General features: G+C 41.6%; 1 long non-coding RNA gene across 1 annotated transcript; it reads left to right on the forward strand.

Annotated features, from left to right (window-relative positions):
* Nucleotides 1-26895: 26895 nt before the first annotated feature.
* LOC308180112 lies at nt 26896-44121 on the forward strand. Its single transcript, XR_013940754.1, has 3 exons — nt 26896-27870; nt 41770-41842; nt 43778-44121. It is a non-coding gene; the product is annotated as an uncharacterized lncRNA (long non-coding RNA).
* Nucleotides 44122-72089: the final 27968 nt, after the last annotated feature.

Raw genomic sequence — 72089 nt, forward strand, 5'->3', positions numbered from 1 at the left:
GTGCAAGAAAAGATTGCTTTTAGAGGACAACTCAGAGCTGAGAAACCTTCTCTGCCTGTCTGTCTCTCTCTGTAGACTACTGTAGGAAGAAAATAAAAGTGAACATGCAGATGATTCAGGGTTGCATCTCGCTCATAGTCCTGAAAACTACATGATATAAACGCAGACCTGAGAACAGTTTTCTGAATCAGGCCTTATTTACCCACATACAACAGCAAGATCCCCTTCCACCTACACATTATCAGTTCTTCCATCAGCCAAGATCTGATGTGGCTCCCGCTCCCAGCAGCTCATAGAGGTGCCTTCCTCCTCCTCTGCTCATCCTCTCCACACTCCACGCTCCCTGCACACGTGCTGAGCGTGCACAGCAGCCGCGTGGTTCGGGATGGCAGAGTGGTGCAACCTGGGCTCCAAACGTGACCCCTGGTTTCATAGCCGTGCAGATGGGTTTGCCAGGAGTCAGATCCAGTTCCCAGTCAAACAAAAAGGAACATTGCTATGGGCTTGGAAAAGAACCAGCTGGGATCAATCTTACTGCTCAACAGGCTCCATTTTTCAGCTGGATTATCTAGCATGCCCTTTCAACCAGAGCTGAGCAAAAAGGTGTCAACCTGAAGAAAGGAAAGCAAAGCTGGCAATAAATCGACACGTTGCATGGCTCTTTTGGAAGTCCATGCTCTGTACAGGCTCAGCAACAAAATAGCATGCTAGGCTGGAGGTGACTTGGCAGACTGCTTGGGGGAAAATTACACAGCCAGCCCCTGCTCCATCTGGCTGACCTGTGTGCTAGGTGTGTTGTAAGATAAATGGTTGGACCATGTTCTCTAGGTGATTTTTGTTTGCCCATTACATTTTTTTTCTTCTTCTGGTCATGTACAGCTCATTGCAACATTATCCTCCATCTCTACCTCCTGATTAGAGCAGTGTACAGGGCTGGGCTCCTGGTAAACCAAGATCAGACATTCCCCTTTCTTATATGCAACCATATGAGGTGGAACACCATTTCATTTACTTCAATTTAGGATGACTATTTAAGAAAAAAAAATACTCTCCTACTTGCTATTTTTGCTAATTTCTTAGTAGTCTAGAAGACTGTTGAATTGTAACTGTTTATTACATACGTTTGTAATGCATACCTGACTCTCTGGGTATATATAACTTTAATATATTAGATTATATGATTAAATGTTTATTGAAGACATCTTAGTAATATGCAATTTTCCACTGCAGCATGTTTGAAAGACAAGGTTAGTCTTACTCTAGTGGTTCAAAGATCCCCCCATTTTCTTCATTATCCTGTTTAGGATAGAAATAGCATATGAAGAAACAGGTAGGTAGGAATCTCCTCATTCCCTCCATAGTCAACACCTCTCTCGCCAAAGAAAGTGATCATGTTTTTGTGGGTGTGAAAAACACGTCATCAAAGCACGTTACTGTTTCCTACCGAAAAGAGGACACTTTAACTCATCCACTTATGTTATAAACTCTTCAGAATGGGAACAAGGTTTACTTTCTGTTTTCACAGCACCTGGCATAATGAAGTTCTGTCTTTAGCTCTCCCTTAAGCACTTTCAGTAAATATAATAAATAAAAAGGTAAAAAGAAGAGCTCTGGAAAAACACAGGTTATGTTTAGATAGAGGTTTACATGTTAAAAATGCAGATAAATGCAGATTTGCATTCAGCCACAGTGAATCATGTTCCTAACCCCTCTGAGCTGAACTTCATGGAAAGTTTTGCAAATCCTATGAAGAATAAATCTTCACCTCTAGGTGCCCGAGGATCTGCAGCAAATTTGTCCCTTAATTCCTAATGCCACAATCTAAATGTTATGAAATGTGCGAGAAAGCTTTGAGGAAACCGCATCACCGGGTAATTGCTGTGTACACACTTGAGAGTTTTTAACAACATTGATCCCGATTCAGCTCCCGGAGTTATTATGAAAACCATTCTTCCCTGACGTGACTCAACACTCCTGCCACCTCTGGCTGGTTTTCATGCCCTCGGCTGCAGCATTGTGAGTTGATGTAAAGTGCAGAATGTGCTGCGGGTACGTTCCTGTTCAACAAAAATGGGCTTGGAACTGCCAGTGCTTTATGAGTGTAAAGTCACGTACATTGGGATTTTAATGCCAAAAAGAATTAGAGCTTTAATTTAAAACTGCAGATCCCTTAATGCAGAAATTACCCATTAAACAAGATAACACAACACAAAGCCCTGTTGGAATGAGCGTTGGATGTTTGTGTAAACAGACTGAACCTGAGCAAGGGAACATCTGTAGGTTACGGCTGGTGTCTGTGTTTGTGATGGAGACGCCCTTTTTTTTCTTTCAGCTGGTACTTTGAATGGCTCTGCTAATTGCTTATCTCATTTTCTAATCTGATTACCTCCAGCTTCAAACCCATGCACAATTTGCCTCCTGTGTATGTTTATTAAGTGTGTTTTGAACTGTGAAAGGCCTGCACAGTGCATACCCCTCACAGAAGACTGGTTTAAAAAAAAAAAAAAAAAGAATAAATACCTCCAGGGTTTGTCTTTTACCTGTTTCCTCAACTGATTATCTCAGAACAATCAGACTTCACAGTGCTTTCTTTGGAGCTGGCTTTGCACTTACAGAGTTACAGGAGAATGCAAAGGGAAGATGGTGGCGTGTCGGAGCAGGTAGCGGCGGCCCCGGCCGGCCGGGGAGCTGTGTGCGTGACTCCCCACCCTCCTGGGCAAGGTCTCAATAAATACAGGGCCAACACTGACCAAATGGATCACCCTGCAGAAAGCACAGGTAGGTTCTCATCACAGAGAGGGAAAGTGATAGCTGAAATCATCTCCCTATTTAACACTGATGGGGGGGGAGTATGGTATGGGGCAGCTGGGCTAAACGTGCTGGGTCCAAACACACACTCTGGGTCCTGAGTTCCATATCAGAAGTAAAAAAATACAACAAGCCTTTCCTATTTTATCAGCATAGTAATGAAGTGTCACTTTGAACAATAATTGAATTTTACTGTGAATAATTTCAGAGGCATATACCAGTCAGTGTGCATGGGACTGTAAAAAGCATCTGAGAAGCTTGAAATCTAAACAGAAATTAAATGGGACTCTGCTTTGTCCAAATAATTAATGTTTAACTAAGACAGATATAAGCTGGTATCACGGTTCAGTGACTGCAGAACTCTTCTGCAATGGTAGACTCAAAAGCAAGCATTGTGCAATGGAGGGGTTGCTCTCCTGACCGTTCATTACCAAGCTATCAGATACTGCAGTCTTCCTTCAGTTATTTTGTGATAACCCATTCACAAACCTCAGGTTTTTTCCTGATGTAAAATGAGACAATTCTTGGATCTCAAAACAGTTCATTTGGGAAACAAATGAGCAAAACAGTTCAGGTTGGGAAAAATCCTGCCAAAAATATGACTGTTCAGTTATTCCAAGCTGAACACAAATGCAAGGACAATTCCAGAATGGAATTTTGGGTTGCCCTCTACCCCTGCCTTTTCATATTTTATCTCCGGCTCATCCAGCTGACCAGAGGAGAGCAGTCAGTCTCCCATGCTAGAGATTTATAAGTTGGAATACAATATTGGCTTCCCTTTGGAGCAGACATACAAAGCTGAAGCATGGAGGGAGAACTGAACTTAAATGCTCTTCGTGTTTATTTGACTTAAACAGGTCCACTTTGCCTGCATCAACTTAATGGTGCTTCAGAGGGGAAGAGAACTGGGAAGTCTATAGGCAAGTCTGCCGTACTGAGCGATTTGTGTGACAGGCAGTTGTTGAATCAGACAAAATAAATTAACAAAAATTTAATTAGCTTGTATCATTTCTGTCAAAACTGACAACTCAAATGGAGAAAAAGTCCTGGTTTTCCCTGTGGAGCATTATTTTTTCACTCTCTGTCTGAGAGGGAACGTGAAGTCGGATAGCTATTTATAGGTTTTACATGGCCTACTGCTTCCTCTGCTGTGGGAGGGTTCAAGAGCGAACACATAAATGAACTCAATTTCCTTTTCTCCCTCTAGGACCGTGGATATGGACCCTCTGCTTATTTACATTCTGCCTGACAAGTTTTTCAACTGACTAAGCCATTTTTCGGTAATCCCCACTGGATCATCAACATAGATTTCCATCACAGAATGTCCTTTCAAAGTATTATGTCCTGGTTCTGGCCTAACTATGTAGGTATACATTAGTCGTTCACTCAGGAGAAGCATGAAATAACTGATGAATTTCCTATGGCCACGAAGAATTCATATCAGGAAAAGAGAAAAGCCAAATTATCACTCGTAGCTAGAATTTATTACCAAACACCAAATAGACGTCTATATATCCAAGCCTTTCACTTCAAAATCTATTTCCAGCCTCCTGCCAAACTCAAATCAGACTGTGATTGTAGTGACAGTAGTTACGTGGATGCCACAAGCAGTGCAGTATCAGCTCCGTGTCCCAGCAATCCCGTCCTACACTGCTATGGGATGTTCTGCAGTGAAGGAATTACCTTGAGGTGTAGTTACTGCAAACGGGGCTGGCACTGTCAGAGCGCAAAGGAAGGCGTTGTGGTTGGAGTAACCGCTTGCTGGATGCTAGGCTGGTAATGATTTCAGGCTCTGAAAGCAGCTACTAATTGCTTTAATTAAACAATTATCCATAAGATCAAATAAATAGCAAATAATAAATCTTGCAGTTTTGGAGTACTATGCATTTCACGTAGATAAGCATCTACTTTGAAATACAACAGAGCTTCATTGTTATTATTAGTTTCAACTGATAACTTGGTGCTTACAAATCATGGAGATCTGAACTGGGCAAGACTGTAGAGGTGCAGGCTTCTTCCCCTGGTAAAGCAAGAAATAAAGCTAAAGCCTCTTTTTATTCCCTGTTTTTACAAAATATCCCATCTTTGCTTTTCGTCCATCAGGTGGGAAAACCCATTGTGTGCTGCGGGAAGGACATCTGTCCCCAGTCCCTGGGAGGGGATATGAGCGACCTTTCCAGCTCTGTTTTATCTGCAAAGTGGTCAGCAGGAACAGCTATATAGAGAGTTTCCTTCACTATTTTTCCCTCTAAGGATTCCTGTGCCCCAGCAGAACCACTTTTCCAAGCTCCTCATGCTGGTAAATTGTCATAACAATGCCTGTTACAGCGCAATGCTGAAAGGCAGCGAAGTGCTCATCCTGGCACTTGCTGCCTGTGCACATCTTCCCCTCCAAAAACGGGGACTTTCCTTAGACTGCCCTCAGCAGGTAACAAAGAGGCAGAGGAAAACTCTTGCTTTGTTCGCCTCAGCGACAGGAGGAACCTCTGCACTCCAAACACGAGGCAGGAGCTGCCTCTATCTCAGCAGCAAATGTCTGCGGTTGCCTTGAGCCATTGCCAGTGTCATTTTCCTGGGGACTCTGCCTCCCTTCCCCTCCCGAGGTATGGAGCCCACAGGGTCACAGAACAGGACTATCATATTAAAGCTTAACTTAATTAATTCCATGCATCTTATTGAATAAATACAAACCCAGGAGCCCCGATTGTATCTTATACCCCAGTGGTGGATTCATTTCTGGATCTGAGCCACCACCGTCCCCATCTTCTCAAGAGAGGCACAAAGGAGACCGTTTCCAAGTCAGTAACCGAGCAGTGATTTGTGACATGTCAGGAATATTTAGGGAAAAACGATGATGCCAGCGACCCTAGAGAAGGGAAATCCATCTTTCGGTTGGGAAGCGGTAAATAATTCTTGGAAACCTAACACATTTTACCCTCCCCCTCGGTCTCAAAGAGGTGCAATCCACTCCAAGGTGGAAGATTAGTAACTTGCAACCGAAAGAATGTCACAGAAAAAATAAAAGGAACAGATTACCGGGAGCAAAAGTGATACTAAAACTAAGCAGCGAACCACTTTCTCCCTGTCCTCCACTGAGAAATATAGAGGGAACATTTACTTAGCAATTAGGTTTTAATGGCAAAACTTTCTAGGCAGTGCTGGGCAGAAAGTCAAAATCTACATTTTAAGGAGATATTTTAAGTACCCTACAATGCACAGGAGCCCGTATAGTTTTTCTTTCACTGTAACACAGCACTTTGTCTTCCTACAAATACATGTGGATGAAAAGAGATGAATGCAGAAGTCATTAGGTGTCCTGTACCGCTCATTTACTCAAGCTTCTCTGAGTGGACTTCTGGTATTACCCACCTGAACTCCCCGCAGGATTCAGAGGAGGATGGCGCAGTGTAACCATAAAGCCTTCAGCTCTGGAATAAAGAAGGCCTTAAAAAGACTTTGGAATTAACTATTTTTCTTATGTTAAAGACTTGAGAGTATACAAACAAGTAAACATTTTAAATAATAAAGAGGCAATAATCAATAGCAGAGTTAAACATTTGCACATTTAAAGCAATGTTTGAGAGCTCCTCCACTTGAGAAATTCCTGATTTTCCATAGAGATGATAATGTGCAATTTAGTAGGAGGTTAACGCTGCTCTTTCTATGAATTATTTTCTGGTAGAGCATCCAGACACCTGCATCTGCTTCTTCTCTGCCACTGATGTATTGGGCTCAGTTTACCTTCCTTCTGGGACTGTCCTGCATGCCAAGAGCATTGGCACCTGCTCGCAGAATGCTTTGCTTCGTGCAAGCGTAATTCAGAATGGCTGCTCTGATTCCACTCCCTGCACCAGGATCAAGACAAAAGCTTTTCCAGGGAAAGACGAGCTATTCCTGGAGAAATGAGTCGTGAATGAATGGCGAGGAGAGACTGAGAACTAAGCGTGAGATAGAGAAGTCATTTTGTCACCCCATGCCTCAGTTTCCATTTAAAATAGGGATATTAACAGAGGGCTCGCTCTGAACAGTGTGGAAGTCTGGCAGCTAAAAGCACTTGAAAGGAATCACCTTTCACTACAAATATATTGTTAATAAAAAGAAAATAAGCTTCGAGGAGAGTGTGAAAAAAGAAAAAAGGCTATAGGGAGTACATCAAAACGCCACCACAGAACTCACGGGCAGAGTGAGCCGGCTGGAGGTGCCCATCCTCCTCGCTCACACAACTTGTTTATCAGTTTTGCAGCAAACGCAATATTGGAGAGGAAAGGCGGAGAGGGGAGGGTTATATTTCCATGAAAGCTTCCCCCATCCTTTTTTTCTCCTTTCTCTAATGCTGCCCCTGATACATTAAGCTACATTCCAGCCAGCTTCAAGGACATGTTTCTGAATCCTATTCAAAATGCTGACAGCCACTGTACGTGTGAGAGGAAACATGCCCTCAGATGGACTGCATTTATTCGTCTGGTTAAACCTTTAATCTGACATGTTTAGCAAAACCTCTGCAGTGACTGCTGAGAAGGTTCCAAGAGAAGAAAGAAGGAGAAGTGAGCTTCAGGTGTTGCCTCTGAAGGTTGCTGCAGACTTGGACGGGCAGACTCCAAAATCTTCAGCAGAAAACAACTCAAAGCAAGGGACGGGGCTCGTGCGGCTGCCCCGGTTTGGCTGCTGCTGACCTCCAGCATCGCTGCTGCTTTTGCTGGTCTTTTACTAAAATGTTTTGCTACCTGAAGCCACAAGGAATCCCATGGTCTCTTTGATATTCTTTATTACCACACGTCTAATCTCAAACTGAGCCCACTGCTGTGGGTCCGCTTGCCATTCCGCATGGACCCGAACAGGGATTCAGTAGGACCGCTCTGCACGAGTCACAGCTAGAATTGAGGGCAGTTAAGATTTCAGGCAGGGGTAACGGCTTCTGCCCTTGATCTAGACAGAAATCGCTGAAACTCTGCCCACTTTTTAAAAAGAGATCTGCTGATTTATGCCAGCAGAAGGGCAACTTTCCAGTAACAGTTTTAATGCATCACAGATCTCCTGCAAACAGCTGCATTTCCTTTCCTTTCCTGTTTCCTTTTTCTCTTTCCTTTCCTTTCCTTTTCCTTTTCCTTTCCTATTCCTTTCCTTTCCTTTCCTTTCTCCTTTCCTTTCCTTTCCTTATTCCTTTCCTTTCCTTTCCTTTCCTTTCCTTTCTTTTCCTTTCCTTTCCTTTCCTTTCCTTTCCTTTCCTTTCCTTTCCTTTCCTTTCCTTTTCCTTTCCTTTCTTTCCTTTCCCTTTCCTTTCCTTTCCTTTCCTTTCTTTCCTTTCCTTTCCTTTCCTTTCTCTTCCTTTCCTTTCCTTTCCTTTCCTTTCCTTTCCTTTCCTTTCCTTTCCTTCTTTCCTTCTTTCCTTTTTTTTTTTTCTTTTTTTCTTCTTCTTTCATCTTTTTCCTAGTTGGTACTAACATAGCATTTTCCCATTTTTTTTTTGTGGCAAAAATATATATTTGGTCTATCCTGGTGAAGTACCAGTCACTCCTATTTTATTTACATCAACATCAGTCAAAAATTTTTTACCAGCCTTAAATAAAGTTACCTTAGCTTGGGATTAAAGAAGTTAAAAGATGATGATTTCTCGTGCTCTGAGGGATTTTGAGACTATCATAATGCGAAAGCAGAGGGAATGGGACAGACTAAACAGTTCCTAACTTCTTTCAGTCCTTCTTTCCTCTACCTTTAAAATTGGAGGAGATACTTCACCGTGGTGCCAAAATTCAGGGTGATGGGAAAAAAAGATCACTTTGCAAAATACAAAGCAACTTTAATCGCTGTGATAAGATTCTCCCCAACAATGTTCAGTACTGATAGTGCTGTTGCGGACACATTCATCGCCATGGACGAAGAGACCTTGAGGCCTGTTAAATTGTATTTCCTACCTTGTGTACTTGTGGTTACAAAGTTCACATCGGACAGCCAGCGCGAACAGCCCAAGGATGAGCTGGTGCTGAAGGCGCAGCAGTGCCTCCGGACTGTCGGGATGGCTCTGGGGAAAGTCAGCCCTTCCTCTGTGCCTTTCTGATCCCTTGGGTCTCCTATTACCCCCTTTGCCTCTTACCCAGTTTGAACACATTTTTACATAGAGAACAAAATACCCAACTCTTACTTAATTCCCCCCAAATCAGGACCTTAATATTTTTGAAGACTGGCCCCTAATTGCAAAAAACCCTGCTGAGTCTCAGCCTGGGGATGGCTTTGTGCAGCACCTCTTGTGTCGTGGTGCTCCTGCCTCTGGTGGCACTGCGACCTGGATGCAGCTTCTCAGGGGACAGAAAAGGGCTCCAAGAGCCCGGACTCTTGCCCATCGTCTAGCAGAGACCTTGCACAGTCTGACCATAGAGCAGGAGAGGAACTGAAATCACCTTGGCTCCCCCGCAGACTTGGAGTCCGTCGCAATGAGAGCATTCGTCTCAGCCTCCAGCCCTTTGAAGACGGAGCTATACGCTGAGCCCAGTGGCAAAACTTTCACAGGGGCTAGAATTTGGCAGCAAGAGCCAAAACTACATTATCCAAGTGCAGTCACTCCAGTTCACAATGACGCACAAGCCTTAGATCTCCACTTTTCTCCTTCATACCAAGTAGAAAGAGCAAATCATAGGACACCCCATAATCCTTTGAGGAGCATCCAGCACTGGTTTTACAGCCCTATGACTTAACTGCTAGCATTGCTTGCCACTCTACGTCTGGAAGAAAAAGACAGAGAGAAAAAAGCACCTCTCGAGCCTTTAAGACTAATTAAGAAGTGTATCAAAAGAAAAAAAAAATGAGAGAGAGAGAGAAAGAGAGATACATTTGGCTGACTGTGAATGAATCTTATAAAATGGAAATGGGAAACATATGCAAACACTTTAAATATTTTTGCCCCTGCAAGATATTTGAAGACTTCCCTTGTAAAACAAATAGGGAACAAAATAAAACCAGGTTTCCTTCAGTCAGCACATAATCATTTTCATGTTAATTTTTATCTTGTTAACCCAAAAATCTATTAGAAGAAAATTATCTGCCTGAAATCTAGCTTGTGACTCATGCTAAGTGGTTCTGATATTTTGAGAAAATAAATCTTTACACTGTTTACACAAGTCTTTCTGAAATTACAGTGTGTAAAAGAAATAATGGTTTTGAGTGACCATAGGTGACAAATGATCAGGCTTCTGATGTTGTTGTTCTCATTTTGGCCTTGTCTACACTGGACTTTTTTTCTTTTCTTTTAATCCCAACTAGCTGTAACAATGGCAAGCCACTACCAGAGCTAAATGCAAAACTAATTGAACTCAGTCAACAGAAAAACAATCTTTGAGCTCACGGTGCTGTGGATTATGCCCAGGTGTTGAACAAGGTTATATGGTCAAATCCAGTCATAATTGCAAGGGGCAGAAGAGCAATTTAATAACTCACATGCCAAACACTTAAATGTGACAAGCCTCACTTTATATTATGCCATTTTATACTATGAAGGGAGTTAGTTTTGAGAAAAGATAATTTGTAAATACAGAGCAAGATGATTTTCAATTGAGTAGAGATTCTCAAAGCATGGATTTGATTTGTAAATGTCCAACTGATGCTTTAAGAAGACTGGTTTAATACAGAAAATATAGCGTGTTGTTAGCCATGAAATTCATATGGCAGGCACACGTGGTATGGGCACATTCCAGGAAAATCCTTACAAACAGGAAAGCCCAGTTTTTGTTTGCTCCACCGAGAAGAAACAAAAATGAGCTGTAGGTGCAAGCATGAATCTTGTTCCCTCTAAATAAATATATATCTTGTTTACACCTACATGCAGGCATTCTAGGATGGAGCAGTGCATTTGTGTGTGCAATTCATTCCGGGGGCTTAAGGGAGCCTTTCAGCCTTTGGAAAATCTGCAGTGACCGCTGCCTGAAGTAGCTTTTAAATTGTTACTTCACATTTGTTGCATGCCAAGGATTTTCCCCAAAGGTATGTTCAGTGTGAGATATAGCAAAAGGAAACAGCGTTTTCAGTTTGCTCAGGCAATGGTAATTTACAGACCTGGGCATGACAGAGATGCTGAGGAGTGTTAGTGCGGGGACAGGAGGGTGTAAGGCAACAGGTGGGGAGAGATGAGAGACGAGGACACATCTCAGTACATCTCAAAGGACTCAGAGCCATCTCAGGTACACGGCTGGTAGAGGAAAGTGTGTTAGTCTGTGAGCCACTCAAGAAAAAGCCCATGTTGCTGGTCAACTGAGCAACCATGTTTTTTTGTAATGAGCACAACTCATGGGAGGCTGTCACCTTAGTTCTTCTTTTTCTAAGCATGCCTATTTATTTTCATTGTCATTGTTATTACTGACGAGGAAACAAAAGGAGAATTAAAGTTCATTTATGATTTAAACACCTGTTTCTTTCCACAGATCCCATCAGTCTTCACACATTCCTTCTGTCATTCCCAAATAGAGTACAATAACAGTAATCCAACATCTGTGGATAATCCTTTTAGCCAAAATCTATAATTAATCCTAACCCCTTTCTTCAGCTTATATTTCAGCAGCATAAATTAACAGGTAGAATGAGAGGTTAGGTATTGAGAAATATGGATAAATACACAGCAGATCTAACTAATTAACAAGACCAAGTGATGAGTTTTGGCTAGAGGATATCTTTTGGGCACAATGAGGGAATAAACCAGATGAAAACTGGGAGATTTTATTCCTTTTTTTTTTTTCTTTTTTTCCTGCTGCAGTATTGATTAATTAAAAGAGAAGCCAACACCAGAGATTTTCTTATAACAATTTAGCCAATTAGCAGCTGCTTCACTGGGGAGGAGCCAGCCCCGCATGTCTGTGACCAGGTGAAACCACAATCTCCTTTTGGAGGACTGCATTGACCATCCCACTATGCTCTTATGGTGAAATAATTGAGCTGAAGTTTCTTGTTACCTGATGAAAATGCTCAGAAAGCCCTCTCCTCATTTCCTTGCAATAAAAGCATTGTGTAGGAGTTAAGTTTGGGGAACGTCTCCTGCTGGGTGGGGGACAGGAGGTGGCCGAGTGGGAGCCCCGCACGCTGCTGCACCAAGGATCCTTCCTCGGTGGTGCCCAGGCTTGGAGCCTGCAGACCTCTCTGAATTTTCTCCCCTGTTTAAAATTTGCTTCTGTGGCTTGGCTGGGCGTGCTGGAGTTGTTTAGCAAGCAATAACACAGATGCTTCCCCCTGCTCCCTAGGCAAGATACGGCAGAAACCAGAAAGAAAGATTTGTTTTAGCCAGGAAGAAAAACCACAATCTGACTCTGCTGGTGTGGTATTTTCCACTGCACAGCCCCGGATTAAAGCAGCACCATAAAGGCAATGTTTCCCTTTCATGTGCGCTTCTCATGCCCTGTTTCAAACCTTGGCAAGCTTGTGGGGTGGCACGGTGCTGGTGCAACCAGAGCTGCGCCCTGCCACCGTCCTCCCCCAGCGCTGGGAGCTGCAGGCAGCTCGGCCTCACTCGAGGAGGATCCAAACCGGGGAAGGAGGGGAAAGCCATTGAGAAGCCTGCAAATTTATGAGATGACATTATCTCCAAGTATTTGCTTCATGTCAGGAGGTACCAAGCTGTCCTCGGTGCAAACAAGGGCTCTGCCTTCAATGGGGACAGGTCAGGCAGAGGAGTGTGATGCCCGTCACCCTGTTACCATTCTGGGATGAAATCCACTGGTTTTTTTTTGGTTTTTTTTTTTTTTTTTTGTATGCAATTTGAGAACTTAGCAAAAATGCTGGGGGTGAGCTTCCCACCACGACCACAGAATTAAATCTGTTTAGTTTAAAATGGAGGTCACCCACCACAACAACTAGCACTAATGGCATCTGGTTAGCTGGCTCAGCAAAGACATCGGGAGCGAAGGGCTGCAGAAAACCTAATTCCATCCAGCAGGGTGAAGGAAGCCTGTCGGGAAACCATGGAGAAAGCTTTCCTGCTACTGTCCAGGCAGCTGAAGAGCTCCTCGTGCTGTATCTACTCACACTCCTAGCAGGTTTGCTTCCTTCAGGTGCTTGAGAATTGAAGTTTAAAATACACTGTAATTTCACAGAGCTTAGCCAGAAAGGAAAAATCAGTCTGAACACTACCACAATGTCAGCCACAGAATTATACCCTGTGTTTCCTGAAGCAAGGAAAATTTTCTTCTCTGTTACCTAAAAATGACACAACTGAGCTCGGTGGTTTGAAGTTAACAACATTAAGAAACATAAGCAGGAATGATTTAAAGATCTTAGCAGTGACGTGCAGTGCTGCTGTTAACAAACTATTGATGGCTATTTGCCTACTCTTAAAAAGTTGTTCTGTTGAATTTCTCTAATTTTAAGTGCATCTAGCTACCTTTGTGTTCACTTAGATCTAGTAATCCAGCTTCTTCTCCATTTATGTGAAGCTCGAGGTTATTTAAACACTGTGAACCAAGTATTAACAAACATGAAATGGCCATAAACTGGGGAAAACTAGAAAAGTGATGAAAAATGATCATCATGTACATTATCTGCCCAGCACAATCAAATAGAGAACAGAACATGGCTGATAACAGGAGACCCTAGAAGAAAGTTAGCTCAGTGACAGAAGAAGGGGGTTGTATAATATTTTTGGGTTCTCTGTGTTACAGTGCACAGTTGTCTTGATGCAGAAGTTCTTCCTGCTGTATAAACTATCCTTTTTATATTGATGACCATGAAATTTTCCCCACGGTAAACAAAGCTCTGTTAGAAAGACATTTTTTTGCAGAAGCACACTTGAAATTCTGCTCTGAAAGTCCTTCCCTGGAAAAGCCCTGGTACCCTCAGTGTGACAGCATCATTCCCACAGCTCCAGTAAATAATGCCACCGTGGGCACTGCTGCCGACTGACCCTGGGGACCCTAGCAGGTGAGTCTATTCAGACACTTCACCTGCTGTTGAAAGACATTTTTAAATTGCTTATTGCCCTAATGAGAATGGCAGGGCTGGGCATTATCTCAAAACCAGTGCCATCAGCCAAATAAAGCAGAGCGCTGTCTGCCAGCCACTCAACGGGGATTAATAAAGTGGCAAGATTTACAGGGAAGTCAACTCAAAATGCTTTCCAGAAAACATGAATCAAAAACATTATATTGTCTTGAATATACGTCATTAGTAAATGGATTTGATGGGTTTCTGGCAGAAGGATACTTGTTAACCCTGATAGGCTAAAATATGTTTTACTGGAGCTTTGAGGGTAAGGAAAAGGTGGATGTGAAGCATGTGAAATGAATATTAAAGCCCCTATTAAAATGGCTCCAGTGAAGTTAATAGCAGTTTGCTGCTTTTCATCAGTCACAGAGGTGTGCAAATGGAAATCAAAGGTAGTAAGACATCAGGGAGCCTATCTAAAGATGGTGGAATAGCATTCTTTCTATTAATGTTTTTTTTTTTTTTAAATATATATATATACTTTTTTTTTTTAACCTGGAGATACTTAAGGTTGAACAGCATCCAGGAAAGCGTTTTGGTTGCTCCGGTGTTGCCTTCCCAAACAGCCATTTTCTGTGCCCTGGAATATCCTCTAAAAAAAAACCTTAGGAAGCTACTGTAGGATTAAAGTTTTCCAAATTCTTATGACATATAAGGAAACAGTTTGATTTGTTGAAATAAAATACAGAACAGAAAGTAATTTTTACATTATTTTGACAAGACTGATTGAAAAGTACTTTTCATATCCACAGTTGCAAAATCCAAACAATTGCCTAGACTTCGGCTGAGCAGTGGTGACATCATTCCATTCATTTTATAAGAGCTACACAGCGAATGTCTACAGGAGACGTGGCTAGGACGGAATTTCCATCATACAAACCTCAATTCCATAAAAAAACTAAGGTCTTTCTAAGGTGTTTGCCTGTTTGTTTGTTTTTCATTTGGCATAGTCTTGTCTAATTTTTATACATATAAGTATGCGTTTACCACCTCTTCTGTTTAAATATAGCAGAAAGCTGTTTGCAGATAGCTGGCCTGGTTAGCGTGGAGAAACCATGCAGGAGGTCCAGACACATTCAGCATGTCTTTATGTCGTGGAAACAACCCAGCAAGCCACCAATCATCTATATGTTTTTCAGATTCCCAGGTATGGATGACTGCTCATATAGCTGTACCATTGTACTATTCTAAGTATAGTCTGTATTTCTGTACTATTCTAAGGATATATTCAAAAGAATATGTCCATATTTTGAGAGATTATTTAACTTTCGTAAGGACAGACTAGGTGATCTGGAGAGGAGATGAGGTTTGGGTAATTTCTGTACATATATTTTGTCTTTAAATTACAGTGAGTAAGTAATGGAAGGAAGGGGGAGACCAAGAAAGGACAGAAGGGCTATGACCATCTTGAAGACGAAAACCAAAAACCTAACTGTTAGAGGGAGTGGTTTTTGTTTAGGGAGGGTAAGCCAAGCCTTCTGCTCTGGGCTTAGGGGGCTCTCTGTATGTTGCAGGACCCATCTGAATATGCAGTTGAGGTCCGTGAGCCAAGACTTTTCCCATGCACAATATTTTTTGAATCTCCAGAGAGGCGTACTGCCTGGATCCTGCTTTGTCAGAGAGGTCAGGTGCTGAGCAGTGTAACATCCATTGGCACGTAGGACTCAGGCTTCAGGGTGGTAATGGCCAAGAGCCACAGTCACCGAGGCACCTTTATATGGGACTGAGGCGCTTCAAGTGTTTCTGGATTTATTTCAGTGTATATCGGAGCCTGAATCATATAAATCCTATTGAAAATCTAATTGCATTTTAATACAGAAAAATTATTAAATACTGAAATTGTGAATAAAGGGGAAGCAAAGTAGCGCTTTCCTTAGAATTCAAAAATTGCATAAGAAAACATGAAATTTGTGAGCACACTGAAATGAATGCATACACTGAGTCGTCTGTAGGAGGACATCTCTGGGTGCTTGTATTTGGTAGAAGTTAATCTGGATGAAAATAAGACCTATACAGCAGTGAAAACATCCCTGACAGGATAATGTTCAATTTAAATAAACAGTTCTAATGAGATCTGTTATTACCTGCTATTTTGTCATGCTCTGGCATGCAGTCTTAAGTCTAATGTTTCTAAATGCTGTCATAAATTTTTTCGACCTAATCTGCTCCTGAAAATTTCAGCTAATGTCTCTCATGGTTCACAGTAAATTATAGACAGTGTTGCAGGCTGCAAGTGAATCTAAATCTCTCTTAGAAAACCTCAGTGCCCCTAAAGCAGCCTTTCCTCTTCCAAGAAAAGATTACTTGGCTGCAAAGCTCGGTAAAGAACTCGCAAGGTGGAGATGTTAGGCATACAATTTTGCATGAAGTACATACAGCAAGTTGTACAGTTCATCTGATGTTACCTATTTAGTGCCCAAAGCGGGGGAAAAAGGGATGGAATAATTTGTGGCCACCTGACGGCATTTAGATGCTGGCTTCCCCGAACCTCTTCCTTCCTCTGTTGTTGAGATACACCTGAGAAAGCTCCAAGTCAAATCTCTCTGTCCTACCAATGTTAGTCCAAGTGGATGACTTATGTCAATGGCTTTGCTCCAGCAGAGGATGTCACCCCCCAAAAGGTAAGTAAAAACTGTCCAGAGCTGAGAGTGGAGGGTGTGTGGATCGACGAGAGCAGCATCCAGAGCACCTAGCTCAGCCGTGGGAAGGGGGTGAAGGAACTTACTGAAACAGAAGTGATGTCATGTGTTGGAAAAGGAGATATAACTCAAATTTATCTACAAATTGTGTAATGCTAAATACATTATTATTACCATGCACAGAAATAACGCTATCAGAATACATTTTTTGTGTACCAGGAATGCTTTCTAGCTTGCTCTCCTGTTATATCCAAGTCTGCAGACGTGTTGTCATTTCCCCAGTCCAAACAGTTTATTCAAAGACTAAGAAGACTTTCACTTTTCCACAAAGGTCAGAAGAACTTTGCTTTGTGCTGACAATCCCCAAGCAGGTAATACTTCTAATGCTTTATTAACACAGACTGGGGTCAATAAACACTTTATACTCCCTGCCTCCCATATCTACAAATGTAATTCCCCAACCCTAATGCTTAAAGACCGGAGGGATTCCCAGACCCGAACCAGTGTAAGCTCAGAAGTTTAGTTACATTTCAGCTCTTTCTAAGGCCACCATGTCTGCCACCTTGATAAATGCAGTTGTTACTAGGAAAGAACAAAATCCTTTAATCATTTTCAAACATTAAATTCCATCATGTCTGGCCCATAAATGTAAAGTTCACTTTCCAGGAAGGATTTACCAAAGTTGATACCTTGTGCTGGCAGAACGTTAACTGTACAGTTAGCAAAAGGATTTTTTTTCTTTCTCTGTTTCTTTTTTCTTTTCTATTTTTTTTTTCTTCTGGCTTTTGATGCATTCACTTCCAAGAATACAGTGATACCCTAATTTGCCCCAAGTGGCTCAAGCTGAACGTTGTCATCTGTAGCTAATAAGGCGCAGTGCTTTGTTTGTCACAGGCTTATCCTGGGATAGTTAACGCTGCAAAAAATGACTAAGCTCCAAGTATGTTATCCTTCCCCATCCAGCCTTGAAAGCGTTACGTCTGTGCTGGTTTCTCAGAGGCAACGTACAACATCTGGTGCCGAACCAGTGGGGTCAAATAATGTTCTCACCATTTAGCGTAATTAACTCCAACCGCCCGTCTGCTGCAAGCCCCCGCCGCAGCCAACACAAGCAAAGCTGGGCCAAGACGAAATTTCTCCTCATTATTAAACCCAAATCTAAGCACTTGTCTGTCTGTAAAAACAGAGCAAAGGGAGGAAAACTGAAACCAGCGAACAGGGTCTGAGGTTTCAATAAATGTCAGAGAGCGTCAAGTCTGTTTGGATTGCAAATTATTGCTGGCTGATGGTCTATTATTTTACAACTAGCGATTGCTGTCAAGGAGTTGGGGAGGGGGTGGGAGGGAGAGGTTTCTCGAATCCCAGCCAGAGGGGAACAGAAGTTACAAAATACTCTAACAATCATTTTACAAAAATACCAACATAACTTTAATGTCTGCTAAATTTAGAACTTATATAGAGTGTCTCTTCGAGGAGCAAAGAAGTCACCCTGCACTTTGTCTGTAATAGAGATAGTCACAAGGCCACCCCCGCCTCTCGTTTCCAAACAGCATCCTTGCTGGAATTAAGACAACTGGACGACCTTACCTCTGCAAGAGTGAAAAAAAACCATCCTCACTACCCCCCATGGTACCTAAGGTGAACTCCTATCTTGCAAATATGCTCGAACAATATATGCAGGTCATTTCAATGACAGTCTAGTCGTGATCCTGCCTCCAAGAACACATTGCTCTGATTCTGCTGAGTTGAGCAGAAAAATCTGCCAGTTGCTGAAAGCTGGCCTTTTGGACTCAATGTACCAGCTGAAGCTTCTGGCATTGGAAAAGCCAACAAATCAATGCCCTGTGCAAAACAATCAATGAAAACATCCTGGAGCTAATGGGAAAAATACTATTTTCCCCAACAACCTTGATTTCAGATCCAATTTTTTCCAGCCTGTTTCACTGGAAGCAAACCAAGCAATTGAACAGAACTTTACAACTCAACACAGACTGGGGGTCCTCTTAATCTGTAAAGCAATGAAACACACGGAGATGTTTGACGTGGGAAACGTGGCTGCTGTAGATCAATACGTTAGGTGGTCTAAAACAATTTGCCAGTGCTTTCAGGGACCATAAGGGCAGAAGGCTCCTCAGTTTGTCCTTGTCTGGGTGTAAAGTTGCCCAAATAGTAGAAGTGTTCTTGTTAAATTTATGAATAACTTTGTCATCTAATAAACTGTCCAGGTAGGGAACCAGGGAAGATGTCCTGTCATGCCACTGAACTACACTGAATATGATATCAAATGCAGAGGAAGAATATTATAAATTCTGCCATTCTGCCATTCTCCTCCACAATTATTTTATTGTCGATTTAGTTAATCTTTATTTATTTATTTATTTATTTATTTATTTATTTATGGGACTCATGACCAGCTTTTTTCTGTTTAGGAAAATCATCTCCAATACCATCCTCTGCCCCTCTTTCATCCTTAGCAGCTTTTCTGCTTGCATTCTTCTTCACGGGGCTGGACAGGAGTCCCATATAGCACTGGGCTCCACGATAAGTGCTAGTAAGTCAGATTTTATCTCTGGTGCCAAGACCTTCCCGTTGTTCAGCCGATCTACAAGCTAGATTATGCCTCAGTTTCTAGGCCAAATTATTCTCTGGAATAAATCAATTACATTTTAACTGTGACCATTTACAGCCAGGTTTTACACAGCATTTGAAAATGCTGCACGTAAAATCTGCAACATAAAATTGAAATTTTTGTAGGATATAAAGTGAACATTTCATAAATCCACATAGGCCACCTATTTCTTTTTTTTTTTTATATTATTTTTTCAGCAATGCAAATCGAAGGAGTCAACTATTTTGTAGAAAAGCAGGGTTTAAAAAATGATTGTCACACTATGTTGATGTTTAACATAATTTGGAAAGGCAAATTCTATTTTTGTCTACCTAAAACTAAACCTGTGTTTTGCAAAGAAGAAAAAAAAAAAAAAGAATGGATTCACAGTTACAAAAGAGTGGTTATGTTCTCCTATACCCGCCACCTCCTCCTCTCTCTCCCTCACACACGCACACAGCAACTGGTAATAAAACTGTAACTTACGATTTCGCACCAATAATATCCCAAGAAGGGTGCCTCTATTTTACCCTAGAGCAAAGGAAAGAGGCCAAAACAATCAACCTCTCTTGTGCAGAGCTGAGCATGGGCTCCACTTCGGCTCAGCTGTGTGTACCCCCGATGTCTGTGGAATATGGTTTACCTGCCAAACTACTCAGCCCAAAAGGTGATTGTGCCCTTGAAGCTTATTTTGGCCCAACGCAAAGTCAGGGGAGAAACAGGAGGAACGTGAATCACCCAAAGGCCTCTCCCTAGCTTCTCCTCCACAATCGCAACATGATCTTTCGTGCAGAGCTGATCGATATTTTTCCAGTGTTGCAGCCTTCTGCTGTGAAATCCAAATGTTTCAAAGATATGTATCAATTTTGCTCACTTTTGTCAAAAATTATCACAATTTCTCTTTTCTGAAAGCCAGAACATTCTGCTTTATCCTTACCAGCTTTTACTGTACACTGCAATGACGCATCTCAGAAGGAAAAGTCAAGTTAGATTTTACCTAGGGGGACTTCTCAGAGAATGGAAATCCCATATTTTGGTCAGCCCTACACAGACCTGAAAAAAATCCCTGTTTTGGTAGGAAAGTTCCTCGTGATATAACCACACCAAGAAGCAATTTTACATTCTGCTCAACCATAGAAATGCACAACTGAACGGTAAGCCAGGGGGCTGCCTGTTCCAGATGTCACTGCATACATGGCAGAGAGCTGAGATACCCGCACGGTAACTCACGTGTCTGCTCTGTGTGTAAGAGCATCAAAACGCCGAGCTTTACGGAGTGTCCTGCTGCTGCCCAGGCTGCCAAGGAACAGGCCCATTGCCTTCTGGCCTTACTAACAGCCACACACTCTTGCTGTCGAGCTAGCAGTCAAAGAGAAATTGTCAGGCACGCTTCAAGCTTTGTACGGATCCTCGGTTATCAGCATTGCACGGCATGAGGCGCTGTACAACAAAGTAGAGATGTACTGTTTGCCGCAGAATTTCTCAAAATACAGCACACAGCAATTGAATCGACTCTAATAAACGACAGCAACTATTTTGGAAGTATCTGAGAGTGAAAGGCTCTCTTTTTCTTTAGTAGGAGTTTTTCTATTAGCTACACCAAAGCTGAGTTTAACATTAATTCTTGCCTTGGCTGAACTTAATTCAAACACAAAGAGAGGACTGGGAATAAACTTTAACTGTTACATGCTGAAATGCCCCTTGAAAGCTCAATATAAACACAATGACAGTAATGCCCCCTGTGACAAAACATGCACTTTCAGAGTTAAAGAAAGAGTAAACAGAAAAACCTCCTCGAGCTGGTTTGGGTTCAGGTCTGCTCCTTCACTTAGGATGATGGATTAACAACTCCAAATTTCAACAGCTCCCCCCCACCAACACCCCCCCCTGCACTGGGATTAAGTGTTTTAGTGTAATTAGTTTCTAATTGCTGTGTCTAAACCATGGGAGTTTATGGTGTATATACATGTATATCTCAGCTCTCTTTAGGCAGGAGGGAGTGAATTTACTTTGAAAGACTGACCATTGTTTAACGAGCAGTTACGGTGTGACAAATGATTGTGTAAAACACTTCCGCACTTCACATGTGCTCCCTGCATGCCTGCGTCCTGAGTGCCAAGCTCTTGACTTTCATTTTAAGCATCGCACCCTCTCCAATGAATTTGCTTACTTGTCAGGTCCGCAGCTGTGTAAAGAAGCACCTACCTTTGTTATCTACCTGTACTGAAACGTGGAGCTAATGGGCTACTCAGCTAACCGAGTGGCGTACAACAATGATAAAATTCTCCTCTTTAGGGAGAAAAACATTTTTTTCTCCATCAGTACCAAGGTGCTATCAACAAACAGTACTCTTAGCATCATTCCAGAAGCGGACGCTGCCAAACGGAGATACATCTAGTATCCATTTTCAGAATGGGATTACTGCATGTGAAGCACGGGTATGCTAAAATAGCACAAGCATATTGATTATTCTGTTGAGTAGACTTGCTGGAGAAGTAGACAGGCGTATGACTGACCCCTGGTCATGAGGGACAGTGCACCAAGATTCAGACCCAAGAGGTTCAAGAGCACATCAGGAGTCGCTGCACCACGCTTCAAGCTGGAAGTGAGGTTAAAAATCTCACATACATAAAGATGCTATCAGAAAGGAAAATGGAAGGCAACTGAGACACAACACCTGATTGTTCTATGTCGGCACCTCAAGTGATTTTTCCCTCTGATGACCTCAATTTCTCTCTGACCCTTAGAAAAGTGCATCCCCTGTGAACTCGATGCACAGCTGGTTGGGCATTGCTTAACAGCTCACAGCTAAGGACCCCAACACGGGGTGGAAATCTTATGACACTCACACTGGATTCTACAGTTGGAAAATTCAGAAAATAAGAATTCAGTGAATTTCCATTAAAATATGATTCCAGCATCACATTAGCTTCAATAAATCTCATTCTACTTGGCTAAAACATTCTTAGAACAGCTTTTCCAATGGTCACCGGGCACATCTATTAATTGGCCTTAACCAGAACACAGATGAGAAAAACACTGAGGAAGAACATCACATTTTTTTGGATCTTCAAAAGAGTTTCCAGTCAAAAGTCCACCCAAACTGGGGGCTAACATTTAGAAGTTGGACTTTACAGCCTAAGATCTGGTTGGCTAATAAGTAGTTTGGGACAAAACAAAACAAACCAATACAAAAAAGCTTGTTGAACAAAAACTGAAATGAGCACATGATGGATGTACTCTTTCTTTGGTTGCATTCAGCATGTAAAACCACCCATTGGGCTGACCACCCTGAGCTCAAATATTATTTAATGCTAGTGTAAAAAGAAAATAATAATACTGTAGTGTGAGTGTTCCATAGTGTGGCTTCCAATTCACCTCTGGCCTTCCAGGCTCTGGGTAATGATTCATTTTCTCCTGACAGGAGGGGTACAACATTCTCAGGACTTCTTGGGTGGAAGAAAGTTGGTAGGAAGCAAATCCACAGTGAGCCATTAAACTTGATGAGGATTAATACCCTCCCTTACTAGCTTAATGTACAAAATGCATCGATAGCTTTGAGAATTGTGCTTAAGTCTACAGCTGGGAGCAAACCTGTGATCTGTTTTTTTCTTTTCATTTTTTTTTTGAATGTGTATGTACTACCTAACTAATGGTGAAACAAACCCCAGTGCAGTAGAGTTGGGTAGTCCCATTACAGCAATAACATATTGTAAAGGATCAAGTTTCAGGACAATTAGCTCCTGGCTGCAGTTTATTACCCCATCGGAGATTTAAAACATGACTTTTTTTTCCCCTACTGCATTCCAACAATACTTAAGTGTCTGGAACTGACACTGTAAAACAATAATAGAGTGACAAATATCTGTCTATCTGAAGGCAGACCCACTAGCTGGGTTTGTTTTGAGACAATAAATTATAAAACGTGCTTTAAAAAAGTCTTTTCTCCTTCTTTTCAAAGGTTACGGAATTGGGTCAAAACATTTTCTGTGTTGTTGTGTTTTTGCTGTTTGTTGGGACCTGAGGATGGCTGAGTCCTAGCCCAGCTCTCCATGCTAAGCCCCCTGCAGGGACACGGAGCCCAGCGTGGTTTCTGAACGGACAAGGCTCCAGGGCAGCAGGGAGAAAGCTCTGCTCGTTCTCCGTGGGAACTAACAGACAACAGCAGAGCCCCAATGGCGAGGAAGAGCTAGGTGGTCTAAATCCCCTTTTGCAGATATGTAGCTCTCCCCAGTGTCACATTAAGAGTCCAGGGGGACTCACCTGGGCAGTTGTTTGGATGACAGGAGCTAGCTATGAGACTCGCCTATTTGATTCATCCAGGTTTTACAGAAAACCTATAGCACAGGAAAGAGCTGAATGGAGATCCTGACATGCTATAGCATGCAGAGGCTCAAAGGTTTCTTAAACGTACTTCCTCAATGCAGGGTCAGCCACCATCTAAAGCACAAACTCTGATAAAAATAACCAAAACAAAATCAAATAGAATTTGTTCTTTGCTGGAAAACAAACAAAAACAAAAACAACAACAACAACAAAAAAAAAAAACAACAAAAAACACCCTAATCATTGTCCATGAATGTTTTCAACCTACCAGAATTCTGCTAGAATGCTCTTCGTGTTTCTGAGCCAAATTTGTATTAGGTGTCTAAAGTCATAATTGTAAAGTTTTTGTGAATGTATTTGCAGAGGGACTCTCCCTGCACAGCTGTACCACTGATGGTGGTAGACTTGCAGGATTCCTTACTGCTGAGCACCTTCATCTTCTATTGACTTCAGAAATGAGCAGAAAATATTTCCTGAAGCATTGAATACCCCAGTAAGCCAGAAGAGCAAACTGTGCCAACCAGGTAACTCACTGCAGTTTGTTATGCCTCCCCTCTGCCCAAACATACATTAGATTGAACAACAAAGACTAAAGCACAAGAGAAAGTATAATATATAACGTTGCACTTAAAGTCCACTGCACTGTGGAGCATCTGTATCATTTAAACCAAGCTCATCTTTTCTTGGATTTGGAGCATAAGGAACATTAGGGCATCAAGACAATTTTATTTCCTTGGACTGGATGGCTGCTACACTGGAATATCATCTGTGGAACATCACGAGTAGAAATACATTCGAGGACATCTTGCTATGCTGGTTTTTAATACGTACCCCGTTGCCTGCAAACAGTCCTGCAGCTTCCAAAGCAGAAAGCTAAGAATCATCAAGAGAAATGAAAGCACACAGGGGAAAAAGGAAAAGTTGGGAGCTGTCAGGGTCAATCTGATTTTTTTTTCGTGGATTGAAAGTGAAAAGCACGTGCATTTTGCAAAACATGAAGTTGCAATTACAGGAGCAAATTGCAGCGATTATAACATATATAATACTTCTTGGTGACACAATAAACAGCAGTGCAAAGTTATTAAAATTTAATTCAAGTACTATTTACTTAGAAACTGATGTTTCAATCACAACCAGAGGCTCCCAACAGGACCACATTTCCCCCATTGTTTTGGGTGTTGTGCAAACCTGTATATGTCAAGGTATCAAAAGACCCTCACTTCTGTGGAACCGACTGCAGACAGCACCCTGGAGAGCCTGCAACATAAAGCCCTGCTCTGTGAATGGTATCGGCTGCAGCAGATGCTGGAGGCTCCAGGAATCCAGTTGTAGGACTGGGGCCTAAGAAAATATATACCAATTGACATAGCAGAAGAACGAGGCTATTCAATATGTCGTTTTCCCTCCAATCACTTTGGGTGGGATTCAATTCACTACACTCTGCCCAACCATATGTCACCTGTCTAGTTTAAGCGACTTCTCCAGCCCTCCTCAGAGCCAACAGAAAAGAAGAAAGAAAAGCCAGGCTGGAAATGGAGTTGTGCCACATCCTTCACATAGGGTTTCTTAGCACAGGTCCCTTCCCCTCGTCAGGTAATTACAGAAGGTGTCTAGAGAAACCAGCTTGGACTCGATGTGTCATCTCTTGAGAGCTCGAGATGGATAAGCTGAATCCCAGCTTTTCCGCGGGATTTCAGAAGGATCCCACTGATGCCATTAAATCCTCAAGTCCAGCCTTCATCGACTGCTGTCTGAGTTTCAAAGCAACCCGGACAAGAGGATTTGTTAATCTTGTTGGCTGCCTGCACCGGCTGGTTTTGGACAGCAAGGCACAGAGACTAAGAGTAGCCTCGTTCCCACAGGTCAAGGTTAAGGCACACTGGTGGAGCGGTGCAGAAGTTAGCCTGCACTGCCAACATGCCGTGGATAAACACAGGCTGCTCTCTGCGGATAAACAGCAGCCCTGGAACGTCATTTTCCAGTGATGTCGATCTGGCACCTTTCTGCTGCGCTAAACTCACTTTTAAAGGAGTAAAGTGAAAAAAAGTGGGAAAACTAACAATACTAAAAAAAGGACTGCTATAATTAGAATAAAGCTGAGGACGTATTGGTCAGTCTCCAAGGGAAATGGCCCAATGACCTGATTACTGTTCAGCAAAGTAGATGGGAAAAGTTGAAACTGGAAAACTGAATCAGTTTTATGACCTTTAAGAACTGCAGTTAAAAGCGAATTTAACGCCACTATCTTAACATTTGTTTGCAATATTAGTCATTCTTAGAAGTGGGCCTGACTCATGTTGCCAGAGTTTTTCCTCCTGTATAAACTGAAATGCTGCGACATTAAGTAGGTTATTTAATTATTTTAGGCCCCTCCCAAATTAATACTCCCCTTGAAGTACCTTCTCCTCCCAGTGACACCAAGTCTGCGTGGAAGAATACCTGGCACACGCTCACCCCACGCAACTGCAGGCGTCTGCTGGGGATGGCCTAAATTAGAAGCACATTCGCTGTCAGCTCTGTACTCGGTGCTGAGAGGATGAGCGTCCAAAATCTAGCCTTTCGGATTTATTTAGAGCTAGATTTTTCTACGCTGTTACACGTTGGTGTCTCTACATTAGAAACTAGCATTTTTAACTTCATGTGCTTATGCTTGCACGAGCTGAGAGGCTTACCGCTCTGAAAATGATTTTAAAAGGGTTGGGCCACAAAAAATATTAAATTTTTAAAAAATAATCACATTTGATTTTATAAGAGGGGCTGAAAATGGTAGTTGCATTCTTACTGATTGATTTCTCCTGCAGAAGCAGCCTGTATTTTACACGTATGTTAAGAGACAAGGTCATTTTATAAATCACTATCTGATAACACCTGCAAACAGACATCACATCTAAACTCAATGCCCACTTATAATTCTGATACCCAAATATAATCCTTGTATCCCTCCAGAAAAAGTGTTCTGGGTGGAGGCCTCAGAAAATTGGCTCCTAAGCACCCCCCAGGTGTTTGGTTCAAGGATTGTCACCAAGGTGTGAGCAAAAGAAAGTCATGTCAGTGCAGATGGGGTAACTCTTAGTTTCTTTCCTGTAATTGTACCTACAGAAAGCAGGTTCCCTCATAGGTGCTGTCAAACCACTTGGTGGAGGGGAGAGAAAAAACCTTGGCATTGTATTAGCAAGATATTTTTATATTCCCAGTTACTGCAGTCTTGGTGCTTGCTTTTAAGACTGTCAAATATAATTGTTAAATAAGCAACAAACAAAATGGAAATCACCACCCTACAGAAAAGCTAAAACAGCTTTCAGCAAGCACCTGAAAAAAGAAGAGGCTAGCCAATAGCGGTCTGAAGTAACAGTGTCCTAATTAAAGCAACATTAAGATCTGAAACTTTCTGTATTGCTGAGTAATGCCTCCTAGGCAAAAGGGCAGAGTGGCTTTGGAAAATAGCGATACATTTGTGTGTTACTTCCTTACTAATGCAAGCATTTTGTGAAAGACGTGCTCAGTTTTTAGGATCAGCATCTCTCTGAGGCAGGTTCATCGAACCCTGGCCTAACTCAGTCCTGGCAACAAGCGGCAGAAGGAAGAGCAATGGGAATGGGAAAGCGCCACTTCGATCCTACCGACTTAAACAGAGACACACCACGCCTCCTCTTGCTTCTTCGCAATTCAGTAATCAGCTTCTTCATGAAAAGGAAGGATGTAGGCTGGAATATTCATAAAAATCATGAGTTTCAGTGGGTACATCCAAAGAATTTAGATTATGGGTTTTGTGTGTGTGTGTTGTTTCTTTCTTTCCATTTTTTTTTTTTATTTTTTTTTTTAGCATGGAACCCTACCTTTATTTTTTGTGAATACAGATTGCAGACTGTAACACTGGGTGTCAGTTCCTGGCCCACTCAACTGCACAACAGCAACGTGCGAGCTATTTTTCCAAAGCCAATGCTCACTCCTGCTAAAGTGTCAGTCAGCAGCAGGGGCTCGGACAACTTAGGACAGCAAGCAGTACAACTCCTCACTGCTTTACCTAACTTGCGTGGCTCTGTCCTCCTTGCACAACCCTGACGTTGCAGCCTTTCATTGCGTAAGACGAGAGACTCGGATTTAAGTAGTCTCGTACAAAACATACCCCAACCCGAACCCAGTTCTCCAGTTTCGTGCATGGGAACGACGTGGGGAACTCTGCCTGCAGACCTGCTCTACCAGAAACGGCGCGGCGGCAGCTGGAAGTGTTTCTGTGGCAGCTTTCAGTATCTGCAGCACTCATGCGTTACCTTCAGGCAATATCTAACCTTCAGGTTGGACAGTTTTCACCCTGTAATTATCTCCTCTTAGCTGCATGTTGTTATTTCCTGGTCTCACCTGCTGAGGGAAGCCAACGCGCTGGGTGTGCATGGGAAGCTCTCCACACCCTCCGGGAGTCTGCTGAACTCTGCGGGGCATTGGGGCAGCACCGGGAATTGGCACCCTCCACACGGACCCGGAGAACTGCGCAACCAGTCTGAGGGCCCCCGTGCACAGGGAGAGGCTTTTTAGCTGGTAAGCCCTCTTACTTCATCTGTCCTGTCTCTCAGCTGCTCATGCTTAGAAGAGAGCTGACGATGACACTTCATTTACAGTTCGGCTCTTTCTACAGCCTTTTGTCCTATTTTTGTGGCCCAGATCACATCTAGGTAGAGCTGCAGAGGTGTGAATAACAACAACAGTCCTTGGTGCATAACATTCACGTGCTTTGTCCCACCCACCATTCAAAAAAGGGGGGAAAAAATACTTGGAGGCACTGGTAAGTGAGGGGTTGTGTGAGGGTAACGAGGCCAGTAAAGGTGAGAGTCATCTAAGCACCAGTGGGCAATCACGTAACAGGGATGCTCCTAAACACTTGGAGATATCTTAAACAATTATAAAGATTTTTGATACATGAAGAAAAGAAAATAAGATGTCATCAGAATTCCTCTTGTCACTGTGAAGCCGGTTCTAAGCAATGGTTTCAGGATTTCTTATTGCTAGAGACATTGCCGAAAAGAATGGCTGTGGGGGTCTAGGAAGAGAGAGATCCACCTCTGGAGATGTGAAAGATCTCTTTAAAAATTTAAAAATTTCCTGGTGCCAGCACGGTTCCAGGCAGTTTGGGTTTCCTGCTGAGGACTGGCCAGTGGGCTGGGTGGCTGGAAATCAGTGGGAGCTTGGATGGTACATGCAGGCTGAAAAGCGAGGACGATCCGTACTGGGAGGGACTGGCAAACACCTCCAGCTGGGTCGCTAGCAAACATGCGTAAGGGCTGCGTTTCAGGACCTGACTCTCATTAGCAGTAGTTCCCTGGTTCCAGGTCCTTTACAGGATGGAGGGTTTTAAGAACACATTTTACCATCCATTTAATGTAACAATATTAAGCTAGATTTGGCAGGGCCACTTCAGACATAAAACTTTAAAATGAGCTTTTTCAGAGCATAAAATCACAATTGGTCCTGCTAGTAAAAGGATAAAATAAATGTCTATTCACTCTAATTGCTGTCAAACTTGTGATTTTTTGTTTTGTTTTCTTTTATATGTAGTAAAGCCAACTTGGTTTTATTGTATAGGGTGCAAACGCTTACCGTATAATATTATAAATCCTGCAGAGAATTAAGCATCTGCACATTTTTCCTGGCTGTTTCTTACTTTAACTCGAAACGTCTGTTAGCACTGGCACAAAAGAAAATTATGTGGGCGAGCCTGATCCCACCTCTTTTCCAATTCAACTCTTTCCGAAACCTTTGCTCGTGTATTGGCAGCAGGGACTGAGTGCAACTGATGACATACTTAGGAGCATGTGAGAGTGTCAAGAAGGGATTCTGATACAGAACACTCATGGTTTTTATCCACCTCATTATCCCGAAAGGAGAAAAATAAAGTTGGAAGGAATCAGCCTCCTCCGAGCTAGAGATGGAAAATAATAATTATTAGATCAACTTCATCTGCCTCGGAGCCAACACAAAATTGTCAGATCCACAATCCACAAGCTGAGATCTCCGACCTTCGCTAAACACTGCTCTGGTTAACCAGTCCTCAGACCTCCCTGTGGCTAAGGAGGCAGAGCAGCTCAGCTTCCTCAGCAGCTCCTGCTCTAGCTCCTGCGATCCCCACGAGCACCTCCAGTCAGCAAGGAGGGGCTATGTAATTCCTACTCCCAAGTTAAGCGCACTTGCTAGTGCCTCCGTTGAAGGACGTGGACAGGAATTGCTCCCATTTCAGCTGTTTTGCAGTTGCAAAGAGATATATCAATTAAAGGAAGCAATTTCTCTGGCAGGCTTCAGATAACCTCAGCGACAAAGCCACTGACTGAGGAGGTGTTGGATAACCTGGCATATATACACAACAAACGCTTACGTCAAGACACCGGAGCAGAATGAACGAAAACTTCTCAGCTGTTACTGTATTTGTTATCCTGAAAAGCTTCTCTTACCTTAACAGAGGTGGCCAAGGTCAAGGGTAACTCTGCTCAGGAGTTATCCAAGAATGACCACACCACAGATGGTCACAGCACAATGTAACATCTGAATTTGGCAGATTTTTTGAAAAACAAGAAAAGAATTATGCAATTTGGCCCTGTCCATGTCAGGGCTGAGTGGGTGGGAGAAGCAAGTTTAGGAGCATGTGATAGACCTCATGCTTCTACCCTTCCTTTGCCTTTCACTACCATTTGTCCTGCCTTTTAAATGTCTCTAGTCAGATACAAACATCGATCCTTACTTTGCTTCTAAACAGCAAGAAATGTAGTTGTTCGTTTGCAAATCCCAAAGTTTTGCTGCTAAAGGACAGCACAAACTTGGGTTTTTGTTGCTTTCTCTGGATCTTGCAGCCATTGTGAGCTCTTGGGCACAGCAGCACAAGACACAACTTAAAAAATGACCTTTTCCCATCATTACTGGTGATTCCAAGGAGACGTAGTCATGCCAGGCACCCCTTGTCACTGCACAAATAAAAGCCAAAAAGTAGGCTCTTGTTTCCAAAACAATTTCATCATTTCCTTCATTTACTTTATTACCACTTCAATCTGCAAATTGAAAGTCTCACTGAAACTGGAGCTACAAAAAAAGTTCATTCTCTACCTTCTAATTTTATATTAGTTCTTCCAGTTTTGTAAAATGAATTGTTTTCTCCCAAATGATGGATTTCTCCATTTTTTTTTTAATCTTTATCTGTTTGAAAACAGAAAAACATTTTTGAGAATTACATTCAGAATTAAATTAAAGAAATGTTCATTGCATTTCTTTCTGTCACTCCTCAAGGGAGCATTTTGAAAGTGTTTTTTTCCCCCCATTTTTCCATTACACACTACATGTACTTGCAGGAGAACCTCCAATCTCCCATCCAGCTCTAGCACAGATATGTGCTATGCAGTGTATGTAGTATATCATTCTTCCACTAGATGTCCTCAACTAAAATATTATTTACATCCATTTGGGTTGAAAGACTCCCCTGGAACACAGCTTTTCCCCCTGGTGAGAAGAACGCGGTGGGTAAGGTGAGGTTGGGTGCCACTGCTGCTGCCAGGCTTGCTTCTGGCACCCCAGAAAGAAGCCAGGGGCTCCCCTGCTGCCGTGCTGAGCTCCCGGCCAGGCAGGGGCCAGAGCTGGCACCTTGTTCTCCAGCAGCTCTTTCAGGTTCTCCCAGGGGCACCCAAGACCCTCCAGAGGCACAGCGGTCCACCAACACGTTAAACAGATGAAGCACACAGCATGCAGAGAGCTTGAAAACCCCGGGCAGCATAATGCACGTTTCTGGATGTTCTATACCATTTCCATGCTCCTTCCCTTCCAGGAACTGAATAAAAGGAGAACTGTGCGACTGCCCCTTATTGTCACTAGGCACGCAGCAAAGAAGGCAGAAAAGCAAGGGCCGTTTCAGACTAAAGAAGTTTCCCATTCAGGCTTCAGCAGAAGCAGGTCTGATCCCACGCCTCCCAGCACACAACACGCGATGTGTGCCCACCTTTACAGGCTCCTCCAGGCTGGACTCTCGGGAGTAGTGTTTTTTGTTTTTTTTTTAAGCCACAGACTTTGTAAAAAAGAAGGGGAACAGATCCAGTGTATATAAAGCACAAATGACAGTATTACAGAAGTACAGGCAGTATGAGGATGCTGTGTACGTTTCCTGCTGTTCCACGGAACAGAAAACCAAACAAATCGTTGCGCAGTGGTTATCACAATTAAGGAACTTTTCACAGACTATCTCACCATAATGGCACGCTCCAGCAGGAGTGACAGCAGCTCGCGTTAGGACTGGTTGATTCTTCCAGACGAGAAACATTAATGATAGGGTTGGAAATGATTCAGCCTTTAGTGTGCTGCATACGGGGGAAGGATTTTGCTTTTATGTGAAAGGAAAATAAGAGAGACATGGAATTGCATTATTGCTGCTCACTGCTGCTCATTGTCTAAACAAGAAGCGTTCTCACATAGTCACTGTCTCAAACTGAATTACAGCCCTCTGATTACCTGCTGCACATTTGGACACTGCCCAAGTGACAGGGAGCAGGAACTTCACCTGCTAAGAGCAGCCCTACCTGGCCAGGGCAGCTGTAGCTGCACATCCATGCTAGCGGTGGGGCCCCACACCCAGTTTGTGAGACTTGCAATGAGCTTCCTAATACCGGTGCTAAATTTAACCCATTGCTTCATCTTCCCAAAGAAAAGATCTAAAAGAGTTAAAAAAAAAATAGAAAGAAAAGAAATTATACATACTCTGTACAAACATGGATGCGCTGGGTCCTACCCCCAGCTGTGTACTGTATAATTATAGCTGCTGGTTCTGGTTTATTTTCTTTTGTTCTAGTGCGGTGGTCTGTTCTCAGCCTGCCACGACCAGAAAAAGTATCTCGCTTGTTCCTTCTTGCAAAGCTTTTTGCTGTCCTTCAGGAGGGGGAAGGCTTTAATCAGACACTGTAAATGCCTGGAGGCAAACTGCTATGCAGACAAAGCAACCCCCTCCGAACCAAACGCCCAAATACCCCCCATACCACTCCAGGTGCAGAACATAACACACGACAAGAAACATGTGAAACTGTGTTCCTTTTTGAGCTGAAATTAAAGGAATTGGATAAATGATTATATAAGTAGACACACATGAAAACAGATTGACGACTGATAGGGAAACAGGTGAGTACAAACAGGACTGGCGATAAGGGGACAGGTGGGTTAATTAAATTGTGTTTTAAAATACGAAAGATTTGTGCAATTTATTTTAACTCCATGTGATCAGAAGACTACTGTGCAGACTGTCAGCTGTATGACCTTTGACAAAACGATGCTCAGAGGCAGGTACAGAGCCCCGAGAAGGGACTTGTGCACGCCACAGCCAGAACTCACCTCCCGTAGCTCTTGCTCCCTAAAAGTTCATCACCCAATTTAAATTTCGTATCCAACTCCCTGTCATATCTATGTGGAGGAAGAAACACATGCAAAGGTTCTGCCCTAAACCTGGTACGTAAGGAAATCGAGAGGAATCATCTGCTCTTGGTGGCTGGCTGCCTCTCGTCCTTCTGACTGCTGCCCAGGAGCCCAGCTCGGGTTGGACACCTGCATGGCTCAAGTCAGCAGCGAGTGCTGTCCCTCGGTACTCTAGGAAAAGTATAAATAAGTCAGAAGATGATTTCAGTCACTCTCTAACACATTTCCCTTCTTCAGGAGAAATCTCTCCCAGGAACACTCAAGTTCAGTGTCTTGTTTTCCCGGTAGGTAGCAGGATATCGTTTCCTTTGGGGGAAGACTTTAAGAGGATTGGGATTGTTTTATTGTTTTCTGTTTTTTTCCCCGTGAGAAAGTAAATCGACAGATGAATGTAAAAGCCCTGACTGGAAAAGCAGGTCCAGGCTTGTCTGTAGAGAAAAAAAAAGATGGTGATAACAAGGCAAATCCTGCAATTCCAGGCTTATATTACATTCATGGGGCAACAGGGAAAAAATACTGTGCAGCTTTTAAAGCCGCTCTCTATGTCTGCAGCCAGCAATCTCAGACTGTCCATTATTTGTGCAGTAAAAGTCAGTAAAGGATGGAAACAGACAAAATATGGGATGAGAGTGCAGTGGCTGGAGGATGATTGCTGTGGTGTTGCTTTTGTATAAGATGATATAGTAACCTGCAGAAATGCCGGGGCACTTAGAAAAGTCTGATATAGCTTGCCAGGATCTTCCTAAGTGGAAGGAAAAATGGACAATATGTTTTACTTATTTCCCCGGGCTCAATTTTCATTAGCGTTGAATGCAAGAAATCCTGGGTATCCTCTTCCATCTATCAACACAGAGTTTTAGCCAACTAATATTCAGGCATAAACTTTTAGAAGCCCATCAAGGATGCATTAGGTTACAGCCCAGCCAATCCCCCTGTCCCTGCCCTGGCCTGTCCCAGGCTCTGATTGATCAGCAGCGTCAAGGAGCCGTCAATCAGCGCCGGGGATTCCCAGGCCTGATAAATCACCGCGTGCAGACAGCGACTGCTACACATCGTCCTGGGAGCGGGGGGAGAGACGTGCTTGAGACTTTTAAGGAGAAAAATGACAGCAGAAATGGGGGAGAGAAGAGGAAAGGTAGTGTTTCTTTGCTAAAGCAAGGTCTTAGAGAGCTATCATACTTATAGAGCACTTGGTCAGAGCAGATGGTTTTATCTGCAGTGTTGTAGAACAACTTCAGTGCTTGGAAATCTTGTTTCCTTTCCTAGATTCATCATGGGCTTACTCCACTAGTCTTTCAGAAATGAGGATTGGGATATACCTTTCCTATGGGAAACTGGAAGGCTCACATATGCCAAATTGCAGGGCTGGTCTTTGAGATTATCCTATGAAAGATAGCTTAAATGGCCGTACGTTTCCATGGGGAAACAGGTATCTAATTCATTTGCAAAGAATCAGTCTAAGAGCAAGGACTACCAGAAAAACAAACAAACAAGCCACCATCACCACCAAAAAGAAAACAAACAACCCCCTAACCTGACATTGCAAACCATATAAAGATTACAATTTTGTTTTCAACTATATAAGAACCCTTTGGTTGACTTAACCTACAAAAGATAATAACGTGCAATTAACATGTAACAAATGACAGGTCTTATTATTGCTGGAACCAAAAGCACTTCTAGGACAATTTTCCATTCTTGGCTCAGCCTGACTTAAGTGAATAGGTTTTTTATCATTATTTTTTGATTCCCAGAATCGTGTTTTAAGAGCCCAGGGTGCAAGAAGGCACTATGGGATACAGCAAGGAATTATTTTCACTAGACCTCTTCCTGAAAGGCAGTTATTATGAAACTTCAAGAGATGTGTCTCTGATAAACAACACCCACCTTCCCCAGCCTGCAGCCTGTTTGAAGTGGCATGTGGCCAGTAATGAGCTTTGTCAACAGGTTTAATTGGGGTTCTTTGCATTCAGGGCTTGGTTTCCTTCGGAGAGAGGCTGCAGTTCCCTCACTAGGAACTGAACAGGCGTTCCCAATTTTTCACTGCAGATAAGACACAATGCCCACAAGGTTCAGAGCACCACAGGACAGTGCACAGATGTGAAGAGAAAACCAAAGCTGGGCTGACATCCAGCTGGATCCTTAAACATCACATCAAAGTATGTTGTTATTCCTTATTTACAAATCGCATTCTTACAAAACCTATCCGTCCACCAAAAACCATAGGTCCAGATGTTGGTGCTCACAGGACAGATCAAGCAGTCCATGCCTAAGACACCACACTTTCTAGCACTTTATGTGAAAAACTGTTAACGGATGCCATCAGGTGTGTCTTTGATCCGAGGACCAGCTCCATAGCTATGCCAAGCCCTCCATCAGGCTCAACGCAAGTAAGCGCCATCCTGCAGTAAAAAGAGCCCCAGTCAGTGGTGGGGCCACTCAGAGCACGCACGGGTCAGAATTAAGTCAATGAGAAAGTATTCAGCCCACCCTGAATTCAAGAAATAGACCAAGTAATAAGTAACAGCTTTCACATCACAATTTTGGTAGTTCCTTTCCAAGCCCTGAAAATCAATACACACGCGGCAAACAAGCCTCCCGACGTCGCTGTCAGAGATATGCTGCCATGTAGCCGTATCACAGATGAGCCAACTGAAACACAAACATAGCGAAGAGAAAAGCTATTTCAAAGCACCCATCCGTTTTAAGTGCTGAAGTTTTCCTATTTTTTCCTCCTAACTTCCATTGCAATAGGAGAACCAGTGGATTCCCGTGGTGGCACCCAAAACATAAAGCAAGCCTGACTGGTGGAAATAGTTGAAAAGCTTAGCCTCTGTGGCTTGACCCAACCTTAAGAGGGAGCCCAATTATAAAACTCATCGCTTACCTAAAATTTCTGCATCTCAATTCTTTTCACGACCCAGCTCATGCCCTCAAAAACCCTGCTGCCTGGACAGAAAAGCTCAGTGCCCATCCCGCTTCTCTATTCTCTTGATTATATTTTCTTTCTTTTTCCTTTTCAGTTAAACACAGCTCAAGACATTAAAATATTTTCAATAACTAAAGCAAGCTGCTGTTAGGCTGCATGTGCTGCAAAGCGCTAAATTTCATCCACAACTACTGTAATAATTCTTACAGCAACCATTATGATACTTCCAGATGTTGGTACATGCATTATGCTTTCCAAGTACAACTGAAATCCCACATGTATCCCAAAACCACATGGAAGGGAAAAGCTAGATCTGGGGGTGGACAGTGTCTGTGTAATTTCCTTCGCATTCTGCAGTTGTGTTCTCTCTCTATTCCCTTCTCTTTCCTGCCACAGATTAGCTTAATGACTGCAAATAGCTATGAAGGATTTGCTGCAATAAAGGTAGCATGTCACAACAAGCACGGCTTCGAGACAGTCCCCGGGTTTTGCATGCTAGCACCCTGATTTCTTTCAGAGGTTTGTGATACTTCATATTGCCATCCTACAAATCAAAAATGGACCGACATTATGACTATCGTGATGCACTTAAAATAATTCCTGAGGTTTCCAACACAACTGTAATCATTTGCCTTTTTCCCTCTGCCTTTCCAGCAGAAGCAAAACTCTAGGTGGGGTTTCTAAACAAATAAACCAGCAAGCGACTTTACATGTATTCCTTTTCACTTGTCTTTCACTCTATTTGGATAGTGGACTTTCCCTTGTTCATCCTCTGAGTTTTGACCTCAAAAAGTATATAGTACAGAAAAATGGAAGTCTGTAAAATGAAAGCAATATTAATGAATCCTTTCAAGGATAAGCAAACCCAGCTGCTGTGGGATTTCCATATTAAAAATAGCCCGAGCTGTCAGGTAGGGGTGCAGGTTAGATAGAGGGCTAGGTAGGCATTATCTATTTATTTGTTCACTAGCTTCTAGTGCCCTCCCAAAATTGGATGGCTCTCCTGTTGAAAAACTTTAGAGAGACAGCATCTCATGCAGTCTTTGGTTAGGAGTCTAACCATTGCCAGAGGAAGAGGACTTCCTAATCATGATTGACTTTAGATATTACACTGTCATGAGCTGCCAGATTCCTTCTAGACGAATTTTAGTGCTTTTGTTGGCTCGGGGATGACATTTTCATGCTGTCCTTTGAACTGCCAGGCATCTTGATCAGATTGAGGCAAACCCGATTTTCAGTGATTTGTCCTAATAAGAACACTGATTTTTCATCGTGTCACCTGGCACTGTAACCCCCCCATATACTGTCATCGTATATGTCCAAGTATACTAATCCAAGCCACTCCAGAGAGACCTGGGCAACTGCCAGGTGCTCCAGCCAGTGGAAATTGCTAAGGGGAAACCACAGGGACTCTTCTGGACTCTGGCCCTCATCTTGGGCTGCATTTAAAAGTAAAAACGTTATATGAGATAAAATATTTTGTGTTACAGGAAAGCCCTCTGGGTCATCACCGGCTGTGGCGCACGCCGTCTGGTAGTGTCGTGACCCTTTTGAACAAGTCCTGTAGTCCTTGCACGAGTTGTCTTTGCTATGCCATGTGCACAGGAAAAATGACATACCAGGGCTCCCAAAGAAGCAACAGCATTTGGCTCTCCTTATCAAGAGCTCAGCTTTGGTCCCCTGCCTGACAGCAAAGTGCGCTGCTGCTTGGCCACCTACTGAGCAGCAACGTGTCTGAAGGTGAATCCCTTTCTGAGCTGCTCACAGCATCAACAGCAATTGTTGGGGTTAAGTACTCTATTGCGTGAAAAATAATTTCTCTTGACATTCATTGTATGTGACGGAGCAAAAAGCAGCAGGTCTGAACAGGAGAGTGAGTGAAAAAGAGCCCCATTTGCTGCTCTGCGGCATCATATTCTGATCAGAGTCAGATAAGGTCTCTGCTCCAAGTTATGCAACCAGACTGGAAGTGGAAGCGACGACCACATGTTCAGTGTTGCTCTTCATCACTAGAGATGCTCATTTTTCCTCTTTTTAACTGGACTGTAAATACAGAATAAATGGAAACAAATGGAGAAGGGGGTAGTGAGAAAAGAGTATGTCCTTAATTGAGAACAGTCATAAAAACCCCTCATTGGCACGGTAAGTGCAGCTGCCCAGAACTGTGCTTATAGTCATGCTTAAATTCTGAAAAATAAATGCAGCAGAGACATAGAAGAAAAAAAGGAAAATGATAACAACCATTCTCTCTAGGTCTCTCCCATCCTAGATGATTCTATGATTCCATGAATGATGGTAAGGGCTGTGATCATAGAGCAGGCTCATCTGTGACAGTGACATTTCTGCCAGAGGAGGATTTATTCCTCTCTGAGCAGTTTCATTTTTATTTTTATCAGATGCATAGTGCTAGAGAATAATTAAGCATTCAAGAAACTAAAATATTTACTGTTCCATATTTGATTGATTTGGAATATTACTAAAAGCAACCGAAGAATAAGAATTGGCTACCATAATATTGCCTTCGTGGAATCTGTTCACATCAGATGATGATAACTTGATGGAACTACAACAGGATCCGAACTGAATTCCTTTCCTTTATGAATGTTTTTTGACTGTGCTCCTATAATGTGCATGCGTATTACAGATAGTATTTATACATTTTTTCTTGGATCATTTGACCTTCTTGCTGCCAAAGGGCAAATGGGAAGCATCTTGGAAACACTGCTGTTCAAAAGAAGACGTATTTTACACTTGGCACATCACACAGATTAACATCTAAATAATAGGATAATATATAAATATGAAGATGTTAAATATGATGGAATCTGTAATGCTTATAGCATATCTGAATCCTAAAACAAAGACCTATCATGAATTAGGCACTATTTGTTATGTTGTTCCTCGTCATGTTGACATTTAAAAAAAAAAATCAAAATTAGAATAACTGAAGTTCATTCTCAAGAAAAACTGTGTTTGCTCTTCATGAATGAAACTCACTCAATGACCCTTTGTTTCAGAGCCGGGTTTTATTCTCTGTCAGATGACTTTTCACATCCTGATTCAACAAAGCACTAAAGCTTGAACAATTATTTATAGTGTAACTCATGCTTTAAACTGTTCTTTGCTGAACCTCACTCCCAGAATTTACGCAGGGAAAGACTTAGTCTTACGGTGCCAGGAAAATTCTCGGTAGCATAGATAGTCAAATGAGATATAGACCTGGGATTCACTTTCATATCTGATGATCAGTATTTTTCCTAGCACTGCAGAGAAACTAGGGGTAGAAAAGGAGGAAGGAAATCACTTAAGCAATGCCAAGCCTTATAGTGGCAGAGCCTAAAATATGTTAGGCATTTTTACAGGACTGGGGCACGGTAAGCAACAGACAGCACCAGCGAGGGTTGGATTCTAAAGGTGATATTTCTAGTTAGAAGAACTGCTTTTCGTTGATATCAATGATAATGAATAATGATTATATTTTCTTCCTTTAGGCTTTGGAATAAATGTAGCCTAAAAGAGAACAGCACTTCAATTTAGAGTAACAAATGGCATCACTGTTCTCATATGAAATCAAATTTAATTTTTTTTTTCTCCAGTGAATGGCCATTAGGAACCTTTTGTTGTCAGGAGCTGGTAGTGAAGTATTAAAAGAAAATTATCGAACAAAAATGTCAGTATTTTCTTGTGTGTGGTCACCAGAACAAATATCTACTTTTTTTTAAATTATTTTTTTTGGTCCATTTTCCTCTCATCCCTAAGCCTCTATTTTCCCATTCTCCCTATCGATTTCTTCTTGCTTCTCACATGATGCATCAAGCTCAATCGCTACAGAACAGACCCTGCGGTGTGTGCATGGCATGTGCAGTACCAAGCCCGCTGGCGACAAAATCTCCCTTGGATCTGTCAGATTCCTCTGATAAAACAAAGGAAGTGGCAGAACAAAAGGACCTGATATTTTTCTCTAAGATGTCTGCCTGACGTCTCATGCATGAGGAAAAATATTCAAAAAGAGACACAGTCAAATCCATCTCCTGTTGCGATTGTCAATTTTCTGGATGACTGGAAGTCTGTAACCTGTACCTGAACCTTTCTGGTTGCTCAGTCTGTGGGAATTATTTTGGCGGAAGGCAAGACAAAACAAGTCCCTGCTGACTGCAGCAGAAAAGCTGACAGCCAAACGTAATTCAGGAAAACCCACAAGCTTACTCAGGCACCATTGCCTGCGGATATTAGGGTCGGATCCTGTGAAGTGCTGAGGACTTCCTACTGGTCCTCTCCACCCAGGTAGCAAAGCCCTGGAGAAGAGCAGAAACTACCCCGAGTCCCAGCTCAATGCTCTGCTCACTGCCTCTTCCTTTCTGGCTAATATCACAACTGATTTTCATATTCTAATTTTTAATTAAGAAGGTACCGGCATTTCAGAGTCTTAAAAGAAAGACATTGAGAAGAAGATGCTTTGGAGGAGCATACACAATTATAGAAAAAAAATAAATAAAGGCAAACACCAGATTTCTTCTTCAGTCCTTCATTATCTATACATTAAAAATACTAAAGGCCTTTTACAAAGGCCCAAGTTACGTTTGGGATATTGCATTTTCCTCCTTAGTTTTGTTTAAATTGTGCCCAACAATTAATTGCAGAAAACCACAGAACTATTCCTCTTGGAAATTACACATTTACACTTGTCAAAGATGACATCTGTTAATTACATATAGTGAGGATCTGCATAATTTTGCTTTGATCCTGTGTTTCGTCCTGGCCCTGGATAAGCTGCCTACTTGTGCCCCAGGGTCACGGGGCAGTGTAAGGGACAGGACAGCACACAGGTGTAGACACCAGCGGCGTCTGCGACAGAAAACTCAAGGAAATATTTGGAAACAGTGAAAGTGAGAAATCGCTGGAAAAAGCTGCTTCTTTTACTCATTGTGTCCGGAACCAAAATGAATCACAAACAAAACCTTTATGACTGATCTGTCACTCCTCTTTAGCTTCAAGTCCAATACTCACGCTCTGCCAGCTAGCTCCTGCAGGTAGAAGACAGCTCTCTAGCCAGCGCTGTATGTTTCTTACCAGCAGAGTGATAATTCAGTTTATAAATTTTGAATCTTTTAATGTGCATAAATCTGTAGATATATATTGCAAGACGTCCTATGCATTCTTATCTGCTGTAGGGCCAGATTGCTCCTAAAACGATCTCATTTGGGGAGCAGAGCACATTTGACTTCTGTCCTGAGCCTCAGGTTTGCACTGGGATTAATTCTCCATTCAGAACCTTTATTAGGCATCGGGCTGCTCTTTGCTAGCATTACCTTGCTTTCCATTTGCAGCTCACCCCAATTTTCAGCATTACGGGAGATTCCCAGCTTTTCCAACCCCTGCAGTTCTCAGGCTCCCCAGCAAAGAGGGTGCCTCACCCCTCCACTCTTTCTCTTCCTCAGTTCTGCTCCTGGGTAGCATTTCAAGAATCTCCCCAGTCTGTTCCCCTGGCTAAACCCATGGTGCTTTTGCCAAGCATTTTTTCATTAAGAAAAAAGGAACGATAACTAAAATAATTTGGGTTTGTCTGGGGCTGTGCATCACACAGTGTATTACAGAGTAAAGTAATACTAAGAGTCTCCTATACCTGTAGGTAGCATCAATGGAACAATCGATTTCAATTTAACTCCACTGTCATCCTTTGAAAAATATTTAAATCAGCTAAATCTTCTAGAAGTCCTAAAATTAGAGCTGTTTGACCATTGAGCAGAACAGAATAAGCCTCTCTTCAGATCAAAACAGTAAATCCTTTAAGAAGTTAGAATACATTTATTAGAAAAAAAAAAAAAGTTATGGATGTTTTGGAGGTCAGGCGAAAATGCCTGGGAGACCCATTTCATTTGATCCATGGAGGTCAATGTTTATATTTTTTTGCTATTTATGTGTGAAATGTTATATGAATGAAGTGTATTATTTGATAATTTACTGCTGCATTTTGCCAGATTTTCTCTAAAAGTTGGGAAAATATGTTTTCCAAAGGTCTGGGTCTACAGACAAGAAGATAGCACTGAAATCAATTGAAAGATCTTTTGCTTTGTGACCAGGCTTTCTCCTGGGAGGTGCTGATCATGTTCATGGGTGAAGAGAAAGAAGAAAAAGTAGCAAGCCACCAAGAAAGTAAGTGTTCCAGAAACATTTTTTTTTTTCCTGACTGAGTAGGTATGTTTTCCTTCTTCAAAACACTTCTGTGATGGCCCAAGCTTGTCAATAGTTGGACTCGTGGTGTATTTGAGGCCAGCTTTATGTTTAATATGCTGTAATCTACTGACTGCCCTCCTTTGCAGAGTGATGGGTATGTTTGGGAGGCAGGAATGATGTAGATGTGTAGATGTGGCCTTACGTTTCAACCATCGCAAACCATGCAAGGTCCAGAATGCTACTGAATTCAGCTCAAACCGAGAGAAATTAGGTGGCAAGAAAGGAACGCTTACAGAAGTGAGCAACAGAGTTTAGTGTTATTATTTGGTCTGATCCTCTTTATATGAGGATGTTCATTGTAAGTTTTTTGGATTTTTTTTTTTATAATACAGCAAAAAGAAATCATGTTGGACACCTAGATTTCTTCTTTTAAAGCATTTCAAATCTCTACTTTTATGTTGCTAAACCTGAATAAAAATAATTATCGCATACAACGATTTGCAAACCTTTTAATTAACGAAACTACAAAAAAGGAGAGGGAGAAAAAAAGCAAATATCAAGAAAAATTGCAACAGGTTTTCTCTAAGCATGGGTGGAGTGGAAAAAGTGAGCCAGGATAATTACCCACACTTAGTCATAAGGAGCAGGAAACACAGTAAAAGAAAAAAAAATCTAATTGGAGCTGTTTTTCATATATATATTAAGGTGTTAATTTCCATCACATCACACAATATGAACATATGACTTGAAGTTCAGGATTCTTTGCCCACATATGAAATGACTAAAGAAAAGAAAGTACACATGCAGATATTGATACACACATGCACGCACTTACGTATACATACACCAACTTATGCAATACTTCATGTTCATGGAAAGTTTTGCTTCTTTGCTTTTGGCCATAGGCTGCTAGCGCTTCTACACAGGAGTACAGGACAGACAAAAAAATGGAACTGCAAAACCATGAGGCTGAAAGCCAATTGCATAAGCTGACAGAAAAGAGGTCTCTATCTTCTTGTAGACCAGGTCCAATGAGGTGTCAGATAACCACAAAGCCTCAAGGTAATTAAGAATGACCACAACAAATCCTCATTCCTTCAGGAAGGAATGGAAAATTCATCTCTTTGCCATAGCTTTCCCTTTTTTCCAAAGAGCATGAGGAAAAAGCTGGACATATAACTCTGTTTGTGGGCCAGCGGTACGTGTTCTTGGTGTGCTCTGAAACAATACCAATTCATAGGAAATGTGACAGATCGATCCATCTGTTTTTTCTGCAGTTTGAAATGGTCTGTGTGACAGGAGAGCACGGGAATTTGAGGCTTCCCGAGAGCCAAATCTCTCTGCTGGTATAAATTTCTGTAGCTTATCCAGCTAAGTGGTTGGACCTATGGATCATCAGTAACCCCAGTGTCACAGCCTGTCTTTGCTAACTTTGGGTGTTGCCCTTGTTCATCTTTATGTCATGCCATGTCAGGGTTTTTAGAATTACACATACTGATGGGTTTGTTGTTCTAAAGGGTGGTGGTATTACAGGCACAAGTTCTCTGGAGCAACCTCCTTTCCGAGCTACACAAGTTGTCAAATGGAAAGTCACCTAAGAATTAGCATGGAAAAAAGAAAACCCACAGAAGTAAGCAAACAAAAAACCTCATATATTTGTATATGCAGTGAGAGTGCCACTTTCCTCCCATTTCTGCTCTCATTGTTGAAGAATGGCATTCAATAACACTAACTCATTAACCTCTACAGAGAGAGAATGTTAATTTGGGTGGCAACATGGAAAGATGCTGGCAAAACTACTACGGGTTAAGAAATAGATTTGACTAGGCAACGTAATGTCAGAGACAATTCATAAACTGTTCCATGAGTTCATGTCTCTTACCTTCTCTTCCTCTATGTTCCATCTAAAAATAGCAAGTGTCTATCCACATCCCTGGGAAGTGGCAACACAGATACCTGTCAGTAACACCAGAAGCCTAGCTGTCTCCAAAGGTCTAAGAAACGCCCATTGACTCACAGGGCTTCAAGATGCCAGTCAACCTAGGCAATGAGGTATCCTAATTTTCCTCCTATCTACTCTAGTGAGCTAATATAGGAAAGGAAGTGATTTCCATTGGAAATGTCTAATTCTTTAGCTTTGACTCCAACAACAACAACAACAAAACTGGACCAACATGTGATTAGCTGAAAAATTTCTCATCCCCAAACCAATCACCTACTGAAATACTCTCTGGTCCTAAGATAATCACTTGTACCATAACCACATGAATTTCAATGGTGACAGCTATCCAGAATTAAAGGACTAAAAAAAAGGCCTAATACACTATTTAAACAAATAATGGGTGATGTAAAATTGATTTGTGTACACCAAGCATTTGCATTATTCACAGCTATTACGCTTTCAGATCCTCCAGGAAGGAGCAAGAGGCTGCGACAGCTCAAATATAACATTAAAAAAGCTTCGTGTCCCTGGAATAGATACAGATGCATGTAAAACATGGAGAAATGCACAGACTACTCCAGAAATAAGAAATGACCAGACGGGTCCAGACTAATCCCCTTTTCTCAGTCTGTATATTTGAAACGGTAGTCCCAAGGCTTGAGTCTCCACTGCACAAATATTCTGTTTCTCAGATAAAGAGATGAAGAATCATAGTAGATGCCACATAAGGTCTGTAATACCAACAAAAAGAGAGAAATCCTCCCTGGAGTTTCCTTTCTAATCCAAGAAGAAAGTGTTAAAAAGAGGTTTGGAGCAGAGATGTTGAGAGTTGGCCAGCCATGTGGCCGTGGTCATGGTTTGAGAAGCTTATGATTCATTTTGGTGTGTTATAGTTTTTCAATGTCATCTTAGTCATCTCCTTTCCCAATATGAGTAAAGTTATTTACAACTCATCTACCTTCTGCAACCAGAAGGAGTTGGGCAGCTGAGGCACTCTCCAAAAAACACAGTGAGAACTGACCCCAGCACAGAAACATGTCCAGTGTATGTTTTCTCTAGTGTCTTAAAAATGTGCTGTGGATTTAGCAGTTTCTATAGATCTTAATAGTGTTTATCAGTTTTGTAGTGAATGAGTTTTGATTCAAAACGATCTAATGCATGACTAATACAGCTCTGCTTCAGAATTAAGTTTCCTTAGACCAGAGCAGTACTTGGACTGTTTAAGTAAGAACCTGGAAGCTCACCTGACATATAAAAAAACCCCTCTGTTATTATGATCAATAAGTCAGAGTACTCTAATGTGTCTCCTTCTCCTGCCATCCCCAGCACATGGGCCATTTGAGCTCTGTGGTGCCATTTCCTCTTGCTGCTCCCTTGTTCCTCCCAGACTTCTGACAGTCTGGCTGGGGCAGGGCATGAGTCTGTCGTTCATCCTCCTTACGAATCAGCTACGCCACTGTGGAATTTTTATTGGCCATAAATACTTTATTGGCCAGATTAATATGATTTAAAGTGTTGCACCTAGTAAATACTGTGTGCTATTTGCTTTAGCAATACCTGTGGAAAAGAGCAACCTGGGGATCCAGGCAATGTCGGGAGTAGTGGAAGTAGGGGATCTGAATCACTAGAGGGGGCCTGGATGAAGAACGATCTGAGGTTGCTCTTGGAGGGAGGTCCATGTAGCATTGGGACTCTCCGTTGGTGCGTGCTGCTACCATGTGTTGTAATGTTCCACTTCACTGACTGTCAAAGCTTTCGACAACCTCGCCTGCTGACTTGTGACCAGAGGATCCCTTTCAACACAGGGAAAGTCTGCTGAGGGAAGGAAAGAAAGAAACACTTTTAAAAAGAAATAAATGGTAGTTGGTTTTCTGGTGGTCTCATTTTTATTGCCTGTGGATTTGCTGCTGGAGTCCTGTCTTCATTGTAGAGGTCAATGCTGATGTGTATTGTTACAGGATGCAAGACATGGCTTATACCTGCTTCAACTACTGTCATAATAATGGGAGGGGGAAAAGCACACTTATTAAAAGATATTTTGCAAAGACACGTGGATTCCTGGCCCAAAGAGAAAGAAGAAAAGGCCAATTTACTTGGGTTTACCCCTTCAGAAAGCGAACTGAGAAAAAGAAAACAAGACAATATGCTAAGGACCATCTGTTTTCCTTTCCCTGCCAAATGTTTGCTCTCAACAACTAGGAAAAAGTGACCAACAGAGATGGAGGAAGTTCATTTCTGAAAAAACTGGCATGTTCAACTGAAAACCTTTCTGAAATAGCAGCCCTCCTGTCCTCTGTCTCATGGGACTGTTTTCTTTTGCTAACACATTTCTGAGCCATGGGGGCAGATGGGGTACCAGTGCATTCTACACTATCTGATCTTTCACTAACATGTTTTGCTTCTTAGTTTCTGCATTATATGTCAGGAAAAAAAATGCATCTGAAAATACAAATAGAAAACTGGCTAAAACATTAGAAAAGGTGGCAGAAAAAGACCTGGCCGTTAAAATATGCAAACAGAAATGGAAGAGGGCACAAAAAGGATTTCATCAGAACATTAGATCATCTTCTTTAATAGGGAAAGGTTTTCAAGATGAAAGTCAAACATACTGCTGTGATGCATCTGAGTTGGACAAATGTTTTATTACAAAAGTTTTCTGGTGATTTCTTGAGTTGGTTTTCTGTCCACTTCCTTACTTCATGAAGTACATGCTGCATGCTAGTGTCCCAGTAGGTCAGGAAATCCTGAGCATGGGTCTTTGCAAAGTTTGTGCCTTCCTTCAGTGCCAACATCTCCCCCACAGCTCGTCTGACAGAAGACAGGAAGATGTGGAGACAGCCAACAATCCTTTGTTCTTCCTTGCCAAATTTAAAGATTGGACAGCTGTGCCATGTGCCATTATGTTTTCATCAAAAACAAACAAACAAAAAAAAACTTAAACATGGGCTGAAGAGGTGAAAACACCCTTCCCAAATCCAGTGAACCTTTAGAGAAGGCTCAGGCAGCCTACAGGCCTCAGGCAGCCTACAGGCCTCAGGTAGCCTACAGGCCTCAGGCAGCCATCAGTGCTATCCCAGCTGTAAAACATCTGAAGCCCTAAAAAAGAAGGCTGAAAAGGAGACAGAAGATTGTCACTAAACAGAACCAATTGGTGGTTTCATTTGAACAATTACAGTTTTTCACTCCTACAGTGCCGTGTGGTACTTTGACTGGCACTCTTGGGGAGGAGCAGTAAATGATGCCTGTAGGTACATGTATAATCTAAAAGGAGAGGGGATAACTGAAAAGGTAATGCCTTAATGTCCAGAGCTGCCTGGGACACATCAGCATTAGGCAGAGAGCCTGTACTCTACTCAGTGGACGTACCAGTGAGATTTAGACATCACTGTCCTCAGCAGATTTGGATGTTCTAATAATGCCCTTCGCATACTCAGTCTTTTTGCTGTGACTGTAATCAGGCTTCCCCTCCCTCGTGCCTGTCTTACACCTCCCTATGCCTGCTTTCCCTCCTCAACTGGATAAAATAACTAATACGCTTTGAGTCCAGAATGTTTTGGTAGGCCACTGCATACAGGGTAGTGGAAGCAGCGAGATTAGGTGGCACGCCCAATGGGTTAAAGGCAGGATTTTTCATTCCTAGGTCTGTGCATACACTGCCACCCACATCATCATGTAATGTGGAATGATTAGGAAAATAAAAACAGAGCAAATACAACCAACAATGAGGTTTACTGCAGCTAATAATTCCTGCTTTCTATTGAAATACGTGTAATGTAGAGGCCAGGGCCTTTAAGTCTGTTTCTGTACAGAGAAATGCAGCAGTATGAAAAAGCACATGAAGGATTTTTCCAGGGAAAAATCTAGGACACACTCAGAGGCTCATGTTTCCGTGCTTGCTTTGCAGTGAGTGTAGCCTTCTAGGAACCATAACACATTTAAGGGCTTTATATAAGAGACTTCTCTAAAATTCTCAAATGTGACATATTCTGTCACATATAGTTGCAATATTTTTTTTAAATAAAAATAGCACAGTAGAGAGGTATTTCTAGAGAAACACAAGCTTCATCAACTCCTTTTATCACAATAAAGAAGTAAATGTAAACTTTCCGCAATGGAAAGGAGTAAAGAACTGTATTGTTTAATGACGATAAAATATTGCCATCTGTTGGCATCCTGTGCAAGGAGATACATAAGCACTCAATGTTTATTTTGCTTGTGTACAGCAAGACAAAAGATGGTATACCAGAATGCCAAAAAAAAGGTCATTTAATGAGAAACAGGCAGGTATGTGTCAATTCTGTCTTACTAGGAAGAAGCACTAGATAACCAAGACATAACCTAGTGATCAGATGAAGCTGAGGTTAAAATGCAGAAGCTTAAATCTGAGAATTTTAGTAATGTACTTCACCCCAAAATAAGAGATGGCTGTGGAGAAACTCTAAGAACCTCAAGAAAATGCTTTGACATCAGGAGATGTCATTCAGAAAAAGAATTGCACCACTATAGGCAGTCAGTATGAGAAATCAGTTTACTGTGAGAATAATTAGATAGGCTGTGGAATTTCCATCCTTGGAGGTTTTCAAACCTTGCTGGACGAAGACCTAGGCAACCTGGTCTGAATTCAGTTTTAACTTCTTTTTTGAGCAGAAGACTGGGCCAGACACCTCCCGAGGTCCTTTCCAACCTGAATGATTTTGCAATTCTATGAAGAGGGGATGGGTTTTGTTAGGGGGGAGAGGAGAGGGGAGAAAAAACCTCTCAAAATATGCAACTATCTCTTTTGCTTTGGGGATTTAGGGTCTTAATCTCCTTCCACTGCTACTTAAAAAGAAAAATATTAGAAATTTAAGAACACTGTACCATGGTACCACAACTCCTGCACAGGTGTGGTCAAGTCCAGAATCTGAATTTTCAGGGTCTGTATTTCGGAAACTGCCTATCCAGAAAACAGCCTCTCAGAAGCATTTTAGTGTTATTATAAAAGACAAAATTAGATTTCTGTAACCAGCTGAAACATTGAGGGGAATTTGTGGAACATAGAATATTATTATCTAAAGTGAAATGGAGGGCAGTACGGAGGAACTTCTTCCCCAGTATGGGACAGGCCTCTGAAGGCAGAACAGAAGGTAATCGGTTTTACTGAAGGGGGGAAGAAATTTAGAGTGCCAGCGTACTCTACCCATGCAAGGAGGCAGGTTTCAGGAAAAACAATAAAACTGCCTGCTGTTTCTTCCAGTTTGAGATAGAGAAAACCCTTTTAGTCAGACATTCCACATGACCTCAGTGCCTGATGTGCCAGGAAAGCACATTTCATGCGACCGTGGGGATTTCCAGTGTTGCTAAGGGGCCTCTTGCTGGAGCTTGCAGAGGGATACCATGAGACACATGGTATCCTAAGGCTTTGACACCCACGTTGTAATTCTCAAATTATCAACAGTACAAGCCCTGTATCAGATCCACAAATGTTATGGCTTAGTTACCAGCCCAAATACCTCTTTATTCTGTTAAAATACTAAACCTACATTTAAAGATGTGTAGCTGAGAAGTCAGAGATTGGAGAACCAACCTGGAAATACCATACAAACACAGTCCTGCGTTGCCCCCCTGCAAAAATACCTGGGTGCCTTTGTGCTACTGCAGAAACATTGAGCTGACTGGGGAATGGGAACTGAACCCTTCTTCCATGTTCATCCCAAGCACATCTCTGACCTTCCATTTGAGATCTTTACCTAAGGCCTCCAAACTGTTGTTAACTGTCACTTGCATTCTCTTCCCCAAGACCTCTAAAACCACTGTTTGCCTGACTTTGGATTTTACAGCATCACCTTGCAAGAGTAAATCAGCTTTAAGTAACTAAAAGTTTCTTGATTGAATAGGAAAGACAAAGGGTGGGCAAGCAAAATAGCATTCTTCCTGGCTAGACAAAGGGAATTTCTGTTTTAATTTGGAAGAAAGCCAAATTGTTCAACAGCAGAATCTGCCACTAGCTTAAGCAAGGTCACAGAAGACATTGATGGTATCCTGTTCTTGAGTGAAACCTAAGAGAATAGTGGGAATAAAAAAAAAATCCAGAATGGTAAAAATGTCTAAAATTCAAATTTCAATTTCATCATTTAAAAAAAAAAGATTTTTTTTTTTAGTAAAGTGTTCAAAAATTATAACAGTATTTTTCCTTCTCTTCTTTCCAAACACTTTGAGTTAGACAACCTGCTTCAGATAATGTTTTGCACTGACAGTGGTAAAAACAAAAAAATCTTCTAATTACTTTTTCAGTGAAAAAGTTATTCAAGAAAATGTTGAGTTGTCTAAATAAAATTTAAACAAAATATTGATGGTGCAAACATTGATTTTCTTCTAGGAAACTGCAGTTTCCTATTACAGTTTTGAAAAAAAAGTTTATTTTCATAAATTCTTGTAATCATTTCCATAAATTTCATTGTAAGCAAAATTTGATGATTTCACTGTTTCCTTCAGAGAAAAAAAAAAATCTAATCTCCTCCATCTGCTTTTAGTTTTAGCTAAAAATATGTCTGAAACAAGAAGAATGATGCTTCAGAAAAATATCCTTGCAAAGAAAGAAAAAAAATTCTGGATAAAATCTAAAGATGTCTGACAGTTTTCCCATCCCACAAATACTTGAGATTTCAAAAACATCTTTGCTCTGCATTAGGAATAAGTATTTGGGAGCAAGAGAAAAAGACCCACCCAAGAATATATAATAGTCCAGTGGTGAAAGCTCTCGCCTGGGACCTCGGGTATTCCAATTCAAATATTCTGTCTGTCTGTTAGAGATGTCTCCTGCTATCAAAAGCCAAGAGCTATCCTGGATGTGGGAAGCTTTGGTCAAAATGGATACATTCCTGCAAAAAGTTGTGGTTTTGATGAATCATGATGAAAAAGAGTTTTCTCCAGAAATTCTCAACTAGTCGTAGAAATAGGTACTTAGCCTAAAAAGCCTCATGTGTTATAAAGACCGTGAGTTACTAGTATGCATGTGCCACCCAGAATGGCTGGGGTCTTCATTGTCTACCATCAACAGAGATTTACAGAGTGGGATAGCAAGAGCTCTGGTCCATTTGTGGAGGTTTTGCAGCCCTGGCCAGAGTGGTTCAGCGGTAACCAGAGAGCTAACCTGTCCCTAAGTTCATCTACACAGGTAGAATGAAAACCTCCAAAAAGGTAGTAAGCTCCTTTGAGTCAAACCCCTTCCAAGGGAAACGATCCAACTCCCTCACTGCTCCATTGTCAGCAGCTGAAACATTAATGACGGTGAGCAAGAATTGGAGGTGAAATTACTATTTTTTGACTGACACTTTGGCTTTTGGAAATCTGGAGTTTGGCTCTGTCACAAAAAGATCTCATCAGGCAAAGAATGCACCAGGGTGTGGCTGAACTTGCAGGTAACAGGCACTTTCTCCACCGCTTCCCTTTTATTTTTAGACACATTAGCTGAAATGTCACATTTACTACAAGACACAGGAGTCTGGACTCTCCTGTTAGCACTGAGGCTGTCAACAGTTTTTTTCTTTTTCTTTTTTTCTTTCCCCCCCCCCCCCCCCCCCCCGCTTGCTTTGAAGTAAAACTAATAATTAAAAAAGGAGGGCTGGCTACATAAGCTGAGGAATCCATATCTTGCCTATTACTGTTACTAGTGTTACTGTGTTACTACTAATAATAGTATAACTAAATTGCCCACAGAGATTTTTGTTGGAATTAAATCGGTGATCTAAAGAAGACTGAAATCTTCTCATATCCACTAGAGATTAAGTCATCTCTCGTCTGGTTGTTGAAAAACAACACAGAAAGGAGCTAAGTGCCTCGTCCAACCTGATAGCATGAGGTAGTAGCAGGGCTGGAAGTGCAGCTCAGGCGTTCGGGTTGCATGCAGAAGATGCAGAGGGACTTCCCACGCTGCAGTGCTGAATGCTATAGGGCTTCACGAATGCTCAAATGCCTGGCTGTTGGCATGGCATCGTGGCACAAGCATGCGTTATACTCCCGAAAAAATGTACATGAGGAGCTCTAGTTCCTGTGGAGTTCAAGCATCCCGAGCATCCATGGGCAGAGAACTACGGGTTTTTAGGATGCCAGTTTGGGATGCAAGTGGAATATAAATAACTGACCCCTACAGGACATCTGACTTGTCCTTTCTTAATTTAATATTTGAATTTTATATTTCCACTACCACTTTCTCCACCTTGATATATTTTTTAACTTTTACAGTGAGAAAAGTCTATTCTTACACGTGTAAAAAGGGGTAGCTTTTAGGTACCTCGGCACATTTGGCACGGCTGCCTGGGTAAGGCACACGTCAGTACTTCCACCCAGCACGGATGGACACACAGCACGGGAGTGCTCTGGATAAAAAAGGAGCAGGGATACTGATGCTTGCAGAGCAGAGCACTGGGGATGGGAATGCTGGGCTGCCTTAAACCACGTCAGTGGAACAGGTGTCAGCAGCTCAAGGTATGTAGAAACTATTTTTTGTTTATTGTGACATTTGTTTTACGACCACCCCTGCCCCTTCAAATCCTTAACTCCTGTTTGATCTGCATAAGCTGAAGGCTGATCTCAGAGCTGCAAGTTCTTAAAGTTTCAGTGATGACATCCTTGTTTGAAATTTAAAATATAAATGGGATTATTTCACTTTGCAAGCCTCTCTCCCTGAGCAGGCTGCTTACTTGGATGTTCTTAAAAAAAAAAAAAAAAAGGATGGGGGATTTCACTTGGTAAATTTTATGGTCAATTCAGTTTACCTAAATCATTCCTTTGTAAAAAACCTGGGAAAACATAGCAGAAGATCAACTTCAGAGGATGTGGTTATCATGAGATAATCAAGCCCTGGGGAAATCAGATGCACCTGGCTCTGCTGTGCCTTGTTGTGCCCTTGAAGGATGATTAACTCCAGAAGTCACACACACCTTCCACCCCCAGACCCCACTGCAAAAACGAACCACTGTCCCCTGATTCCTATCATACTGCCCTTCGCTGCACAAGTCAACCACGAAAAGCAGTATTTAGGTGGTTGCATGGGAAGTCACAAACTCGATTACGTTTCCTTGACCAGCAAAATACCTCTTCACAAACAGCTTGTTTAAAACAGATCGAGGTGTAACGAGAAGCAGGCATGGCTCTTTTGCTTTCCAATATAATCCGAACTGCCACCATGCTGGGTGGACCCACCTATGTGTCAGACATCCCCAGCTTGCAACTTGCACTGGAAATACAAGTGTTGCCTTGAAGCAGGAGAGGGGAGTGACAGCCTCTGCCTGGCTGAAATTGTGTTGTGACCCTTCCACATGTAAATGTAGGGTTCTGTACTGTGAACGCGTTACTCAGGCTTAATTGGCCACAGATGAAAACTAGAGCAATGCAATTTCAGTTCCCAACTGTGACTTGAGCTGAAACAAAATTGGAGGGCCTTGACTTCCTGACACGGACAGTGCAATAAGAAGGGATTCCTACAAAGAAGGGCTGCAGACCAAAAGGCTCTTGAAGCACCTGGGTGGGTGGTGAAAAATGACAGACAGAATTAGACCTATACGGAGCAGAGGAAGCAGGGGGGAGCAGAGAGAGGGAATCGAAGCATTTTGGATATTTTGTCACTTGATCCACGTCTGCTTCTCCCAGCAGAAAATCCTGGCTACCCGTAGTAGCGATGCTGTTGGCCCAATGCACGCCCCTCTTGCCTCTGGAAATCTGGAAAGTGGCCTAAAGGCAAAATGTTTTCATTGGAAGTCACCAGTTGATACCTAGGCAAGGTGGAAGTAGATCTGACACCTTCTGCTTTGTTGGCAGCTGCATCTCCTTCCTGTTGTTGTGCTCAGCCTGACGTGCCCCGACCAGCGGCAGAGCCGACGGCTCACCACGGTGGCTGCAGCTCCCCGGCCTGGTCTCGGTTTTGCCCCGATCCCTTCCAGTCAGGCAGCACAGAGAGATTCATTTGACTCGTCGACTTGGCACCTCGTGGCATTCATTTCCAACGCTGCTACGCTTGCACGCTGAATGTAAGCAGAAGGTAAAGCCTGCTCGGCGGCAGGGAACAGACACCTGACGTTGCTCACTGAAGCGTGACTGGCATTTTCTTGCAAGACTCATCATGAGAGAAGTTCTTCGCATGCCAGCCACCCTGAGCTTCCCCACCTCACATACTTCAACTGACACAGTGTACTTTGGAAGGGCTCCAGGTTCTATTAATTAAACTATTATCTCCTCTCACTCTTAAAAAAAAACAACAAAAAAACCCAAAACAATAATAAAAAAAACCAACCCCACCAAAAAACCCAAACCACCACACACCTTTGGTGTATTGAAGATCTCATAGCTCTGAGGAATCCACTGTTTATTTTAATTAGAAACAAGGATTTGTCTGGAAATACGTATGTGATGCTAGCTTCAATAACCACCCTGTAGCTGGATTTTTGTATTATTCACGGGTTAAAATTAAAACCTTGCTAGCTTGAAAATAAGGTCATAAAAGTATCTCTCATCTCAGCTCAAACCTTAAAAAAAATCAGAAAATTTTCAGTTAAGACAAAAGATCAGGATCGGCCTCATTACACATTCATTTATTTATTAACTCAAATTTATTCATGGCTAGTTACCTCCAGGACACAAGTGCACAATCATCGTTATAGCCTTACAGGATTTCTTTGTTAATTTGACAGTTTTACTGAAGGAAAAACACGAAGGCAGTGCTCTGCCCTGACTTCGCCGTCAGGTGTTTGCACATGTTTGTGCTTTTGACATCAGGATCTTGCTAAGTGCATTACCAGCCATGAGATAAGAGCTATTGCTACTCTCTGATCTTAATTACTGTAGTTATTCTGTAATTAGTCGGGTTATTTAGTTACCCTAAAGTCTTAGAGAATTTGCAGAAGCTGTCAATGGCTTCTCTCCATCCCCCTTCATGCCCCAGGATTCACTGGCAGATGCAGAAGAGATGCACACATCCCAGCACGACCAAGTCTAAGGGCACAGCTGTGGAGCTGGTTAAACGTTGGAGCCAGATGCACTGAATCCAGGACCTGAGCTTCGTGGGGAAGGCAGTCCCCACCACGCGCACACAGAGGTGAACCTGCAGGGGTGCCCGGCACGCTACTGGCCTCTTGCTAGATGTTTGTGTCTGCCTGATGAACTGCCTAGCTTTAGGAACTGGCTTTAGAGTAGAGCAGGCGATTTCTTCATCTTTGTTATCAATCTCTTTGTGCAGTTTTAAATTCATCCTCTTAGGGAAGTTCATTTGGGGGTGAAACAATCACTGTCTCCAAGGGAACGTCTTACTACTACCGTTTTTTTTTTCTCCCTTAAAAACATTGAACGTTGATGTAGGGAATTCTCTGAAAGCCACAAATGTACATTTGAAGGGTTTCATCTAGTCTTGGCTCAGCTTTAGCATTTCAATTACCAGAGAGAAGAAAGGAAAGAACGCGAATGAAAGATTGCCACTTAGGATCTTGCTACTTAGCAGAATGACTGATCTGTACTGAAAAGTGCTAGATAAGTTTCTCTGGGAAGAGACAGAGAAGCTCTAATTACTAGTCCTAATGTCAGCTAAGACAGGCAAGTTATTTTTGGTTTGCATTTATTCCATTATATCCACAAGCACAGTAAGCTTCACAAGCTGTAAATTATCAGACTGTTTGTGTGTGTTCTTTTCCTGAGTATGTGATCCACTCTTCTGCCTGGAAAAGCGACTCTGCGATGCTGAGAGTTTTGAATTTTACTGCAGGTTGGACCAGAGACAATTTTGCAAGGCAAGAGTTATTGTAATACCAACAAGCCCTCTCTCTCTTTTCAGCTCTGTTTGCAGTCAGTTCTTTAGTTGAAACCCTTTCTCTTGAAAAATGACAGTTACATTCACAGCAAGATTTCAGAGCAGACATTGCCCATATTTTCTTTGACTACTATGGGGCACATACACAAATATGTTACACTAAGAAATATACTTGGGCTGCCCACCAGAAATTTGTCTTGTATGGGAAGCATAGGAAGGCAGTCTGCTTACTGGAGGGGAAGGAAAAAAAAAAAAAAAGCAGCTGACTGTGTACTTTCTCTACAACTGTGCAAAGGAATAACCTTGTTATCAGTGGAATAAAAAGATGGAGAGTGAGGAATGCCCTACCTGCAGAAGGAAGCACCTGCTAGGTATAGGTAATGCTGCCTCACCCTCAGTCTAGAATGGGCTCTGAAACCCACCAAAGAGGTGTTAAAACTAGTCCCAAACAACTGCTGCCAGCAGCAGCAATTTCATTTGGCCTGACAAGAACAGAACGAAATTATTACCTATATTTCTGCTGTAGCTCAGTCATGGGATACCATCAGCAACGATATGCCTTGATCTCAGGGCTTTTACTCACAGAGGTAAGTTTTGCATGGGAGGTGAAGCGTGAAAGATTGCACAAAACTGCCCACTCAAATAGCTGCAACCACAAATGCAAGTAATTTTTGAAATGCTACCTATCTGGACAAATGCTTTTACAAAAACTCGGGAAATGACACTGAAATGCAGCTACTACAACAAATGCAATGTTAAGCCTCAGTGATGTAAATGCTGGCTCCCTGTCTTCACTGGGTTTGAGTCTCTATTAGACCTGACTTTCAAGGACTTTTCTAAATATGCTGGACTCTTCTGCTGACTCATCTCCAAACCAGACCAGGTGGGTCCCATTAACATCAATTCAGGAAGTTAAAATATGGAGAACGTCTCCACAGTCAGCCAAATATTTTGGCAAGGAAAAACCCTGGAAAGGAGCCAGTTCAGGAAGCAGCTCAGGATAATAAGGTTTATATTTATCGGTGAAGTAAAGGAAAACCCCAAGGTGCAGAGTGATTTGGGTGACTCAACCTGCTTACGATCTCCCACAACTGCAATGGGCCTAAGCCATTGTCTTTCAGTTCACATCTAGTCCTGAATATCTGGCCCAAAATAGACATTCAGAGTATAGAATTTAGAGCAATCATTAGCGCATGAAAAATTTAAAAATAAGATGAGGGAAAGTTGTTCTTTTCCAACCACATTGCTGCAAACTTGATTCCAACTAATTTTTGGGTTTCCCTATCATTCTTGAGAAAGCTCCAATCACTTCACTTTCAGTTGAAAAACTGGCTACTAAAAATGAGCTGCATGGTTTTTCCTATATCAGTTGGCCAGATGGTAAAGAAGTACAGTGAATTTCCCAGAAAAAGAAGAATTTGGAATGGGCTTATTTCTTTTTTCTTTTATTTTTCCTTGAGTAGGTAAGTGATAACGTATTTTTCTGTTTCTTCAGAGAAAAAAAATAGAACAGTTGGAGTTGACTGAAGTAAGTGTAGGAGCCCAGACCTCTGATTTATTAACTATTTTGCAGTCTGTTTTTTACACCACAAGAATTTTGCAAAGCATTCCTCAAGAGTAAGCTTTATCAAAGTATATTGGTTTAGAGGTTGAAGAAGAACTGAGGGCCAAGTTCCACTCCATCCTGGTTTGCCACTGTTCTGACATCCACAAGTAACCTCAGCTTCCATGGCTAATGACATAACCGAGAGGGAAACAACTTGAGATAATAATAAGAATATAACTTGTAAGTGCCTTTGACTCCAACAACCCAAAAGGCAAAGCTTTCAGCTTAACTCCAGAGTGAGCCTGGAAATCTCATTGTTAAGTCCAGAGTGAGGCATCTCAACAGGCTTGTAACTATGCTCCATTCATAAACCCAAATCCACTAATATAACATCTATTCAAAATAAGAAATAGTAAAAAAGGTGAAGGTTATTTACGCATCACTAGAACATCTTTGTGCCTTTTTAATAACAGGCTTACTTCGAAAGGTAGGGCTTTTCAGTGATTAGCATTTCAAGGTAAGCTGTAGACATATAGGTAATTTGGGTAATTTTTTTAACTCTGCAGTTTATGGACCTTTGTTTGCTTCCCTGTCTTTTTAAAGTGTCTACTTAGGGAATTATTAACTAAAAAGCACTAGAAATGCCACTGGTATTGCCTGTACTGCTGCCTTTCAGCTCCTCTGTAACTGGAAAGCTGGTGAGTCCAGATCTACGTGGGACAGGCAGCCCTGTCTGAATTACCAGAAATACTTGTAGTGGTTAGAGCTGCGACACCTCATCCCATCCAACCCACCGTGAGGTCAGCTCCCAGGCATGAAGGAGTTTCACCTGAAGAGTGTGGCTGTGAGAAAAACCCTGTTTGTGACGTGCGTGGTTTTAACATTATCACCCTCTCCTAGCTATGCACTGAGTGCTGCACGGTTCCAAATGCCCCCGATGCAGAGTATTTCTCCAGTTTCAAGGGAATTACTGTTTCTACCTTTTCTTATTAGCTTCTTGCCCCCCACATGCATACCAAAATACCCAAACTGAAAATAACCCTTTTTCAGGTGAGGCCCTGCAGGCAGCTCCTCCATTTTTGTCGCTCAACCTAGGTGCTTCCAACACATGGAGCCAGCTTCCAGCACTGGAAATCTTGAAACAATTTTCTTTTCCATTTCATCTCTTGAATGTAAAGAGGGTGAGTAATCCTTCCTAACAATTGAGACCAGCTTATATCCATAGCAAATAGAAACACAATCCCAGTAGCCATGGACTTGCCATTTGACAAGATATGACACATCTGACACAATATCTGCTGTTTTGTTCAGTCTGGCAGACTATCATTTCCTTGCAGAGTTTCAGTAATAGATTTATAGACCCATTTAAAGCTATCCCTCAGGGGCTATTGAACAGGGAAAATGGTGCCTTACTCATAAAGTTAAGGATACTTGAAACAGAACTGAGCTCCTTTGGAGCCAGTGGATTTGAATTGCATCACTGCAAAGACAGAAACAAACAAACAAAAATAATTGGCCATTCTACAGAAAATTATATATATAATATATAGGAATAGCTGTTTCGTAAAGATTAGCTTTTTCTTCACTCTAAATTTGATACTCTTTCACCTACTTAGATAACTAAAGGGAAAAAAAAAAACAATTTTCATGAGAGATTACAGTGAAACCACAAATTCTGTCAGTTCTTTAAGTCTTTTAAATTCATTCAATGATTTACTTCTTTTCATGGCAAAATCATCTGTGATTCACTGCTTGCTCTGTTCCCAGAACAGAGATATCTAATGCCCTAGTATGACAAATTGCATAAAGTCAATTTTTAAAACTTACTTTCTTTTTACATAAGTCCTCTTCTCATTTATTGTAAGCATGGGGACTGTTTTGGTAAAAGTTTAAATTAAAAAAACAAATGGAGTTTTACTGTGGAAGAACTGGGTCTGGTAAGGCTACTTTTCCATTTATACAGAGTTTGCATATGCTTTTCTTTAACATAGGTTTGTTTGACCCATTGGGGTAAGTATCAAATCATGATAATAGGCAATGTCTCTAAAGGAGAGGTGTAATCATTTCAAACAATAATAATAATCACAGTGATCTCCCCTTTTTTTTTTATACATGGGTGTGATCTTGCAAAGCCAGAGGGAAGTCTATGAGACCTTCATCTTGCTCAGTATTTTGGTAATTCTAAAGATAGCTGCTTCTCCAGATCGAGACTTAACAGATCTGAAGCACTCTTTGAATTTTTTTCTCCCCTCAATAAAGCCTTACAAAACTGGAATACCAAGATAAATGCTGAGAAATAAATAAAACTGAACAACCTCTCATCTCTGTGTCATTTTCTGGATCCAAAGCGAGTATATTCTACAGCAGCCAAAGAGTTTCTAGATTCAAAGCAAGGGTATTCACAGCAGTTAAATACTGAGATATACAAGAGATTGGCTGATGATGCAGGAATTGCCCATATAAATTTGGCATTCTGTGATGAAAGAGTATTTTCACTGTGCCTCTAAAAAATTTATCAGTCAGCAGCATTCTGAAACACTGGTCTGGTGGTAACAAGTCGGAGTCTCTAACTGTTACGCACTTCTCACCTGGGCTGGTGGCCGGCACTCGCATCGAGTGCAGGGTCTGTCCCATCCCCAGGCAGACCAGGCACCGAGTTCGTAACACTTCGCAAACCTCGGACTCCCTCACCTTCTGGGGCCAACACAACTTCAATTTGTTGTGATCTATACTCAGCCTCGCTACGTACATGTCTCTCAGGTATGTTATTTCCATTTCACAGAACTTACTTTTGCTGTTGGTTTAGCTTTTAGCCTGACTCCCGTTTTTTCCAAGGCTGCTAGGAACTACTGACCGGATCCTCTGCTGGTTTTCCCAGATCAAAATGTCATCTACACAAACCTTTGTACCTTCTATACCATCAAACAGTTGTTGTATTTTCCTTTGAACACCTCAGGTGTTGAACATAACCCAAAGGGCAGTCTGAGGAAACAGTGTCTCCCAAAGGGGGTGTTGAATGCACAAAAATGTGTGCTGTATTTTTCTAAGGGCACCTGCCAGAACCCTGCTGACACATCAAGCATAGAAAAATATTTGCCATCAGCCATCTCTTCCAGAATTTCTTTGCCTTTTTACATGTTTATTTAGTTCACTTGGGTCTATATGTAAGCAAAATGTTACACAATGTCGGCCTACCCTGACAGTGCACTGATGGAGAAACAGCAAGCAAGCAGAAAACCGCCAGGCTCAGCTTTTGGTTCTCTCCCTTCAGCAGGAGGAGGCTCAGTCCCAGAAGCATATCTAAGGAGATGTCAGGATGTTTCAGGTTTCAACTCTTTTCTCCTAAAACTGTCTTCAAGCTCTTCCTTAACTGTTTAGGTTTCCTGGCCTTCCAGGAATTCCCTTCCTGAAAATCATTATCACTATTTTCTGTTATTGCGAACTGTTTACTTCAAAATGTTTGTTACTCCATACAATTCCTTGCTGAAAATAAATGACGCACAATAATGCTCATTTTTGCCCATTTTGCTGTTCTACTGTCTATTTTTTTCTTTCTCCAGTGTGAACATCATTATTCCCAGCGGTAGCTTGGATCTGTAGGCAAACCAAAATGAAGGAATGTCGTACTGGCTTTCAGGTCAATAGTCTACTCATCTTATGCTACAACATTTTCTACCACCTTTGTAAAGAATCTCTTCATATCACACATTCCCTAATTCATAACACAGAAGTATGCTCAGAATTAAATGGGACTAAAATTACAGAAGCAAAGGGTACCATTTGCACAAAGAATTAAAGCACCAAAAAGGCACATCAAAATAAAGGACTTGTATGTGCCTGGACGACTCAAGAGCACTGAAAGGCAGTAAGAAAAACGACACAAAGAACTCAGGTTTATCTGAGGAGGACCAGTTAAAGAATGGATGCATGAGAGGTCGTGGCCTGACAGCAACAAATCTTAGCTGGAAAAGACACCTCATGCCACGAGGGAGCCCTTTTTAAGGTTGAAGCTGTAGAGACCAAGGTGATAACAGCAAAGCTTTCCAGTTCCACTGCTGAATACAGGCTGGGGTGCATTTATTTGCTCCTAGGTTGCATGCAGTACATAGAAGCTTTTCAGCAGGTCAGGATTAGCAGTTACTCAGCTTTTCACCTCACTAACCTCACCTGGAGCTGCAAGGCTCCGTTCTGGACACAAACTCCAAAGAAGAATCAAGACTATAATGTGTCTGTAATTGTCTTATTTTTGAAACATCTATATTTTCCTTGGACGTTAAGAGACATGTATTTTCTTTTGCAGGAAAATGCATGACATATGGCCTAGTTTTTCCCTTCAGAAAAGGCATAATGCCATCACTGAGCCATGATTGCACAGTTGTTAAACAGCAGGGATTATCGGGCAGGACAATATTAAGTGGTATTTAACAGCAAGACCAAAGTTCCTTGTCAAATGCTTGACTTAGTGTTCCTTGATTGTTAGCATCCCAGCAATGAGACCTTTTGCACTGAACCATTTTTCATTTTGACAACAAACTACCGCAGCTATCCAATGTTGCCTTGCTGGAGCTGACAGCAAAGTATTTTTGTGGCAGAAATATTACTATGTAGTGGGGTTCAGGGCTGGAGGATAGACGGTTTTATCCCTTTCCTTTCAGAGTGCAATGGCATTCCAAGCAGTAGGTGTCCTGAGTCACTGCCTGGCTAATGTACTCAGTATGATCCTCTGTCTAGTCATAACAATGGTGAAAAAAAAAGGGAGAGAGAGAAAGAGAGAGAGAGAGAGAAAATCAAACCCTTGATGTAATTGTTTAAATTACAGGCTACGTTCTTTTAGATGCATCTTAATGAAGACGTATGGTGGGAGACAAGGGGATAGGGAAGGAAGGTTGAATTACCAATTTAGGGGTGAATTTCTAAAAGTTTTTTTGGGAATCTGAAGTGCCTTTAAACTTCTACCAAAGCTGTTTTATTAAAGCATTAAACCCAAGAGTGCTTATGAAAGTTATAGTATGATGGGAGCAAAAGGCAGGAAATAAAGGGGAAGAAAAGGGGGAACTTAATGAAGGTTTAATCTTCAAGGGAATATGGACTTCAGGACTGTAAATCTAATTGAATGGTCCTATATTCTGATGTCAAAAGCTGGTATCTTATGCCAGCAAATTTTACATTTTGAGTTGAGAAATCTAGTTTTAAAAGCAGTTATTTATACTGTTAAAAGATGAGATGTGGTAGTTGGAGAAAGCTAAGAACTATGTCATTTCCAAGGGTCTTTCCTAGTGACAGATTTATTACGGGGTTTATCACTCCTTTTCCATCCTTTTCTGTATGTACACACTCCCTCTGTATTTCCAGTCTGGAAAATTTCCATGAAAAAAAACATGAAAATTTGATAGTGAGGTACTCTGGAAACAGACATAAAAGCATAATGTTTTTCATTGTAAACGGAAAAAAAAATAAAAATTTTGCTATCCCTAGTTCTGATGTTTATTTTTGAAGTTCCTACTTTTCTTTAATTTGTCTTTTCTTTCTGTTTTTCTTTACCAAGAAAAGCAAGAGCCAACCTTAAACTCACACTTCGGGGTTCATTCTTTTAAAGCAATTCCAGCAAAATTCCTGAAGAAACAGTTCCACTAATACCAGAATGTAATATACAGTTTTATTTTTTTGCTGTACCTTTTTTAAAAAGGAATTTTCTGGACCTGGCTATCTAGAATGCTTGTGGCTTTGAGATAACAGCTGGTGCACATTCAAATGTTTCGGAAATACAACAAAGATCTCATGAAAATCCTGTTAGTGACATGCCAATGAAAGCCTTTTCCTCCCCTGTTCTCCACAATACAAGACTGTTGTCTGTTCAGATAAATATTGGAAATGTTGGATGTCTCCACAATGTTAGCGGACTGAATTTTTACACTTGTTGATTTCTGGATATGGCATGCTATCATTTATCACCCAAAACTTTCTTCTTGATTATTAGAAACCCCATCTGTGCTCTGAGCAAGCCATAGTCCCTGTGCTTCTCTGTTTACCACAAAAGATTACAATACTGTGCTCCAAGCTTTACGGGTATTATCAAAAATGCTGAAGAGAAAAGGTAATCCAAATATCACTCAGTCATATACAATTTTTACTTGATTTATCTTGTTGTTCTGACAACATTAAAATTGTAGGCTCATCTTAACATAAATTGTTGAAATTTTCTGAGTGTCTGACCAAATTCAGCATAAAATTAAAAAAAATATATTATTTTTTGAACAAAGAGAACAAGGACGGAAATTTTCAATTGCCTTGACAATATTGCCAAGCTCAGAAATATGGGTAGCCTGTTAACTGTGAATGATTAGCTTAGATGTTGTGGCTATTTTCTCATTTCTCATCTACCCGTTCACTTAAATCACACGGTACAGAGTTCCTTACCAAACTTCACACTAACAGACAAACACAGAAGGAGTAGTATAAACTGGAAGAATAGCTCACACAATGCACTCATCCCCCATTGCTGCTTTCAGTAAAATAAAGGAAAATCATCATCAGTAAATAACAGACTCAGTCCTATAATGAGGAACTAGAGAATAGAGTTGTTATGTTTTCATGTCTGCAAAATGACTTGAATGGGTATAATTTGACTTGGAATTACAGTAAAATAATCTGCATGTGCTTTAAAGCAGCAATAAAGCCTCCTAATTTGCACCTAAAATATAGATCTTCAAATAAAATTCTAAGCTAATTCCCGGTGGCTGACAGAATGGACACTGAACCATAATTTTAGCAATTCATGTAGAGCTCTGTGTGTATATCTTTTCCTAATTTCACAAAATAAAGTAATCTTGTCTCTTGCCAGAATACGTGGCTTCCAAAGCGTAGTTCAGCTGTTATGGAAATCGTATAAAACAGTTTGTTCTCAAGTAATTAAAAATTTTAAAATAAAATAGTTACCTTTCTAAAATCATGCCTTTCTAAAAATGGATTAAAATTAACACCTTTGGTCCTAACGTGTCTGAATGCTGTGGTCTTTATGAGTATTCAAACCAGTATCTGAATGCTGCAGTTAGTTTCTAATTTCCATAATGAGCAAACCTAAAAACCTGTATCTGGATAACCCTTAAATTAGAGATGTTTGAGGTCTGGAGCCTGATCAAGTTGTACACGTTGTGGTTTGGGCACCGCCTGCATTTCCCTTCACATCTATCTTCTCTGGGGATGCATTTGGTTGTAGATGCTCATTGCTTTATGTGCAGCATCCTAGGGAAACAACTCAGGGAGGCCCACCTGCAGTACTGTCGAGCTAATCAATGTGATGACCCTCCAGAAAGCTCTTCAAAATGCCACGCATTCAGTTTATTTCCCATCACAGCTATTCCAACAAGAAACCCTCTGAATCTTGTAGCAAATCTCCCTAGGCTACAGGACAAGAGATGTTCCCTGTGGGAAGGTGCCTAATAAATCACCAAAGAGACACAGAGCTTCCTGCTTTGCTCCATCCTTAGCAAAGTTCACATCCAGAAGCTGAACATGGCACTACCATCGGTGCCCAAGCTAAAAGTTTAAACAATTCAGACGCATCCTAAAACGAAAATCAGTCTACTGGCATTTCCTTCAGTGGATGACGCTTCAATGGCTAGGTGAAAACGAGACGCTGAATTTGTACCTCAGGTGCTTTTGGCAAGCTTTCAGCCCAAGAAACCTCAGGGCTTTGTCCAACCTAAGAATGCTGAAGTACAATATTGCACATGGGATTTTACTGGAATAGTGAAAATTTTTCGATTGCAAGCCATATTTACAAAACAGAGCACAGTTAGTTGCAAGACTCAGAAATTATCTATTTTCACCAGTAGCCACAAATCACCTCCGTTGTTGTTACCAAGAGAGAAGCTGCTGCTTGAGCGGTGTGCAGGAAGAAACACATCTGAACCTGCCATGGAGGTTTCAGTAAGGGCAGAGCTGCGATGTGTGGCAGAGGATGTGTGTGTGTGCCTGGCAGCTGCTGATCCACGAACATTTGCAGACTTGACTCTCATTAAGATAATCACTTCAGACTGGAAAAAAAAAATGTAACAGGAAAGAGGAGTGGAGAGACAGTTGTCACGTTGTGATGTATGTGAGATGAAAATCCTTCTGTACTTTATTTACATATATGCCTAAATCTTTTACAGCTGCAGGCATGCAGGTGTAACTTTAAAAGTTTACTTATGAGTGAATTCAAGGAAGAACATGGCAAGTATTTTAAAGTGACTGTTCTACACACTTCAAGTAATACTGATGACATACAAATGGCCTCATTCTATGTGGTCATATTCAGCATAAAATCCATCAGCTGGTTATTTTAAAGCACAGATCGTTCAATATACATAAAATATATGCGCACCTCAGAAACTTGTAAGATATGCATGGAAAATATATTACTTCATGAGAACCTAACAACTGTTCCATCAATGCACCTTCTTAGGAAAACCTCAAGATATCACAGGAACATTCATAACTTTAGCAGTCTTTGATCAGGAGAAAAACATCAAGATGGAGGGTTATGTTCAGCAAGAGATCCATAAGCATTAGCAAAATAGATGATCCATAAATCTGTGACAAGTGGTGGGTGATAGCCACGTCTCTTCTGACATAAATTAAAGCCCAGCGTCCATTACCGAAGGGTCCCCTAAACTATTTCTAACTCCTTTCCCCACCCCAAGCTATATTTTTCTCTTCTTTGCTCTGAAGCCACAAGCCTGGAGGGTTCTCAGTGTGAGCCGTGCTCACGTCAAAATCACTTCACACCCACAGGAAAAATTTTTAATACAAATTTGGCTTTAAAAACTTTACCTTGATTTAGTGAGAATATAAAATGGGACCATAGTCAATGTGTTGTTTGTATGCATCGCAATGAATACTGTAACCTGAAGGGTATCTGCTACCAAGGCAGCATAAGTACTAACACATTTCAAAAGCTCCCAAAGAAGCTCTTTATTCAAGGTAGAGTTTTTAAAATGAGCAAAGCAATGTTATCTACCAGAAGACATTCAAAATACATACAAATACACAAGCCTTTCAGATAAATGCACTTCCAAGGAGTTTTTTGCCGAAAGTGATGTTACCTCACTACAACAGGATCTGCTGCATTTTATTGCCTTTCAGGAGACACAGAGCAATGAGAAGGAAGCAGTTTAGGCTAGGACTCAGCACCAAGAAAAAAGCACTGGGGACACGACTATTCACAATCGTACAGTTCAGCATAAACTTCCAACTCACTTCTATTTCCAGTTATTAAAGAAGCCAGTGGAGCTGCTCCTGTAATTTCAAATCCTCTAGCTTCCCTCTTGCCATCACTTTGAGGATGAAAAAAGGAAAAAGTGGAAAAAAAAAAGGAATGGAAAGGTAACCACAGATTTTATGGGCTGACAGCTGATGGCTAAGCTACCAGTCTGTTGGCTTTGAGCGCAGGATCCATTACAGATACCTAAACTACATTTTATCCATAAACTACGTTTCAACAGCATTGTAGCTAGCAGCTCTGCAGGAAACAATGGGAGTTGGTTCATCCCCAGGGAAGCTGAGGAAAGATCTCCTGGAAAGCTGGCTGTGGCATAACCACTCGTGTACATTACCTTCCGGCATAATCAGGCTTTAAGCTCGGGGAGACTTTGCCTCCTGATGCAATTGGGAAATCACGTCAGAAAGGAGATTAAAGTGCTGGTTCTCAGCCTCTTTTCTCTCCTGCCATTTTGGCTGAAGCAATCTCTCTGGATGACTTGATGTCATATAATATGCTCACCAACTGGCTTAAACAAATAAGCGGCTTTTGTGTACAATGGGACGTGTGTGTACAGACCTGCAAAACCACATCGACGGAAAAACAGCCAGCTATTCTTCAACCCTAAGTGAGTCCTTTCCTCACAAAATCTCTGTAAAGCCCTTTCCAAGCATTTTTTAATTTCGCTAAACTTTGCAACATAACCCTCTGCAATATCTCTATCCAGCAGCTAAGAAGACTGAGGGATGGGGAAATGAAACGTGCCACCTAAAGGTCTGGGTTGCTGTCCTGACCTGAGTGCTCCAGCTGAGATCTGCAGGTAATCCTCCTCCTGTGCACCTTCACAGATATGAAAACTCGGCAAACAGCAACTTCAAAGTGCTTTTAGTTTTGGAGGAAATGGTTATGACCGTGACCGAAAAACTTTCTGATTCTCTTACTGCGCCAGCTGGGAGATAGAGGAATATTTTAAGCCATCTCAGCAGCTGACAAATTTCCCCACAGATCTTCTACAGGATTTAGCTGCCTCACTTTTTCCAAAGCAATAAAAACTGTGATTTTAAATATTGACACATTTCTGTTTCTCTTAGAAATATCTCCTTGGCCCTTTAAGCCCCTTGAGGGTTACCTTTAAGCAATGGGCACTCATTTCACTTAAAAAAGAGGGTAGTCTCCCTTTAAAAGTAGCGCTTTTGGAAAGGCAGCGCGCCTGTTGCATTATCTCTTTTTGCTCGTGTCTGAGCTTTGATCTCATAGCTTTTCATCCTGGTGCTGGGAAAAGCAGCCCTTTGGTGCATCCTGAGAACCGTGTTTGCTTGGAGCACATTGTTCCTATCAAGCCACTGCAGGGCCATCTCTCAGCGAGCATCCTTGATCCCTCGAAGCTAGGGGCTCTCTGTAAGCCTGTCTGCTAACAGGACCTGTTAACGACAAACTCCTGGCACATGACACTACAGAGATGTTTCACATTCCAGCCTTTGATGCCTTTCGGACCTCAGCTGAAAGACATGGTGTCTTCAGACACAGTGTAGAAGGGACTTTACGGGCAAGGAAGCAGACTGAGAAAAGCAACATGGTTGTTTAACGAATTAAAGGAAGGGAAGTCTTATCCCAGAACACTTGGAAAGGGCTGGAAATAACAGTCATTCTTTTAAAATTTGTTCCCTTCAGTTATGTTCTTGCTGGTCTGTCACACCTTTGCAAAAGCATTGTTAGAAGAGAGATGGTAGGGTGGAAGATAAGAGCCAGGCATTCACCATGTGTGTAGGTGTGCTACACTGCCTATATATCAGAAAGGATGTCACAGCCTTTATCTGTATTCAGGTACCTACTTCTTTAATAAATGTCTGCAGTACATTGTCTTGAGATGGAATCTACATCATTAAAGCTGGAAAACAATTAATAAACCTGCTCAACTGGATGACCTCTAACCATTCTTCCAGCACCATTTGCTATTATTTGTCAATAGCGTCTACATCATTTGAAATTATAATGCCTGTTTTTAACCTTACAGGTAGGAGTCATCCTGTACTTTCAGTTAGCATCTGGGATTACTACCTACATATCTATTCACCCATGTGAACCAGATAAGAAGAGTGAGTTGTCTCAACAAAAGAAACACCGTTAGAAATCTGCTGTCACTTGTTAAAACAAAAGAGCAAAATGAACAACTAATTAGTCTCATGACTTATTTTCTACCCCCACCCTACCCTATTTTAAATAAAACCTGATGATGCAAAGTATTCCTTGGCTTCTTGCTCTGTAACCAACCGGCTCTCTGTGGAAAGAGCTTCTTTTTTTATGGCTACGTATTAAAAGTAAACCAGCCCATGCCAGGTTTGGATAAAAGGCTATTTATTTTCAACCAATTTGATAGCTGCAGTTTTCGGTAATTGAATTTTCTGTGGTCAGAGAAGCAGTAATCTTAGAAACCAAATAAATATTTTTTAATAAAATGGAACACTGAGAAACCCTATAATAATGTCAAATATGTAGCCACTTATGGATGGATAAATATTTTAAGAAATTTACATCTCACCCAATGCTTTAGGCCTTAAGCTTCCCTGGAAATTTCAAAAAATACGATTTTATTTTGGGGAGGGGACATGGGGGGAATGGAGTGTATTTAGATAAAGAGCTAAATACTGATCTTTCAGTTTGAAGCAGGTTTTATTTCCAATATTTATGCGGTGGTTGCTTGTTTAATCAAGAAAATAAAAATTAAAAGTCATCTCAAACTCTATCAATAGTATGTTCCATTTCGTATGATGCAGGTTGTACTGGACTCACCTATGCCTGCACAAAATTTACCAGCTTTGCTAGAAACACCCTTAAGACCCTGTAGAGTTACAGATTTATGTTACTGCCCTGTCCCTATAACAGAAAATCATGATGAACCTCTGTGAGAAAAACAGTTTTTGCTGAAGACACTTGACAGTGAGAATATGACATTTCAATGAACACTTGTTCACACTGGTTTCTTCAAACTGGGGGGGCGGGGGGGGGGGGGCAAGAGTTGGTCTGACTCAGAAATCCCCTGGCAAGCTGAGGATGAACAAGAGAGGAAGAGAAAGAAACCAATGACAGCCTCACTTATGTCATTCGTGTCCCCTCCACAAATTATAGTTAGAGGGCACAACTCAAATCGGAGTGTTTCTCCTAGCTTTGGGGAAAATGTTTGTATCTGGAGAGGCTACAGATGAAGGTATTCACAACAGTGCTTCAGTGCAGGAGACAGGTTGTGCGGGAAAGTTACTCGTTCTCAGTATGCTGGATCCTGGAGAAGTCTGCATTTATGAGACTCCTGGGCCCAGGGGCCTGTGCCATCCCAAATCCTAACCCAGTTCTCTGCCACCACTGGCCAGCAACCACTTCATGAAGTCCCTGATAACTCTGTCAAGCTCCTTTTCCAAACTTGGTTTCTCTTACGCTGGCGGGTCTCTTGCTTTCAGGACACATCTAGTTTCAATAAAAGTGGGAAATCATTACGGAAAGAGTTCCAACGGTATGCAAAATAGAGACAAATGCAGGGACAGAAATTGCATTTCCTGAAAGATGAAGTTGTGTTTCAGCATTTGAACTTATTGTTCTCTTATGGTGACACCTGCTGGCAAATAACAGACTCCTATAACAACTTCTGGAAAAGGATCAATTGCAAAATTAATTGGAACTAGTAAGTATAGGCCAGATTTTTTTGTGACATGATGCAAATGAAGGTGGAAAAAACTGAAGGTATTCAGCCAAAGTAAGAAGAGACAGAAGGAAGGGATGTCAGATTTTCAAATAAATGAAATACTACTACAAAAAGGAATAACGTGATCTCCATATCCATGGGATAAGACATAATAAAGAATCAATGCATATACTACTGCAGCAACAAAGGTTTGGGTAAGACCCTCATTTAACAAACGGTTCCAACCTGTGAAGCTAAAGCTGTGAATTCTCCTTCACAACAGCAGGGAATTACTCTTCCGGCGTGCATGCTTGTCCAAACCTCATTGATCCATTATGCAATTAAACCAGTCCTGGTTCAAATATAACCACCACTTTTCAGTCTATGTCTTTTTTTCTTTTTTTTTAAATTTTATTTTAATGCTGATGAAAACCGAAACCCAGGTGGTTTTCAGCATGACACTCTGTGGAAATCAGGTATGAAATTACCTGTTTATTAATGATGTGTCAGGAGAATGACATGCTAACAGCCAACTCCAGCACTGGCAGCGCTAATGTAGAAATAACAGCCGTGCATTATACACAATATGTATTCTACAGGACTATAACTTTGCATCCCTCGAGACACAATTGAAACCCACATGTTTTATCTCAAGATTTCAATCCCAGAGAGCCAGGATTCCAAAATGGAAGTTAAACATATGCACGGTCACTATTTTGCTGTATTGCCTCCTTGGGATTCATGTATGAGTGAACAATTAGCACCAGATGTGCAAAGACTTGGAATGGCACTAGTCAGTGCTCCAGGCACAGAAGAGCACTGACGGTGGGATGGAGTTTTGCAAGGACGTATCACACGGCTTAGCATTTCAACAAGAATCACCATTAGCATCTGACCTGGCGGAGAAACGTAGCATCCTTGGGGTCACGTCTATGATTATTATTTCAGGATAAAAACTATGTGTTGGTTACACAATGCAATGCCAACCACACTGGAAAAAAGTGGAAATAAGCCATAATTCGCAGTAGGTGTCAAAGTAAATCCTATTTGACATCGAGATTCTTCAAAGATCTACATTTTCCAGTGAGTTATCTCCTTTACAATAAAGTTAGTATTTCCTTCTCTTGCTTTGTTCTGGAAAAGTCTTGGGATAATGCATGGGTCTGTCAGCATGGAAACATTTGACTAAAACTTTTACTGAAGATCTATCACGTAAATCGCCACTGTGGATTGTTCTACTGTTGTTGCCAAAGAGGAGGTTTTTTGTCATGTTTGGAGAGCTTCTCCTCCAAGTTTCAGTCTTCACAAGTACCTTGTACCATACAGTATTGAAAACAGTTACTAACAGTTTTTCCAGAAGATGGGGTCTTTGTTATGGAGACCTCATTTTACAATATTTGCCTTGTTCAATAAGGAAAGATGCCTCTTTGAGCAGATTTGCTGGTGCAGCTCTGGGGCATCGTGCAATATTTATAATCTGTTAATCTTATAGCTCTGAATGAAAGATGGAGGAGACCAAAACCAACCTTCATATAAATGCCATTGATTTGGGGTTCTAAGAGCATTGGATTTTGGCCAGTATTTTCCCTTGCCTCACTCTTTGCCTTTCAGAATATTTGTGGAAATGAGTAACAGGATCATTTGGTATTCAGCCCTGGATATGAATTATAATCTTGGTATAAGCTATATAGAAATTTAAAAGGCAAATTTTTCACCTCAGAAATGCACTTTTCTTCAACCAGCCAGAAAAAAAAGAACAGTGCCAGATTCAGTCCATGGCTTGCAGGAAAGCAACGGAGCACACACACCCAGGCACACACACACGGGGGGTTTAGTAGGCCCTACTTCAAAACCAGAACAAAACAACAAAGTACTCCACACTGAGCAAGAGGGACAGTTTGGAAACAGATCAGAAACCTGAGGGGGTTTACAAGATTGGCATAATCAAGTACATAAATTTACATAGTATCTGCATCAAAAATAAAAGCAGGCCACTTCTATGTTTGCCTGTAGTTTTATTTAATAAGGGTTATAATGCAATTAAATGA

The sequence above is a fragment of the Anser brachyrhynchus genome, assembly GCF_964034855.1.
Source record: "Anser brachyrhynchus genome assembly, chromosome: 18".
Taxonomy (NCBI): domain Eukaryota; kingdom Metazoa; phylum Chordata; class Aves; order Anseriformes; family Anatidae; genus Anser; species Anser brachyrhynchus.